Below are 72,089 nucleotides of genomic sequence, written 5' to 3' on the forward strand. Positions count from 1 at the left end.
ACACTTTGAGATACCCAAATTTGACAAATTCAGAGGAAAAGGAGACCCTGTCACACATATCAAAGAATTCTATATGCACTATCAAGAAGTGGCATACGGTGACGTCTTCCTCTTGCGTCTCTTTCCCAAAAGCTTGGCTGGACCAGATCTTGAATGGTTTTATAGAATCCCATATGGCACAATTAAAAACTTTGCTGAATTGTCTAAGGCATTTGTAGCCCAATGTGCCCATCTTGTTGAAATCGAGCTATCAGTAGTTGATCTTGTTCACACTAAGCAAAAAGGTGGAGAAAGCCTTCTCGAATATCTGCAAAGATGGCAAACCCTTGCCACCCGCATATCTTGTACCCTGCTAGAGCACCATTTGGTGAAAATTTTTATTGATAATGCCCATCCTAGCTTGGCTCACCACATGACCATGAACTGTTTGCAGACCTACAAAGATATCAAAGAGAAAGGAATGATCCTTGAGCAAGGACTCATTAAAGATGGTGTGGTCAAGGTTTACAAGGAGGCCAAATAAAAATCAATCACATTCCAATGACAAGTCTAGGTATTGGAAGAAAAACAAGCATGTTGCAACAAATGGGGTCACTAACACCAGACATGTAAATATTGTTGGTCCTTCCCAAAATCAGTCCAACCCACCTTATCAACCAAACAATCAACAAGCTATCAACTACCAACACCAAAATCACCAAAGCTATCAAGGCCACAATCCAAGACCCAACTTTCAAGGGTCTAGCAATCAAGCTAATGCCATCAATGTAGCTACAGGGCAAAACCCCAGATTCCAACCTACACCTAGAAATTATACACCCCTTGGTGAGCCATTGGATGTCATTTTTGAGAAATTGACTAAGGAAAACCTCATCAAATTTCCTCCTACCCAAGCCAATCCAAAGCTACATGGTACAAAGACAATGAGTACTACAAATTTCATAGGGTAAAAGGTCACACCACCCTCAGATGGATGAAACTGAAAGATTATGTGCAGGACCTCATTGATCAGAAAGAAATCACTGTTGGTGCCCAAAACTCTCCCAATGCAGCCTTAAAGATTTATTAAAATGCTTTTCCTCCTCACAACAACCAAAATCCTGGAAAAGCACCTATCCAAACCAACAAAAACAACACCAAAAACTGCCAGCCAAACCAATAGCATTTGAAGAAAAATGACCACACTTCATCCTATATAGACTATGGTAGCCTCATAGGTTTTATATCCAAGAAAGCGCCTTCTATCAATGTTATCAATATCCAAGGACCAAACAATGAGTGTGCAGTCACCACTCGAAGACTGCAATTTAACATCGTAGGCCCACCAGTTTCACCAACACCATCAGCTCCATCAAAAAGCTAGTACAATATCTTGGAACACCTTGGGAACATGCCAGCCCAAAGCTCCATTTTAGACCTTCTTCGCACTAGTCCTGTGTACAAAAACATCCTTGACAATGCTCTGATAGAATCCCATCTCCCTTTAGATATCAATGCTACTGATTTTCATAATCTCATTGGACACCTTTCATCCTCATGTGCCCTATCATTCAAACCCACAGACATACCCGTCATCGATCCAGATCACACCCTTCCAGTTCGCATAGCCATCATGGTATCCAATTTTTCCATAAAAAGAGTAATGATAGATAATGGATCAGCCTTGAATATTTGAACCCTAAAATTCATAAAACAAGATGGGTATACTGAGGCAGATATCATTAGTGAGGTTATCACCATCAAAGCTTATGACAACTTGGAAAGAACCACAAAAGGAACTATTTTGCTGCCAATCATCCAAGAAACAATTTGCCATGTTGTTGATATAAACCTACCATTTAACATCCTCCTCAGTCGCCCATGGATTCATGCCATGAAGGCCGTTCCATCCACTTACCATCAGTGCATCAAATTTCTACATCAAGGCACTGAGGTAACCATCCATGCCAATCCAGAACCCTTTGCTTACTGCAATGCGGTTGAAGCCTCATATGAAAACCATTGCCCTGGAATTGATATCGGCACAGCCATCACCAGCTCATCCCACACTTGTAATGACCCAAAAACCATCCTCGCCTCCACCCTATCTACCGTAACGATCAATAACAAAGGTTGTGGAGAGTATAGTCTGTCAGATGTATTTGTTGTCGGGGCACTCCCACTTGATCTACACACCCATGGACAACCAACATATCACAAAGCTAAGGAGATTCCACCTCCTCGATACAAATAGTTTAGCCCAACAACCTTTGTATCCTTGAAAATCCTTCTTCATGAGGAGCTCACTCCAGATATCAATAATTGGTTACATAAGGATGCACCTCCAAGAAATCAAGCATGCCTTGATCACTTTAGTTAGAAGTATCCCAAAGAACATAAGCTCATCACTAACAAATGGAACTATCAAGGTTGTGGTCTAGGACCAGAAGAAAGAGGCATGCAGTGCCCCATCAAAGCACACAAGTGGGAAACGAAGTCAGGTCTTGGCTTTGGCATACCCACAACTGGGGGCACCAATGAGAATGGTCATGCTTTTTCAAACATTCACCACGACCTTGTCAAAATTGAAGAAATTCCTAAGGAAGTTGAAAAGAGAGCCTACGACGATATCCCAGACCAAATGTCCCTAGGAGACTCTATTCTCAAAGAACTATCCATCCATTTCATTGACCTACCACTAAACCATCCACAACTCATAGATTGGGGCCAACCAAGCGTCATACACATTGATGAGTTCACATTAGAAGAAGCACTTATGAGATTCATGGGAGTTGAAACACCTCACTAGAAAACAAAGCTAGATTTTGCCTATATCTATAAGCTAGATCCCAAGGGGTATTTTGGAGAAAATCCCCAACCTAGTTTTGATACACCCAAAACTGGAACTAAGGTGAATCTGAGACTAGCTAAGGTAGCAAAGAGAGCCCCTCAGCAAGAAAATCTAGAGTCACAAGTAGAACATGAGGATTTAGCATTGCCTTCTTAAGATAATCGACCAGAGGTGTCTTCTATTCTAATTGAGGATACTAGAGAAGTCAACATCAGTTCTTTAGAGATCCCCAGACTTGTTTAGATCGCTGCATCCCTATCACAAGACCAAGTTGATCTCCTCTTTGATGTCTTACAAGAGAACATTGGCCAATTTGCATGGTCATATCAGGACACACTAGGACTTGATCCAAAGCTTGTAGTTCATCATCTTGCAGTCGATCCAAATATAAATCCCGTCAGACAAAAGCTTAGAAAAATGCACCTCAAGGTGGCATTACTAGTCAAAGCTGAATTAGAAAGAATGTTAGCTGCTAAGGTTATCCGATCTATTGACTACTTAGACTGGATCTCCAACATGGTCCCCGTCACTAAACCTTCCGGTGACATCAGAATCTGCACTAATTTCAGAGATCTTAATAAAGCTTGTCCAAAAGATGATTTTCCCTTGCCCAACATAGATATGATTGTAGACCTTATAGCTGGACATGAAATTATGTCCCTCATGGATGGATTTTTTGGGTATAATCAAATCAAGATTGTAGAAGAGGATTAGCATAAGACAACATTCACTACCCCTTGGGGAACCTTTTGTTACAACATGATACCTTTTGGCCTAAAGAACACTGGGGCTACCTATTAAAGAGCTATGACAACCATTTTTCATGATCTCATCCATAGCATTTTGGAGGATTATGTAGATGATATCTTGGTTAAATTTCACACCTTCATGGATCATCTTTCTCACCTGGAGAAAGTCTTTGATAGGTTAGCCAAATATCATCTCATGCTGAATCCCAAGAAATGTGTCTTTGGGGTCACATCTAGCAAGCTTCTAGGCTTTATAGTTTCTAAACGAGGTATAGAGATCGACCCCAAGAAGGTCAAGGATATCTTAGACATGCCTCCTCCCCAAACACTGCGACAACTTCACACTCTTTAGGGAAAGCTTCAATTCGTTTGACGCTTCATTTCCCAGCTTGCAAATAAGTGTACGCTGTTTGCACACTTACTAAAGAAAGATGAAAACTTCAAGTGGGATCCTTTATGTCAATGTAGCTTTGATCATCTCAAGAAGTATCTCACCAATCCCCCTATCTTGGTTCCACCAGTTCCTGGTCATACCTTGATCTTGTACATATCAGTAATGCCTACTGCTCTTGGGGCACTTCTAGTATAGCACAATGACTATGACAAAGAAAGAGCCATCTACTACATCAGTAGAACCCTAGTTGGTTATGAACTCAATTATACTCCTATGGAAAAAGCTTGTTTGGTAGTTATTTTCTCAACTCAAAAGCTTCACCACTACATGCTAAGTCATACCATCCAACTAGTCTTCAAGATTGACCCTCTCAAGTATATGCTCTCTAGAACAACACTTACATGCCGTTTGGCCAAATGGGTTATGCTCCTTAGCAAATTTGACATCTAATATGTGGAAAGAAACGCAATCAAAGGGCAAGCTATAGTAGATCACCTAGCTGATGCACCTCTAGTAGATACATATCCTTTGATCACAGAATTTCCAGATGAACATATTTGTCTAATTGAAGAACAACCCCCATGGAAACTTTATTTTGATGGCTCATATACATCTCATGGATCAGAGGCAGGAATATTGTTGGTCACACCTCAAGGAGATTACATTCAAAAATATTTTAAGCTACAATTCTCTAGCACCAACAATATAGCTGAATATGAGGCTCTCATAGTAGGATTAAAGATAGCCACAGAATGGAACATTACTAAGTTACAAATCTTTGGCAATTCTCGGCAATTCTCAGCTCATCATCAAGAAAGTCCTCAATGAATATCAAACCAAAGATGAAAAGCTATTACCCTACAAAGAGGTAGTTGATCAGCTAACCCAACATTTTACAAAGATTCAGTTTACACAAGTGCCTCGAATGCAAAAAAAAGTAGTAGATGCTATGGCTACTATCGGCTCACTCTTGGAAATTCCCCAAGCAGCTACACAGTATGAGTTTTTAGTCAAGAAGCTCCTCACACCCACCTATGCGAATGAGGATTCAAATCGTGTTTGTATCTTGGTTGGTCCCCAATCCCCTTGGTACCATGAGATTCATCCTTACCTTAAAGATGGTATCATCTCCCCTCACCTCACATGTACCCAATACCAAAACCTCATTCAAAAATCATCCTGCTATGTTATCATAGCCAATACCTTATATCGTTGGGTTTATCACGATACTCTCTCTAGGTGTTTAGATGAAAATGAGGCTACGGTGGCATTAAAAGAAGTACGCTCTGAACTTTGTGGTGCCCATACAAGTGTTATTGTCTTAGCACAACAAATCCTTAGAGCAAGCTACTATTGGCCTACCATTGAAGAAGACTCCTGTGACTTTGTCAGAAAGTGTCTCCCATGTTAGCAACACACAAATCTCATGCACACTCCAGCACAGGATCTACAGCCTATTGTACCACCTTGGCCTTTTGCTTGTTGGGGCCTTGATCTAGTTGGAAATATCACACCTCTCTCATCTGATGGACATAAATGGATAATAATATCTATAGACTATTTCACTAAGTGGGTGGAACCAGTCCCCCTAGTCTCAGCTATAGGAGTTTAGGTCTCCAAGTTCATCTTGTACCACATTGTTTTCCACTTCAGCATCCCATCCACCATCTTCACCGACCATGGAGGTAACTTTGAAAATCTCAACATGGAAGAACTATGCACTTCCCTCTGCATCCATCACCACTTTTCTAGCCCATATTTCCCACAAGGTAACGACCAGGCAGAGGCAACTAATAAAACCCTCCTCCAAATCCTAAAGAAAGTTGTCAATGATTCCGATCACAATTGGCACCTACAAATAAATCTAGCCCTATGGGTCTATCAAACCTTCTTCTATACATCCACAAGCACAACTCCATACTCCTTGGTCTATGGTACTGAAGCAGTACTACCCATAGAGGTTGAACTTCCCTCCTTGCACATATCTTTGCAAGGGAAAATATCAAATGAAGAATACAGAGTAGCCAGACTCACCCAGCTAGATCTCTTGGACGAGAAGCAACAACAAGCCTATGATCATCTCATAGTCTATCAAACTCATCTCAAAAGGAATTTCAACAAGAAGGTGCTTCCACGACACTTTCAACCGAGCGACATGGTCCTTAAAGAAAACATGAAAGTCCAAGCCGATCGAGAAAAGAAAGGCAAGTTTGAACCTACATGGCTTGGTCCTTATGTTGTCACTGCATCCTTTGGCTCTAGAGCCTATCAGCTATCTACACTAGAAGGAGAACTCTTGAATGATCCTACTAACATCATTCATCTCAAGAAGTTCTATGCTTGAAGATCCTTGGTATACCCAGCTTTTGAAAAATACAAAAAAATAGTACAGAGAAATAAGCGTCCAATGGTGAAAACTTGGCAATTCAAGTACCTTGGATAGGTACCTTGGTGAAAACCTGGTAATTTAAGCACCTTGTGTACTCAGACTAATCCATTATCAATCACTATCCTATCCCTCATCTATTCACCCACCATCCCATAAAACACCTGCTTGTTCCCTTGGTGTTCCAACCAAATATCCAACATCTAATAAAGCTTGTAAATACCTCCTATACAACTTGTAAATCTTGTACCTCAGCTTGTAAATCTTGTACCCTAGCTTGTAAATCTTGTATCATCCCTTGTATCATAGCTTGTATATCCAAATCTTGTCCAAAGCTTGTACCATATTTCAGCTTGTATTATATGCCAAAGCTTGTATCCTAGTTTGCATCCTATCACATGCACACGAAGAACCCCATTTTCACTTAAAGCTTTTTGCAAACCATCTACCTATCTGCCTATCAACTATTACAGACATGCCACCCTTCACAAACATTTCCATCTCACAAAACCAAAACATGAAAAACCTTGTACATTTGTAACATATCTTGGTTTGTCAACTTGTACATCCTCTTTAGCTTAGCACCATTGTATCTATCTAGCTTTTGTGTCAGTTCCACCTTGATTAGCATCTTGCACACATCGCACAACCCTTGGTTAGCTATTCCAATGCATCCTTTAGCTAGATCTCCTATCACCAAAGTGTTATCCTTCTTAGTTTGGCTTGCCAGATGCATCACTCATCCAGATCCATTAGCTTAGGTGATCTCTGATAGATCCTTGTAGGATATAGCTTTCCTCATGTCTAATCTTGGTCTGTTAGTACCTCGTCCTACCCATCTCATTGGCAAATGGTTCTCTTTTGGATTTTCACTTTCTTTTGATTTGGAATCTTCCCTTTTGGGTATTGAAATATCTTTTCCAAGCAATCTTTTTGTTCCCTCCTCAAGGTTTCCACGATCTTCCATATCATGGTATACTATGAATGGGGCAATCTGAGCATAAGGTCTTGATCAGGTCTTTTGTTTGTTTTTTTCCTGCTTGTGGGTTACCCAGTGCCAGTTCCATGTTGCTTCCTCCAGGACTCATGTGTGATGTTGGGGCAATCCTTGCGTGTTCATTTTGAGTCACTTAGTCAGTCCTTTGGACAATTGGTGAAAAGGCCTTGATGTTGTTGGTAACCTTGTCAATTAACTGACAGTCCTATAGAAAATCTAGTGCTCAACTACATGGTGGTACTTCTCTATGAAGTATCCCCCCGCTCAAAAGCTTCAATGGATTCCCTTCATCTCCATTATCCTCCATTCATATCCAGCATCCGTCTCTCCTACCCTAGCTTGTGCAACCATATCTCTCAGAATCAATCATCACTCTTAGCTTTAGGGATCCACAATCCTAGTCTTAGGGATCCACCAATCAAATCAATCCACCAAGCCTCATCTTTTGAGATGCACAATCCTAGTCCTAGGAATCTCCGAAACCCATCTTCTGCCAATCTAACTCTTTGAAATCCTGTTGCATCAGCTTTATCATCCCATTGTCCATCTCCCTATCTTGGTTTCCTTTTTATAGTGCTCTGCTCCTTCATCCTCCATTTCTCCTAGAAAGTCTTAAGCTTTCTTCCTCTTGTGCCTCTGACCTCCCTTAATTATTCTCCTGTAGTGAGAATTTGAGCTAATTCTGCCCCTTCTCTTTGCCAATTTATGTCTCTACTCATCTCAATTTCTGGTGCTTTTCAAGAAGCCGTCGAGCCTCTTTTCTCTCTTCACCACCTTCTTTAGTGGGCATCATCTAAGTCTAGTCTCTCCTCTTCTTATCTAAGACTGGGGAAAACTTGTTGCTAAAACATCTTCCTCGTGTCGTCTTCATTCAAACTTCTTTGAAATAGTGTTGTCTCAACACTATGTCAAAGAGGGGAAAAATGTAGACACCAAAATTTGATTACACTGCTTTGGTAATCCTATTTAGTTATCTCTGAAGGCATTATTAATTAAATTCCTATTTAATTAATCCTTTGGCATCCCCTAGCTAATTAATCCTATTAAATCATCTATAGTCCTAATTGATAAATCAAATAAACTTATTATTTATCAATTAAATCATATTCTTCTATCTAATTCTGAATCCCTATTTATTAAATAAATCTATTTGATAAATAAAACCATCAAATCTAATAACCCCTAACCTATCCCTAACGCTTCATTTAGCCTAATCCACCCCATCCACCCATACTAACCAAGTTTAGCTACTAACTCACCCACCCTCATTAAATGCCATCCACTTGCATATCTCTAACAAGCTTAATCTAATCCTAAATCACCTCTAATCCCCTCCCTAACCTTGTCACATTCCCTAAGCAAGCTTAAGACTTTCCTAAGCCAAGCAAAGTCAACAATCTCAATTCCCTCCAAAATATCCCAACCACTAAGCCTTCAATGCTCTTACAAAGGCCATAAAGACTCTTACAAGCCCATTCATTGCTCGTACAAGCCATTTATGAAAGTCTTTAAGGCTTTGAGCCTCCTTTGATGACTCATCCTTGCCCTTTCCTCCATCCATTCACCTTGTGACATGTATCACTCTCTGATTGGCTATAAAGAAGCACAATCCATGTGCTCTCCTCTCATGCAATCTGAGCCCTCCATAAGCTTTTTCCTATCCTTGCATTTTAGCCCTCAAACCCTCAAGCCCTTAGCCTATAAATTGAATCCCCTCCCAAGCCATTTAAAAATCACAATCCATGAAGTAAAGTCATAATGCCCTTTTGAGAAGCCAAATCCATATCAAAGCCATCATCCACACCAAAAATCCCAAATCCATTGAAGCTATTTTGAGAACCTTGAGCATACATACCAAATCTAAGAAAATAGACTCATTCCTAAATCAAGAGAACAATCTCATTGAGAGAGCCCCTTAATGGCTCACATTCTCATTTGAGTTGTTTCCTCTTTGTCTCTCTTAAAGGTTATATTAGTGTTGTTAGTTAATGCTTTTTTTCTTTTAATAGATTAGTGTTTCTTGCTAACATATTAGTGTATACACTTATCTCCATAGTAGCTTTCTCTACAAATGGGTCCACAAAGATAGTTTATGACCCAACTCCAGAACTTCATTAGAATGATAGTTCTTGATTTTGAAACTTGTCTTTGCCATCTTTCCAATTTAATATTTTTTGCACATTCCCATATTAAATTTCTTTAGCGTAGGAATTCCTCTCACTCTTTTTTTCTTTCTTATTTTGACTAGGTTATCAAAATTTACATGACACAAACTTTTATGTCATAACCAACTTTCCTCTACTTGAGCTAGGAAACATGATCTTTCAATTAGATCTAGATAGAATAGATTATCTTTTGTTTGATTACCACTCCCACTTCCCACCTAGAATCTTTTCCTTTCTATTCATGAATTCTACCTTGAATCCATTGTTGTTCAACTATGCTAGACTAAGTAGATTTTATTTCAATCCTTCAACCCAATAAGCATTGTCACATTTGAGTTCATCAATCAATGTAATCCAACATTTTCCTTTTACATAACAAGGTTCACCATTTCCAAATCTAACACTCCCACCATCATAGTGTTCCAAGTGCTCAAACTTTGATTTATCACTAGTCATGTGGTGAGAACAACCACTATCAATAATCCATGTGTCAATATTGCTAATATGAGAAATGGGGGCCATCTTATCATTTTCATCATCAGATTCATCTTTAATGGAAATGCAAACCATTTCATCTTCATCACTACTATTAGAGTCTTTAGCCATGTAACATAATTTCTTACTTTTATCCTTATAGTCTTTGTAGCTTTTGAAATCTTTATTACCTTTGTACTTGTCATACATCTTTTCTTCTTTTTCTTCTTTGTTTGGACACCTTGCAGCAATGTGACCAACTTCTTCACAAGAAAAATAGATTAGAGGTATTTTACCTTTGTACTTTCCTTTTCCTTTAGGGAATCTTCTTTCAAGAAAGGCTTCAATTACTTCAAGGTCATCATTAGAATTATCTTCATCTTCATTGTTAGACATTTTTCTTTTAGATTTTCCACCTTTATTTTTGAGTGATAGTTTAGCTTGAAATACAAACTCGATGCTACTAGAGTTAAGAACATAGTTATCAAAGTTATCTAACTCAAAGGTTGTTAACCTTCCCACTAGTGCATCCAAAGTTATATCATTTTTAGGATCACATCTCATTTCTTGAATAGATGAATCTCTAATTGCATAAATAGGAAGAAGAGTTATGAGTACCTTGCTAACCATTGTCACATCTATTTTCCCTCCTGAGGCTTTGATTGCACTCACACTTGCTTTGATTCTTTTACTATATTGAGTAATGTTCTCATCTTCATCTAATCAAAGTGACCTCTTAGACTTTCTTCCTTATCTCTCCTCACATTTTCATCTCCTCCATAGATATCTTTTAGCTTGTTCTACAATTCATGAGTAGTAGGAAAATATTTGACTTCATCAAATTCAACATAATTGAGAGTAGAGGCAGTGCCAATCATCATTATGTTGTGATTCTTCTTTTCCATAATTTGATCCATAAACAAAGGTCTAATAGGTGCCACATATTTTTTATCCAAATATTTCAGACCTATGTCTCCAATGGTTTCCAAATGTAGCTTCATGAGTTCCTGCCATGCTTGGAAGTTATCTCTATTTAACTTAGGAATTTCCCTTCAGCAAGACATCTTGATATTTAGATTAGGTCCTTGAAACCTTATTTGCAAGCACCAAATGCTCTGGTACCAATTATTGGAAATGGAAAGGAGTAACTAAGTGGGGAGGGGTGAACCAATTACTACAACGACAAATACAAAAGTCCCTTTTGAGATGTCAACACAATAAATAACTAAATCATGTTGTAACTTGATTAACACTAAATATACTACTTTCACTTGATTAGCACAAAGATCTTCAGATATTAATGTGATTAAGATTTATTAACTTAGTTTTGGAAACATAAAGAAATAACATGAACACAAGAGACCTCAAGATTTAACATGAAAACCCAATTTGGGAAAACCACCAATTGTGACTAGTTACTATTTTTCATTCTTTTGAAGTGAGCTCTATTAGGAGCCAACCCTATTAAAGGTTACAAAACACACTGTTAGGTGTGACCCTATTAGAGGATTTAATTCACCCAATTAGGAGTGGCCTTGTTAGAGGTATTTAGACACTTCAATCTAAAAATGCCACCTTGTTAGAGGATTTGTTGAATAGCTGTTAGGCTAATTTTGTTAAGAGATTTGATTCACTGCTACAATTATTAGAGAGTAACAATGACTTCACCTTATTGCTGATGCAACTAAATTTTCTAATTTAGATCTCAGTTCTAGCTTGATTACTTGATCCTCCTTAATCAAACTATTCTTTGTAGCTTGATCAACTTGGATACTCTACCTCTTTTCAAATATCCTTCAAATTCACTTCCTTAATTCATCTTCTTCAATTCCATATTTAATCCCCAACTTGATCTTTCATATAAATGATTCACCTTGTCAGGTCGGCTTGAATACTATTTTTTTCAATCAAATATTAACCCTTAAGTCAACTTGTATTAACCAATAAATTTATCAAAATTAATATATTAGTAGCCATCTAATAAAGAATTGAGTACTTGGTCAACACTAAGAATCCCTTCATTAACTGATCCAACTCAGTTAGAACAAAAGTTCTAATGTTAACCAACCCAACTCGGTCAATATTGACTTCACGTTTACTTTCCTTTGGTAACTAAGTGAACTTGGACAATACAAAATTTGTTTCATTAACCAATTGAGCTTGGTCAATATTGTCTTTGAACTTGGTTGTCACTAAATGCTCGACATACACAGGAAACTATCTTCAATGCCTGAGTGAGATCAGCTATCATTGATTGCTTGGCAAAGGCTTGAAATTTTGTGTAACATCAAAGAAAACATACAATTGAATAATTTTTTTCAATAATTTTTTGTTAAAAAAATTGTGTTGGGATTAAAAAGGTTTGTTGTTGGGAGGTTAAGCCTAAGTTAATGTTTCTCCTCTTTCCTAAAATTTGAGGCTTGCACAAAATCAAGTCGAGATTATATGTTTTCTTTCAATCTTTATCATGAAATAATTAATTCTTTCTTTCCTACAATTAATTCATGAAAACTATGGAAAAGATTTAGTTTATATTATATAAAACAGTTAGTTAGTTCCATTTTTCAGTTATGCTTCACATGAAATGGATTGTAAGGTATTATGAATATTTACTTTGGTAATAAGATTATGTATGCTTCTTTCATTGCTTCTTAAATTTTAGTATTTAGTAATTTATTTCAAGCCTAGAAAATTCATATGTTACATATGGTATCAGAGTGCTGGGTTCAACACTAAACCTTGGGTGCATTGCCTAACAAGTTTAATAAACTTGATATTTTCTTAGATTAAATGCAACATGATGTATACATGGAAGACTCCTCACAAAAAAGGCACGACATCCCAACTTTCCATACTTGATTAAAAACATGCCAAACTATGATTATTCCTATTGTTCCATGCATTAGGACAACAAAACTTTAAAACAATCTTTGCAATGAATGAGAAAGCAAAGGGTCAGATGGACTCATGCCGGGAAGGCAACCTATAGAAACAAGCTCATTCAAGTTTGGAACGGATGCCAAGCTAACCATCTGATGCATTTTCATAGATCTTGGATGGTGCAAGATATGTATAAAACCACAACAAAAATTGAATGAGAAGCTGAAATAAAATTTCAGAGTGATTGAATCTATGATGTAACACCCTCAATAGAGGAAATATTGAAAATAAATGTTGTTGTAAATGTAGCTAGAAAGTTTAGAGTTGAATAAAAAAAGTGGTCAAAAACTTTGTATATTCGTGTGTTCCTTCTCCTACTTGTAAATTATTAGTTTCTGTATAAACGTATAAAAATAAAAAAATAAAAAAATGAGAAAATTTGATGTAAAGAACTTGCAATTACTTCTAGGACAAACAATTAAGAGACATCAACATCAACAAGAATGTTGTGGAGGAGATCACTAGCTTCGTTGATCACTCCTTCCACCACAACAACATGTTTATGAGCAAAAGATTCATGTGAAACTTGATAATTGATAGGAAGAACAAAAAATAGGCCCAATCAAAACTCTGGGTAAGATCTACGGAAACCCTATTTCTATATTAATTGAAACTTGGGCCTCAAAATGTTTTATATCATGTAAGTTATTAAATAGATTTCCAAAGAGGTCTATTTTTATGGAAAACCCATGGATAGTTGAGTATGCAAACTAGTCAAGGGATAAGCTAGATAAGTGTTTGTTTGAGGCACAGGTTTACTTTCCGAAATTCTCCACAGAGTTGAACCTATATGTAGAACCTCTTGGGTCTTACAACATTATTATAGGAATTAATTGACTTAGTGAGCATAGGGCCAAGGTTGATTGTCTTGCCAAAAATGTAGAATGTCTAGATGACCAAGGCAATCCTATAAGCATCAAGGGACTCATACATGAAATCAAACCATGCAACTTAAGAAATGTGGAAGAAAAGGCTACAATTTTTTTGTAATATGGATTGAAGACTTGAGAAAACCTATCGATACCACTTATAGTGATTACTACATCTTTGAAGATGGGGAAATTAGAGAAAAATTAAAGGAATGCTATGAGGAGAAGTATCCATACCTCAAGAAATTTTAAGATGTGTTCCCAGAAGAACTTCCTAGACTACCTCCATCTAGATTTTTTTAGTTTACAATAGATTTAGTACCCACTATAGGACCTATTTCTCAAGCTCATTATTAGATGTCCACTACCAAATTAATGGAACTACAATTATAGTTGTAGGATATGTTAGATAAGAAACTTATTTGACCCAATGTTTTTCCTTGGGGAGCCCCGATATTGTTTGTTAGAAAGAAGGACCAAAATATAAGATTGTGCATAGACTACAAAATTATCAATAAGGTCACCATCAACAACCAATACCCACTAAGGTCGGGGGAGCAGACAGGAAGCATCTGCTCAAAATTCAAACCTAGTTTCAGGCAAGAGTCCTCAAGGAGGAAGATCTATGAAACTAGGTATGAAGGAGGGCTTTCAGGTAGAGTGTGGAGAGGTGGAAAATGGGGATGGGGACCCATGTGCTGATGGTGAAGTCTAGATCAAGCCAAAAATGCAACCCAATGTGGTCAGACCAGGGAATCTTCCAGTGAAATGGGCCTTTCTCTTTGGTGTCAAACCATCCGATAAGTCATCTTTCCCTCCGGTTAAGATTGTATCAAGCCTGGAAAAGGGATCATGCATGATTTCTATTCTAGATGAATTAGTTGATCATAGCATAGCCTCGATGGCATCCACGCTGGTTGGAAAGTTTATCAGTCAGAGACTAAACATTAATGTGGTGCATTCCTTCACCTTGAAGAAATGGCATCTTAAAGGTCAGGTTAGTGTTATTGCGATGGCTAAGGGGTTTCTCTCTTTTGAATTTACCTATAATGAGGACATGGCTAATATTCTATGTGAAGGGCCCTGGAGTATAGGGCATGAAACTCTAGTGTTGTAGAAATGGTCTTCAAAATTAGACCTAAATGAATCTTTTTTTCAGCAAGCTCTAGTATGGGTTAGACTCCCTGAGCTACCCTTAGAATTCTGGAATGAGGATGTTTTTATGGGTGTGGCCAATTCCTTTGGAGAACTATTATCTATTGATCCTATTAATGCATCTAAGAGTAGACTTACCTATGTAAGGATATGTATAGGAGTAAGGGAAGGGGATGATATGCCGAAAGTGTTGTGCTTTGAGTCTAAGCTTGGAAATCACATACAAAAATTGGACTATGAGAGCATACCTTTTGGTTTCTTTCATTTTTTTAAGATTGGACATAAGGCTTTTCAATGCTAGAAAGCGAAGATGGACAAGAAGAAGAAGTCTCTCCCTTCCTCTTATCTCAATAGGGACAAGAAAATTTGGAAGAGGAAGACCACCAGCAAAGGCCACAAGGCTGATCCTATAATGGTTGGTCAAAAGGCTATAGAAGTTAAGAAGGACATTTCACATGAGCCAACTCCTTCTATTGCAATAGGTTAGACCAAAGATAAGAAGGATTTTTTCCATTCTAAAGAGCATGCCTAGAAAACTTCAAATGATGAAGTATCTGCAGATCTAAAGGAAAAGCCAGAGGCAAATGCCCTAGAAGGAAACCAAGTTGACTTTCATGAGTTAGAAGACTCTCAGATTGTGGAAGGGGTAGTAGATTTGCAATAGGTAAAGCCTGTAGTTAAAGATTGCAAGGGAGCTCCTCAATAGATTATGAAGGAAGCAGATTTGGAAGGGTTCCCTGAGTTGGAAGGGAGAAATATTTTGGCTACCAAAGATGAAGAAAAGAATAGAGCCAATAAGGATATAATTATCTATCAAGGCCTAGAGGATAATTTTGTTTCTTCTAGAGAAGGAGCTGAAAGCGTTGTGGAGAACAAGAAAGAATTTTTGGTGAGGGTGCTTGATGATTGGGAGGATCCTCCTAGAACTCCAAAAAAAGCTCAAATAGTATCTAGGTCTTTGGAAATTGTTTTGGAAAGAGAAGCTTTTCTTTCCCCTAAACCTATGAAGAAAAATCTTAGAGAACCCTCTTTGGCCTCTTCAATGGAGACTAGAAGCAAATGCAAATTGGATGTGGGAATAGAGGCTAGAAAAGGTAAAAAAAATAGAGAAACAAACTAGAGAGGAGGAGACCAGAAGATGCTTGGTGAATGGGTGCTAAAGAACTATTCAGGAGTTTTCCAAGAATAAGAAATTATTAGGAATTTGATCAGAGATCAAAGACTTGATATTTTGATGATCCAAGAAACTAAGATGAAAAAGGAATCTCTAAGGAAAATTAAGTTTAGTAGCATGATGAGTGGGGAGGCTTTGGATGTAGAGGGTGCCTCTAGTGGTCTGTTGACCCTATTTAATACCAAGCATTTTAGAGTTGAAGCAGTGTTTAATGAGGGTAATATTCTTCTCTGTCATGTTCATCATATTCAATCCAATGAAAATTGGTTTTTACTGAATTTATATGCTCCTAAGAATAAAAGAGATAGAAAAAATCACTGGACTAAAGTAGGAAACCTAGTGCAAAGTAGTAATCTAAAGAAAGGCATCATTATGGGAGATTTCAACACTCCTCTTGTGGATGGGGAGAAGATGGGTGGTCTGATCCCGAATTGGGAAAGTAAACAAGACCTCTCTAGCTTCATCAATGGTTTGGCTTTTATGGGCTTGGATCTTATGGGAGGTGCCTTTACTTGGTCAAACAAATGCTTGGGGAAGGATTGCATCCAGGTCAAATTGGATAGAGCTTTAATCTCCCCTGATTAGCTGAAGTATTTCTCTTATAGGTTAGCTCTTCTACCTAGAGAGGAATCTGATCATTCTCCTATCTCCCTCTCAGTTGCTCCTATAGAACCTCGAAGGAACCCCTCCTTCAGATTTGAAAAAATGTGGACTTCTCATCCTGATCTTTTCGATAAAGTCAAATTTTGGTGGAGTTTAGAAGTGGAAGGCATTGTTATGTTTAGAGTTGCAACAAAAATGAGCAATGTTAAGAGAATGGTTAAGGTTTGGAATAAAATTGATTTTGACCATATCTTTCATGAGAAATATTTCTTGTCTAACAAACTTATTTTTTGTTCAAGCCTCTATTTAGCAGGACGGGTATGATGAGCTTAATAAGGAGGTTGACTTGACCATTCTTATAGACTTACATAACATCATCAACAAAGAGGAGAAGTTCTGAAGGAAAAGATCTAGGGTCAATTGGCTTAAAGATGGTGATCAGAACTCAAAGTTCTTTCATCTAACCACCCTCAAGCATTGAGCTAATAATAGAATTGATGGCATCATGAAAGGGTACGATCTGATGACTAAGGAGAAGGAAATATCAGTTGAAGCCATCTCCTTCTTCTCATATTTCTTGTCATGGGATCCTCTTCTATCAAAGGTGGACTAGGAAGACTTGGTTGTTTCTATTCCTTAGATATTCCAATCTCATCATAACTTAATGCTTCAAGCCATTCCTTCTCCTATTGAAGTTTTTGAAGCTCTCTTTTCCTTGCCTACGGATAAATCTCCTGGCCTTAATGGGTTCCCTACCTTCTTTTTTCAAATGTATTGGTAGGTGGTGATGGAAGATGTGGTGAAGGTGGTTCAGGAATTCTTTAGAGCTAGGAGCATTCTTAAGGAGATTAACTCCACTTTTCTAGTCCTCATCCCTAAGGTGTCTGGGGCTAACTCTTTGGACAAGTTTAGACCTATTAGCTTGTGTAATTCCTTTTACAAGATTATCTCAAAATTCCTTACCTCTAGGTTGCTCAAGCTCCTCCCTTTGATTATTTCACAGCAACAAATGAGTTTTGTCCTAGGTAGACAGATTTTAGACTTGGTCATGATGGTGCATGAAGTGATCCATTCTTTGGAAGCTGGAAATCCAGAAGGGATGCTACTTAAACTAGACCTATCTAAAGTCTATGATCAAGTTGACTAGACTTTTCTTGATATGGTGCTCAAGGCTTCTGGGTTTGATTTTAAAGTTTGCAAACTAGTTTCTCAGCTTGTCTCTACTTCCTTTCTTTCTGTGTTGGTTAATGGAGCTCCTTTATATTTTTTCAAACCCTCAAGAGGGATGTCGGAGGGGGATTGTGTCTCACCTATTCTCTTCATTATCCTAGTTGAATGTATGGGAAGGCTTATTAAGAGAAAAAAGAAAGAAGGAAAAATCAAAGGGATAAAACCTTCCTCTAAATGTGATCCTTTCTCGCATCAGCACTTCATTGATGATACTATCATGGGGGGGAGGCTTCTATGAAGGAGGAAAAAGCCATGAAGGATGTCCTAGATATCTACTCCAGAGGGTCGGGCCAACTAATTAATTGGGATAAGAGCTCTGTATATTTTATTAACACCCTAGGGGATAGACAGAGGAAAATTTCTAGGATTTTGGCTTGTAATGTGGGAAAGTTTCCCTCTACCTACCTTGGGCTTCCTTTAGGTTTGACTCCTCCTGACTCCTTCTGGAATGAAATTATGGATAGATTTAGCAAAAAGCTTGTTGGCTGGAAAGGAGCTATCCTCAGTCAAGCTAGCAAATGTCAGTTGGTTAAATCCACCCTTCAGAATTTTCCAATGTACACTTTAAGCCTCTTTGTGATCCCAATTAAATTCATGGAGAGGATGGAGAAAATTTAGAGGGATTTCTTATTGTTAGGTGTTGAAGGGAAAAAAAGATACCCACTAGTTACCTGGGGTAAAGTCTATCTACCTAGGAATTATGGAGGTCTTGGCATAAGGAAGCTTACTCACCTTAATAAGGCTCTTTTGGCAAATCAATTATGGCACATCTTCAACAACACTGGGGAATGGAGAGACACATTGGTCAACAAGTACATTAAGAGGCTTTCTATTCAGTTCACCCTTTTTAGTGAGGACATTCCTAAAGGATCTAATACCTGGAATGATTTTCTTAAAGCCAGGGACTTCGCAAAGGCTAAAGTTTCTTGGAAATTGGGGAATGGGGAGGATATCTAGTTCTGGTCTGATAATTGGATTTTTCAGGGCCCCCTAATGAAAAATCCTGTCTATGATGTTTGGGTGAACCATTGTATTCAACTTTTTGGGCTGAAAGTCTGCAACTATAGGAACGACCAAGGTCAGATAGATCTATCTATAATCTATGATGATCTAAATCTAATCATGTTAATGTTAAATTCAATGGTTCTCAGCAACAAGAGGGATAAAATTATTTGGGGGGACAACTCTAGTGGTAATTACTTTGTTGCTTCTAGTATATGGCTCTTTGGAGCTTAAAAGAGAAGCCTCCTTGGTCGAAAGCTTGGATCCCAGGCCTCACTCCTAAAATCAATATATTTCATTGGCTAGCCTTACAGAACAAAATTATCACTCAAGATAACCTTATTAAAAGAGGGTAGATTCTGCCAAGTAGATGTAGTTTATGTAAGAACCAACTGGAAACAAGCAACCACTTGTTCATTCACTATTCCTTCTCTAGGGAGGTCTGGGACTTCCTAACCCAAGACTTAGGGATTAGCTGGTGTATGCCAGATAATCTCGTAGATTTTTTTTGCCAATGGAAATCCTTGTTTAATTCCACTATTTTGTAGGAATTAGGTACCTGGATCTTACCCCACTACTGCTAGAGCATATGGAAGGAGAGAAATAATAGAACCTTTAGAGACAGAGAGGAACCATCCATTGTTCTTAGGAAGAAGATTACCAAAAATATAAAGGAAAACTACCTATTAAGGAAGGAGGGAGATATCAAAGTGGGCGGTAGGAAAATGGAGAAGGACAAAGAAAGATTATTAAAAAGATAGGAAGCCAAGTGGCTCTACCCTTAGAAGGAAGGCATAAAGCCAATTTTGATGGGGCCTCTAAGGGAAATCCTAGCTCCTCAAGATGTGGAGGCATTATTAGGAATGAATTCGAGGATGGAGTAGCAGCCTTCTCTCTCCCACTAGGATTCCAAACTAATCACTTTGCGAAAACAAGTGTGGCCTGCCATGTGGTGAAACCAACTTTTGAAGTTGGAGTTACTAAATTATGGCTTGAAGGGGACTCGAATAAAATTATTAAAAGCTTAAATGGAAAATCTCATTATTTGTGGTCAATTACAAATCTTATTAATGAGAAACATGAGACTCTTTCTAAATTTGATAGAGTCCATGTCACTCACATTTTTTGGGAAGCAAACCCAATAGCAGATTGGTTCACAAATAACGATGTCCAATTTGACCAAAAACTAACTTGGCAACTAGGAAAGAGTTTTTCAGTGAATGTTAAGAGCTTGATCGAGCTAGATAAGATCCAAGGGAGTACGAAGGAGATTAATCTGCAATTATGAATAGGAAAGGCTTATGGGGAAAGGGTACAACTCTTAAAGGTTGCATTGTTAAATGCAAGAAGTGGGAATTATTACAATTTATTCGACACGCTTCTTGGGTCTTTTTTTGCATTTGTAACCTAAGCAACGACAAGGCTTATTTCTTTAGTCTCTCTCTAAAACATAGAGAATCCTATCAAGTGGTGAGGTTTTAGAGAGCTGTGCTTATGAGAATTGTGGGAGAGAAAAGTACTGATATGGTGGGTGAAAGGTGCAGAAAAGAACCAGTGGAAAAAATGGAGAAATGGAGAAGTAGGGAGAAAGTATAGGAGAAGCTAGTTCAGGGCAGGATTTCAAGGTATATCATGAAGCTACATGGTTATGACCAAAATGTGACTGACAACATGGTCAATTTGTGGAAGGATGGTAGAGTCAAGGTGAATGGGATAGCTTTTTTGATGATGGAGGAGGTGATTTTGGTAGTTACTGAGATTCCAATGGTGGGCTTTAAGTTCTTTAGGGATAAAAAGCTTTCGAAAAGTGTAGTGAAGGACTTTGTCAACAACCCCAAGGAGTTGAATGCCCTGAAAAAGAGTGATACATTTTATGATCTGGAGTCTATAATGAAGATTTGGAGATATGTTCCACATGTTGTCATTGAGTACAGTACTCTTGACCCTAGGTTTGATCATGTTCGCATCCACCATTTCATTCTTTTGAATCATTTTTAGCATGATAGCAAAGTTTCTTTCCCTTTCTATTTGTTGAACTCTATGAGCAAGGTGGTGTCAAGCTTCAAAAAGAAACCCTCTGCTAACCTTGCTTTGCATGAGGGGCTGTTACTGCTCATCTATGAGCACTTCAAGGCTTAGATGATAAGTAACAACCCTTCGTAGGCTAGGAATGAGGAAATCAAAAGCTCTAGCTACTCCTCTGACTCAAATGATATACAAAGCATTAGTTCTAAGGAAGGAGGGCTCACCTTCTCTAGGAAAAAAGCTATGCCTAATGTTAAGAAGTTTCCCTCCCCCATTATCATTAGAAGAAAAATCCCTAGAGATCATGGTTAGAATAAGATTGAGAAGGAGGTGTAGGACACCTATGATGAAGAGGAGGCTATGGAGTTTGATGATGAGGAAAAGGAGAGGTAGGAGGAAAAAAAAAAGGAATCCCAAGGTGGGAAGAAACACAAGAGGTTGGGCACTGAGGATGAGAGGTTGAAGTAGGACCCAAACTCTTCTCTTCTCCCTCTCTCCCTTGTCCATCCCCAAGCCCACTCAAAGGAGCAGATACAGGATAGTTTTGGAGTTGAGAGTGGGGAGGTGCTGGCAAAAGATAGGAGGAAATCCTAGAGAAATTTTAATGTGATGACTTTGAAAATGGGTATTTTTAGGGAAGTGATGAACCCCTAGATCCTGGTGGACAATCAAGAGGAATCGCATCTTGAAGAGCTCATCAACCTTGTTATTGTGGCTATCTTTGATAATGCTAGGGAATCTGGGATGAACCTCTTGAAAAATTCTCGCAACAAAATGATTGAAAATTATAGGTCAATCAAGTGGCTTTTTCATGAGCTAGAGGAGGTTAAGGAGAAGGTGGTTCAAATGGAAGGAGCCATGAATCGTAAGGGCCTGGAGAAAGGGACAAATTATGATGATAGGCATAGCCTGGTAGAAAGGAGGATCCACAATCTAGAAAATTATAATCACAATCTATCGAGCCAGATGATCTCAGTACTCAACTTGATCAATAACAACATTCTATCTTTAACTGATTGACTTAAAGATAGAGGTATACAGGGGGATGTGGAGGGAAAAGACAAGGGTAAAGCCAGATCTGATGAAGATAATACCACTAGTATCACTTTTTCTACTCTAGACTAGGAAGAACATATGACTCACTAGTAGGAGGCTGAGGAGAACCAGATGGCACAAGAGGCTACCCAGGTCATGCAAGAGCTAGAAAGAAAGATTGAAGATTAGTTCCTATCTTTTTCCTTTTTGGGTGGCTTTTCGTTCTAGCTTTTGGCTATTTCATTTCTCTTTTCTTTTTTGTTTGGCCTTTTCTTTGGCCTTTATTTATTTGGCTGGGCCTTATGCTTATTATCAGCCTTTAGACTTCTTACTTTTGTGGTTGGGCTTCTAATGCTTATTTTTAGCCTGTTTTGTTTTAACTCTCGGGTTTCAAGATCCCTGTAAAACCTGCTTATCTAATAAAAAACAACCAATACCCACTTCCTAGAATTGATGATCTATTTGATCAAATGAATACCATTATAGTATTTTCAAAAATTGACTTAAGGTTGGGATACCATCAACTCCACATCAAGGATGAGAACATCCACAAGATTGCCTTCAAGACTAGATATGGGCATTACGAGTTCTCAATATTACCCTTCAAGTTAACTAACGCCCTGAAAACTTTTATGAATCTGATGAAATGCATTTTTCACGACTATTTGGACAAATTTTTATTGGTCTTCATAGATGAAAATTTGATCTACTCAAAAAACAAAAAGGAACATAAAGAGCATCTAGGAAAGGTTTTACAAAGGTTTAGGGGACATAAGCTATATGAGAAGTTGTCAAGTGTGCCTTTTATCAAAAAGAGATAAAATATTTAGGACATATTATATCAGCCAAGGGAATATCAAAAACTTCAAAAATCAAAGCAATTAAGGAATAGCCTATACCTAAGAATGTGAAATAAGTCAAAAGCTTCATGGAGTTGGTAGGGTTTTGTAGGAATTTTGTTAGAGATTTCTCCAAAATAGCTTATCTGATCACTTTATTATAGAAGAAGGGGAAAAAATTTACATGGACTAAAAAATGTCATTCATCCATTTTAATATCTAAAGTAGAAGTTAAGTACTACACTCATACTAAAATTACCTAACCCTTAAAGGAAATTTGTAGTTATAACTTATGCATATGGAGAATGATTAGGAGGTGTACTGGTTTCAAGAAGAACAAGTAATTACATATGAGTCAAGGAAATTAAAGAGCTATGAGATAAACTATGCTACTCATGATTTAGAGTTAGTAGCCATTATACATGCCCTTCAAATGTGGAGGCACTACTTCATAGGGAAGCCTTTTGAACTTTGATCCAACCACCATGGTCTAAAGTGGAGGCACTATTTCATATTTCCATAAGTCATAAATTTCAAATAAAGGGATCAAGTATTGAAATATCTAAAGAGAGATGAATCCTATATAGAGGTCAGTCATGCTTTTCTCTGGGACCCACAAGATCCTAGGTACACAAATTTTAGAATTGAAGAAGGTGGTTTATTAAGGTATTGTAATAGGATGTACATACCCAAGGCATTAGAACTTTGAAGAGTGATTTTAGAAGAATTCCACCCAGATCCTTATTCAGGACATCCTAGAGTAACCAAAATGATGAGAGATATAAAAACCCTATACTTTTGGAAGGGAATGAAAAGAGAAATAATATATTATGTGGTAGGATGTCTAGAATGCTAGAGAGTTAAGGTAGAACACTGTTATCCACCTGGTGTTCTACATCCAAACGAAGTATCAAATTGGAAGTGGCAGATAATATCCATGGATTTTATACAGGGGCTACCATTGACCCAAAGTAAACATAGCATCATTCTAGTAGTGGTAGATAGACTAACCAAGGTGGCTCACTTCATACCTAGTAACCTAACTGATGGAGCACTAGAAATTGCCCACAAGCTCATAAGAGATCTTTTCCTTTCATCTTTTTCCTATCTTTTTTTTTTGCAATGTTAAAAATACTTTTTGTTTAGATACTACTTTTAAATTTTAATTTAAAATTAATTAGGAATGATGAAACATAAGGGGAGGGTATGTTACATGCCAAAAATTTGACCTAATTAAGTTTAATTATAACCATTGAGATGATTAGTCTTAAATTATCATTTTCTTCTAATTGTGTGAAAAAGGAAGTTAGAGTTAATTGTTTATTTCATGTGAACTTGATTTTTTACAATTATTTTGTATAAATTATAGTAACCATTTCTTATTATATATTGATGATGGTAGTTAATTGTTGGTTGTCATATATTTGATAATGGTAGTTAATAGTTGCTTGTTATGTTAACTGGATCATGGTAGTTAACCATTGTTACAATTATCTGTGTTACATTTTGTTATTGATTTAAAATGTGAAGAGCTTGTTATTATTGAGGAAATGTCACACAAGTTTTTTTAGGAGTATATGAAGGGGAGAAAGCATTTCTAAATGATATTTAAGGAATGGGGCATTACTCTAGTTCATTAGTCTGATCATCAAGTATAGCTTTAACTACGTTGGCAAGAATATATCGACTTCATAATAGGGTACATACATTGGACACACATAAGCTACTTGGGAAACATATAAAACATATATATATATATATATATATAAACATAATCAAAATTTGTACCTTTTTTGTTTTACGTTGAAATCTTCATTTTCTTCACACACACACATGCACATATGTATAAAGGCATGCTGCCACCATGATATTAAATTTCCAAAATCATCTCAATTAACACATGTATACATATGTACATGCATAAATATATATACATTAGGAGGATATGAGGTGAAGATAAATCATAACCTTCTAAATTATGCACATATATAAATATGCATATTTTAATAGGCATGACCTTGGACATTACTATAGTATGATGACATTATTGTGAAAGTAATATACGTGCATATATATTACTATAATTATGGACTTCTTCTTTTAATAACTATTCAAAGGAGCTAGTGATAAAATTATAAAATCTTTATGAGAGACATTTAATACATTTGGCATTTATTCCTTTTAATCTATGAATTCAAGAAAATTGAGGATCTTGCTCTTATAAAACAATCATGACCTTATATTTAAAACTCTCTCATAGCTAACAACATCATTCCATCTTTTTTTCTCACTCTCGACCTTAAGTATTGAGCTTCATCTATCTCACAAGTCTTACAGAACAAATCACTAGCATTGTTCTCTATTGATCAAATGGCTTGAGCCAAATAACAACAAGACTTCCTAAGCCACACAGATCTACAATCACTTTATGGATATTTTTATTTCCTCTTATTTTAGAAAATGATGCTAGTATTTTCTTGATAAGTCTAAATTTCATTGTTCCACAAACTTTTTTATGTTGAATGCTTTAAGCAAAGTATAAGTACTCAACTCATGTTTGTCAACTTTTATTGTTCTTTCTTCATAATTAAATGTCATCAGTTTGTAATCTAAATGAGTTAGAAGGAATAAGCATGGATCCCATATAGAACTAATCTATGTATGTCTATGAAACATCTTAATTTTATGATTTTTGATTCATCACAACAACTTATTGCCAAAATAGTTTTATTTCATGTTTTCACTTGAGAATCAATGATATACTACTAATGGAGAATATCCATGCTTAGAAGCATAATCAATCACCCAAGATTCACCCTGGTTGGAAGGATGAATGAAAGAGGGTGGATAGGTGGAGGAAATCCCCAAAAAAGGAAGAATAGAAACCAAAACTATTTCAGCATGATAAAAAATATATATTGTTAGTAATTGCTCCTAGATTAGATAGTGTTGAAATTTTTTTACCATCAATTAAACTCTAAGAACATCCAAGTAAGCTCACGTTATTCAATTCACATACTCTATTGTCAAGTCAAGTGATGGTGATCAGGTATCAAAAGACCCATCTAATTACCTAGCCAATGTCATTAAAGACATGCTTTCCTTCTATAGATCACATGATGGTGGTGGCACCAGTTAATCAAGCATGTCCATATATTAACTGAGTGGACACTCTAAACCCTGGTATTGGTTGGATGGTTGGACGAAAAGTGTTGCAAGCCTAGCCTTGGGGTAGGGAGGGTATTTCTTGTTAAAATTATTGTGTGGAGATTAAAAACGTCTTTGGTTGGGAGGTTAAGCCTAAGTTAATGCTTCTCTTCTTTTCTAAAAGTAGAGGCTTGCATAACTCAATAGATACCTTAGCCATGATTGTATGTTTCCTTTCAATCTTTATCATGCAATACTTAATTCTTTCTTTCATGTAATTAATTCATGAAAAGAATGGAAAATATTTTAGTTTACATTATATAAAACAATTAGGTAGTTAGTTCCATTTTTCAGATATGTTTCACATGAAAAGGATTGTAAGGTGTTATGAATATATACTTCAATAATAAGATTATGTATGCTTCTTTCACTGCTGCTTAAATTTCAGTATTTAGTAATTTATTTCAAGACTAAAAAATTTGTATGTTAAATCATGTACAAGAAAGAATTAATATTGGTTGAAAGCACAAACCTATGCCACCTTTTATAAAGAAAAAGGATCCTAGAACATAAACTTTTCAACATTAATGACATAAAAATTGTATTTGCATTTAGAATTTGAAGATGATGTAAATTAATGAAATGTGTGAACTTTGATACATTTTATGCCTATTATTTTTCAATATTTTTCAAGTGAGAATTTATTCATTATTTTTAATTTTAAAGTCATTTTTTAATTGTGAAAAATATAGGGTGTAGTTCCTGTCAAACAAGTACATGCAAATCATCATTTTTTGCCCTGATTTGAAAATATGTTGTAGATGACATGTATATCTAGGGAACATAAAAAGAAATGTTAGTTTTTGATGTATATTTTCTTTGTTATACTTAGTTTTTGATGTATATTTTCTTTTTTATACTTACTTGAGGTCAACCTTATAAAAAAGAAACAAAGTTTCCTCCCATCAAAACTTCCCTATCAAATCTACACCTGTTTGAAAACAAATTATATATTCCTGAAGAAGAATCTCTCATCTAGGGACAAATATAAAATTTTAATTTGTTTTTTATGATTTACTATTATTTTTACTTTTTCAAGGGAGCATCTTTTGAAATTTAGAATACCTACTTATAATATTTTTAAATTATAACATATTATAACTAATCAAAATACTATGAAATTTATATAATGATGGCATTGACTCCAAGATCTATAAAAGGGTATTTTTAGTTTTTGAAAAAAGTTGAGTTTTGATAGAGAAATGAGATTTGGCCAAAATAGGTTAGAGTTCCTAAAAGGTGACATAGATATGTGCTTTTACCCAATTGTATTTCTCAATCCATTGTAGAGGATAAATATTTGCTACAACAGTAAATTGTTCTAATATTGTATGCATCAAGCAATTGTTGAAAGGAATGAATGAACAAATCACTGAACTTGTGGTGATATATTATGATAACACAAGTTCTATAAAGATATCAAAGAATACTATGATGCATACATAGACTACACATATTGAGATCAAGTATCATTACTTTAGAGAGATGGTACAAGATAAAGAAGTAAGATTGGAATATGTGAACATAAAAGAGAAGATACCTGACACATTCAAAAATTCACTACCTAAGGATGCTTTTCAGTATCTAAGAGGTAAGCTAGGGGTCATTCCCATATCTAAAGCAAGCTTAGCTAAGATGTAGCATTGCATCAATTTTTATAATTAGAATATCTTATAGATCGATGCATGAGGTCACACTTTAGGATCTTCCTAATGTTGTAAAATGTAAAGTTTTCAAGTCTTGGCTGAAAAGATAAGTGAATAGATAATATCAATTAGAGCAATGACATAAGGATGGTGTGTATAGAGTACAAAACATGAGAATAGTGTCTTTGGCATTGTTGTCAAAGGGGGAGAAATTATGTAGTTACCATCCTATATCTTAATGAACGAGGGAGAATAATATTAAAAGAAGAAGAATCTAAAACATTATTATAGTTGATATTAGAGGGAGCATCTAGAGATTTCATAAATGAGAATTGAAATAAAATTTGAAACATGACTACATTGTCAGAGGGAGAATCCAAATATTACATAAATGAGAACCATAATGAAACTAAGAAAGAAAGAACACAAACATAGATGAAGATGATAGTAGAAGCTCAAAGAAGTCATAATGAAGATTTTGGATTGCATAGTAACTAGAGGTGTTTCCATCAATGCCAAAGAGGGAGATTGTTGAAAATCATAATTGGAACAATTCTTATGTTGTCATTGATGTGAAACCTTATTTGAGAGACATTTACTACATGTTTTGAGTTCTATATCTATTGATTGATGAAGTGGATTTGAAAAAAGAGATAATTATATGAACTAGTGATGTTGATGAGTGACGAGGAGTGAGTATGATGAAATTACAATGGGCACTTTATCAATTAGGCTTTGGAAAGATAATGTGTTGTTTAATCATTATATGAAGTGAAGAAGACAATTGAGTTGATGTTTAGAAGAGAAGAAAAGTATTTGAGTAAAAATCTAAGCTTGATCGAGTATCAATGTTGGTTAGTCAATGAATAAAATGAAGCATAAGATAAAGCAACTTAAGAAGAAGCCAAAAAATTAGTATAAGCTAAGTGATAGTTATGGTTGAGAAAGTTGATCAAGGAATGTTAGTATGATTGAGTGTTAATAATGATTGAGCATGATAGTAAATATTGAGATACTCAATGATGATCAAGTAGAAGAACTTAGTGGATTTTGGGTGACAACAAAAGTTACACTTTGTGAAAGAATTGAATTTGAGGTCAACATAGTTGAATTTTTGGATTAATAAAAATGTGTGGATGATAAAAATTGATGAGATGAGATATTTATTGCATGATAAGAGTTTTTTATGTGATCAAATACAAGTATTTGATGAGAATTTTCTAGAAAGGAGGAGGAGAACACAAAGATGTAAGGATTCAATGAATCTAGCCTAACCCTAAGATATACAAAGATATTTTAGAGACAACATATCAAAATTGCCTATTTAAGGAGGCATAAGAGATATTTTTGAAGGTTGGTTAATTATTGATTGGTGATTTTAAGGATAACCTATCAAGAGCATATAAGTAGAGGATAAGTGAAGTGATAGAGATGATAATGTAAGAATTCACCTTGGGGCAAAATGACACCAATATCAAGAAGCTCGAGAACAAAGCACAATATGGACCAAATGATGTATGATCATAATAACAATATGAGAATGAAATAAGGTACATGTACACTAGAAGTGGCCTCTAGAATGAGTAGGAGTTAGCAAAGTGATAAGCCTCACAACTAAGCACATGTCCACCAAGAGTGGATTATCCTCCATTGAGCACAAAAGTTTGTGCGATGATGAGAGGATAAATGTTACATAGATATATCTCATAAAGAGATGTTTTAGGCTATTATATACATGAAAACTTAGTTGATTATGCAAACTCCTATGTTGTAGACACCATGTGCTAAAATGAGTTGCTAAGTCTTGTGTTGTCAACAAGAAAACTCAAATGAGTATGCATACTCCTACGTGTCTACATGACAACTAATAAAATAATGCATTTAACCTAAGTAAACTTAACTAAAGTGTAAATAATAATTAATTATTTACACTAACACTCCCACTTAAGTGCAACTTAGGGGAATGCACTTAAGCTCACAAAAGCTATGATGAAAATGCATAATGGGTCTTGGATACTAGGCCATGTTAGGTACCCATGTACAAATGCAAAGCTCTATAATGCAATGCAATGAAACCTCTCCAACAATAGAGAAAGAGGGAAAACCTCATGGGAAAAACCCTCCCCCAAAAAGAGATATAAGTACAATAAAGAAGAGAAGATTCATGTGACCCCCTAGTGAAAAATCTCACACCCCCAAGAAATCTCGCAAATGAAGATACTTGTCCTCAGTGAAGGGCTTGTTGAAGATGTTTGCAATCTACTGTATGTAGGACAATACTACAATTCAATGACATGCTCATGAATCAGCTCTCTAATGTAATGCATATGAACCTCAATGTTTTTTTTCTACTAATTTTGAACTGGATGTTTTGAGATTTCAATAGCACTTTGATTATCACAATGTATGACTATGGGTCTAGGTATGTCAAAATCAAACTCCTTCAAAAAATTTCTATAACCAAATAGCCTCTATAGCCACATTCACAACAACTCCATACTCAGCCTCAATTGATGAAAGAGTAATAGTGTTCTACTTTTTACTCTGCCAACAAATGGGACTAGAACCTAGATGAAACATATATCTTGAAGTGCACTTGCAAGAATCAATATCTCCTGCATAGTCTAAGCCTATATAATGCACTAATTGTAGTCTAGTACTAGCTGCATAACATATCCAATATGTATGTGTACCCTAGATATAGTGTAGGATGCATTTGGTTGCCTTCCAGTAAAGTTCATGTGGCTCTTGCATGAAATGAGAAACCATGCCAACTACAAAGGATATGTCAAGGAATGTATGTGTCAAGTAGATGAGACTTCCAACCAACTATCTATACAAAGTAGCATCAACAAGTGGAGTAGAACACTTCACTTCTAACTTAACACTTGAAAGAAAGGGAGAAAATTTTACCTTGCAATCACTCATGCAAAATTGAGCAAGTAGATCAAGAGCATACTTGGGTTGTGATAATACAATCCTTGATGAAGACTAATGTATCTCGATACCAAGGAAATAATGAAGTAGACCCAAGTCTATCATTGAAAATATATCTTGCAAAGTAGCCTTGACATTATCAGTGATGGATGTTGTACTCCTTGTAATGATCAAGTCATCAAGATACAAAACAAGTAGCAAGTGAGAATCATCCTTCTAAAGAATGTAGACATTTAGATTGAAATGAAATCTAGTGAACCCTGCTAAGAGAAGGAAAGAATCCATCTTGGCATACCAAGCTCTCAGAGCTTGTTTTAGTCCATAAATAGAACTTTTCAATTTGAAAACCAAGGTAGAATCCTGAATGAATCCCGGTGGCTACTCCATATAAATCTCCTCATGAAGATCACCATTCAAGAAAGTGCTCTTCACATCAATCTAATGAACAAACCATCTTTGAGCTGCTACTATAGCTAGTTTCAAATGAATGGAGTTCATTTTTGTAACTGTTGCAAAGGTCTCAGTGTAGTCAATGCTAGGTACTTGAGAGAAACCTTTTGCAACAAGTCTAGCCTTATGTTTATCCACAATTCCATCCTATGTAAACTTGGTTTGATAGATCCACTTACATTGAACCAATTTTCTTCCCTTAGGAAGAGAGACTAAGTCCCATGTATCATTTCTCATAAGAGAATTATATTCTTCCTCCATTGCTCTATCCCATTCTAGAATACCTAAAGCTTCTTTGAATGATTGTGGATCAGAAGCAACTGTAATATAAGCATGAGGGAGTGAGTTGTGTTGTGATCTTATCCTCCTAGTATCTGAAGGATTCCTTGCTAGTGGTCCTATCACATCCAATGTCAACTGAGCCCATTTAGGTCTGGAAGAAGATGTAGAAGGAATATTCTCAACCTCATCTAGCTGATGCCTCTATTTGGGTCATGGAAGAATATCTTCTAAGTCACTGTCATCATTGTCATTCTCTTAAATGAAGGAGGAAGGAGTTGAAGAAGTAAAGCTGGGATAACTTTCTTCAAAGTGTACACTCCTATCATAGAATATGTCATGTGTCTTTGGATCCATCAACTTGTAGGCTTTATGAGAGTTTGCATATCCAACAAAGATGCAAGGTTTACTTTGAGGTTCCAATGCCTTGCATTTCTATGGTGGTATTTGTGCCCATGCTAGACAACTAAAGACTCTAAAGTTCTTTACAGAAGGTTTCCTTCCAGTCCAAGCTTCAAAAGGAGTTACACCATCCAAAGCTTTATGAGAACTTCTATTCTAGATGTAGTTAGCACAATTCATTGCTTTAGCCCAAAAGACTTAATTAAGAGACTTATTTAGTAGCATGTAAGTGGTCATCTCCTTGAGGGTTCTATTCTTCCTTTTGACAACACCATTCTATTGTGGCGTGTATGTTATTGAATGCTAAAGGTCAATCCCCTCTTGAGTACAAAAGTCTATAAGTCTTGAGTTCACATACTCCCCTCCATTATCTGTTTGAAGAACCTTGATGGCTTTTACTGAGTGTTTTTCTACTTGAGCCTTGAAGCTAAGAAATCATTCAAACACTTCACTCTTATGAGCCATGAAGAATATCCAAGTATAGTGAGAGTAGTCATCAATGCAAGTGAGTGCATAGAAAGACTTTCCAAATGATGGCACTGAAAATGGGCCTACCACATCACTATGAACTAGTTCAAGAACACATTGTGTTCTCCAAGACTACATTTTTTCTAGATGCTTCCAAAGTGTGTAACCTAAACAAACACCGTCTAAAAATTGGACTTGAGGTAGATCATGAACCATGTTCTTACTGCTAAGTTGTTGAAGATACCTATAGTTGAGATATCCAAATCTCTCATGCCATAATTTTCTTTCTGTATTTGAATGCATTAACAAGGCTTGTGCATTAGATTTAGGCACAAAGGAAGAAAAAGTGTAAAGCCTTGAATCATGATTGTCTTCACCTATTGCAATAATAAAGTCATCTTTGATGCTTTTCACTATCACTAAATTTGGAAGAAATTCAACTTTGTTTCGACCTCCATAGTGAGTGATTTGGTAGACTGAAAGAAGGTTGGAGGTAAGATTAGGAACATAGAGAACATTGTTGAATGCTCTACTTTCCATCTTAACTTCATCTTTTCCTTTAAATTCCAATTTAGTATCATCTCCTACAAATATGTGAGGTACCTTTGAAAGTTTCATGGAAGAAAAATCTCTCTTTGAAGTACCCATGTTATGTGTGGCACCTGAATCAATAATCCATTCTTCTTGACTAACAATGTTTGTGAGTAAAGCTTTCCCTTTTCTCTTAGAATCTAAAGATGAAGATCCTTTCTCCTTACAAGCATTAGGAAATGGAACTTTGTGCTTCTTTATGATGTTTTTCAATTCATCAATTTTCTTGTGATAACACTAATGTTCATCATGACCAATTCTTTTGCAATAGGCACACTTCTTTTTTTCCTAATTATTTTCCCCTTTTTGTTGGTATTAGGAGAAGACTTGCCTTGTTGTTGATTTGATCTTGAAGTTGACTTTTCTATGTCCCATTGTTTGTTATATTTCCACTTCTTCTTTTTTCCCTTTTCTTTCTTTGAACTTTCACCAGCTAAATTATTAGAACTCTCATTGTTAGCCTCCAATACCTTAGACTTTGAAGACTTGAGAATCCCCATTGTTATCAACTTAGCTTGTTCATCCTCTAGCAACTAAGCATAGTCATCAAAAGTGATTTTCTTATAGGAAGCCCCTAAGGTAGTCTTTTTGGTGTTGAAAGAAGAGACAAATGTGGAGTATTTAGATGGAAACTTATTATGAATGATATAAATCAACCTATCATCCTTAATGGGACTACCACAATCATTAAGTTTTGTTCTCAACTCATTCACCTTAATGATAAAATCCTAGATAGAATTAAAACTCTAAAGATCTAGGGAGACAAGCTCATCTTCAATCTTGTAGATATCCTCCTTAGTCACTTTACCATATAGGTTTTTAAGGGCATCCCAAACTTCCTTGGATGTATTATATTTTATGATTTGATAGAGAATCTTGTCATCAACCCCTAACTTAATGATTCCTAGGACTTTCCTATCTGCTTTTCCCCAAGCATCTATATCACTTTGAGATACTTGATCACATATTGGTTTAGGAAAATAACTATTTGCATATTGAGAATCTTCTTTATTCATCAATTCACACCATTTTTTAACTAACCATGTGGCATAGGTATGTGGTGTTAACTTTGGAATCTAAAGATTTCCCATAATGCAAGGAAAGAAAGATAATAGCAAGAAAATAGGAACACAACACCAAGAGACACACCCCTTTTCACTCAATCAAACCTCCCCCACAGAATGAATGATTGTGGCACTTTATACTTAGTGCATTTACAATAGCCACTTGCCAATTTAAGCCTAAGTGGACTTTTGATTTGTTGTTTACAACCTCCTCTTGGAGTTCAAATCTGGTACTAAGCACTGTAGCTCAAATGTATAATAATTTTGAAGTTTGATGAAAGCAATATAATGCATAAAAGGACCTATTTCTAAAATTGGTATTTCTATCCACACAAGCCTATAATCTAATTGTAGATCTAGAAAGTAGACAAAAAATAAAGTACTTTCAAAAGAATAAAAAAAAAAAATGTGTCTAGATGAGCCCATACAAAGCATTTGAAGTTGTAAAATGCAGGATTGGATAGGTACAATCACCAAAAACTAATTTTTTTGACAAATTTATGAACCAAACTTAGAAAATAATAGCACTAGTAAAAAATTCAGGAAATTCTAGCCAAAATAAAAAAAATTACACCTAATTTGGAGTTCAGATGATTGAGATATGGCCTCTTGAAGTCAGACTATCAAATCAAAATTACATATGTTGAGGGGTCTGCTCAGCGAATTATGAGGTTAAGTTTGACATCAAAATGGTTATCATAGTAGTGCAATCTAGCCTATTGGTGATGGTCAAATGATTGTCAAATTTAAGCTCAAGAAATGATGATGTTAGCAAAAAAAGACCCGTCTAGATGACGTGATAGTATAGATTGTACAAAATTGTATGACCAAGGCTGACTATGCAAGGTCATACTACTAACATGTTTGCCACCATGGACGACTGATATGGATCACATGGTAGTTGAGGTGGTAGGCTAAGATATTAGCTAACATGTCTGTACATGTTGATGGGATAGATGTCCATGCAAGTGGGACATGGGTGCTGATGTAGATGTTGCATGGACGACCGATAGTAGAGGTCACCAGATGCAAAAATAGTGGCACCAAAGGAAGATCATCAGTCACTAGAGGATGATTTTCGGTTGCTGGAGGATGAACATCATGCACCAGAGGATTAACATTGGTGGGAAGTAGATGGTGGTTGGTGGATGAGAAGCTAGGTATTGGAGTTTTGTGAAGTGACAGGAGGTATATCGCCAACAAGTGTAGTGGGGATTAAACTTGCATGCACCGTGTTTTGGTGCAAAAGTTTATTTAAAAACAAAGAGCTGAATAGGCTTAAGTGGCTTGAAGCTACCGATTTTGTTGAATGAAATTGCTATCAAGTTTGTGAAATACAGTGTCGTGTGATGGTCATTTGTAAGCCACTAGGTTATGATGAAGTTGTTAGATCTTCTTAGAATATACTAACAAAATATTTTGTAAGTGCCAAGATTTGACCACCTAGATTTTACAATAAAAATCCTTCTCTATAGGCCTAATGGCCAAAAAAATTCAAAAATTGTAGAGACGAAAATTAAAATATGCATATCTAAAAATTAAATTCATAGATCTCAAATATCATACCAAATTTTGCAAATCATGCCTTTGGGTGTCAGTTTGAATTTTTTTTGCCTCAATTTTGACTATGGCCTAGGGTAGGAGAATTTATAATCAAAATTCATCAAATCGACACTTCATATGCAATGGTGAGGTCCATTTTGGCTCTAAACACTTCTCAATAATTGCAGATACTCTAGATCTGAATCGTGGTCCTCAGAGAGGTGAAGCAAAAATTATCTCCAATGGCTATGAAATGATGCTCCTATGGCTCTGATGCCATGTAAGAATTTTCCTTAGGGAAAAATGAAACCAAGATCAAGAATCTCAAGAACAAAGCACAATATGGACCAAATGATGTATGATCACAATAACAATATGAGAATGAATTAATGTACATGTACACTAGAAGTGCCTATATATAAGGGCCTCTAGAATGAATAGGAGTAAGCAAAGTGATAAGTCTCACAACTAAGCACAGGTCCTTCATGAGTGGATTATCCTCCATGGAGCATAGGAGTTTGTGCGATGATGAGAGGATAAGCTTTACATAAGTGTATCTCATAAAGAGGTGTTTTAGACACCATGTGCTTAATTAGAGTGCAAAGAACTGTGTTGTCTACATGACAACTTAGTTGATTATGCAAACTCCTATGTTGTAGACACCATGTGCTAAAATGAGTTGCTAACTCTTGTGTTGTCAACAAAAAAACTCATATGAGTACGCATACTCCTAGGTATCTACATGACAGCTAATAAAATAATGCATTTAACCTAATTAAACTTAAGTAAATTGTAAATAATAATTAATTATTTACACTAACAATTAATGAAGACTAATCAATGAACCACTAGATGAGAGAATGGATATCTGAATTTACAAACTGAGTTGTGTTTTATAGATCAAACTTAATATTACATTCTAACAATTGTGGTAGTTAAAATTCTTTAATCAAGGTTGAACTAATAGTCATTTTGTAAATCCTTTAATCAAGGTGGCATTCTAATGGAATGATCCAAAGTCCTCTAACAAGACCACTCCTAATAAGGTGAATAAATCCTTTAATAGGATCAAACCTAACAATGTGTTTTGTAACCTTTAACACGGTTGGCTCTTAACCAAACTTAGTTCGGAATAATAAAAAGTGGTAGCATGTTACTTGGTAGTTTTTCCCAAATTGGGTTTCCACATTAAAACTTTGTGTCATCTACTTGCATGGATTTTATGTTATGCATGTTATTTTTCAGTTGTTTATTTTACTATTATTCAACACACATTTACATGATATAGAGTTAATGAATGTTAAGTTGTTGATGATATTCTATATAGTTTGAGTTTTTTAATGAGATTATTTAAGTTTTTTGAAGCTATTAAAAGTTGAATTGGTACATCTGGATCCAAGGACAACTTATTCACCCTCCCTCTCAGTTATTCTAATCATACTAACAGATAAATAGTATACTAGACTATGGTATACATTACTAAATATCTTTCTAAGTTGCCTTTAAAGATCCATGTAGATCACATTTGGGACCCCAACCCCATTAAAAAATGAAAAAAGGAGTACTTGATGGGGAAAGATAGATTGAGGAAAGTGAGAGGTAATAAACTATAAGATGGTATTCTAGTTAATTAATTCTTAATATTCAAAATAAATTGGATGGAATTCATTTATTTATTTTTTGTATAGTTTCTCAAGAGTGGGTTGTAATACATTTGTATATTGCAAATAATCAAAGGTTAATCGATAGTATGGATTGAACAATGTCAACATTTTGATCACATTTTGACATGGGAAGGTGTGTCTTCATTGGTTAAATAATCTCATTGTAATGGAAATTCCAATGGTACACAAAAGGAAATAGATTGAGCATATAGTTTAAGAGAATTCTAGATATATAAAATTTTTGTTAAACACCTATAGATTTATCAACTCATGATGCAATAATTTTCTTACATGTTTAAAATATTATTATAGGTCAAACACCACAAGGCTATGGTCTCAAATGATCATCAATTTTGCATCAAAAAGTTGGATGACATGAAGAAAACTTGTGATCTTGGGATAAGTGTAATATTTCAAGTGACTAATCTTTCATCTAGAAATGACTGACATCTTTGAGAATCTCAAAATTGATACTATGGCATTTTTGATGATATATTTGAGTGTGACTTTGATTCCTTCAAATTAGTTCTTCATTGTCAAATGGTACACAGTATGAATTAATCATAATGATCCTAATAGAACTTTTGTTGAAAATGATAATTAATTTCTAATGATTAATACAAGATTGTTTGAGCTAGTTGGGGATGAGCCCTATGTTCTTTGAAGAAAATGTAACTATTTTACTCAAAGGTTCCACATAAATTTGGTTGGTCATTTTTTATATAATCCAAGAGGAAGGTCAAAAAAGTTTAATGTGATAGAAGAAGAAGATACCAAAGAAGTCAAAGATGATGTAGATAATGATCACAATCAACACTTACTTGATGATGTTCCTAATGCAAATTTTCTTAAAGAAGAAGAATAAGAAGTAGAAGAAGAAGAAGATGATGATGATGATGATGATGATGATGATGATGATTAGGATACTAATGATGATGAGGATGATGATGATGATGAAAAAATTTAGAGGTATGCAATCAATGCTTAATCTATTTAATATTGATTTATTGATAGATATATATTTTTCTTAAATGGCTACATAGTTTTCTCATTATAAATAGAATTTCAATGCCATTGCATAAATAATTTGTGATGCACCTTTTAATACTTTCAATTCGTATGTAATGCTTATGTTGGATGTGATGATTATTATGATTATATATTGTTTAAGTTGTTTACTATGTCATTTTGAGTATATGTATCATGATTTTTTTAGTTGACATAAGATTATTGGATTACATATGCACAAAACTAAACCCCTTTGAGGAGCATGTTAAATAATGATTGGCGGGGGGAGGTGTGAACCGGTTATGTCTAGTTATCTCACTATCCCTTCAAATATTTCAACACCATCAAAGCTTTGTAAACATCAACAACTATATCTTCAATTACTTGGTATACACATCTAACTCAATACTTAGCTAATTCATTCACTTCTTTGCAAATTTTTCCTTATATACATACTGTCAATAAATTTCCAGTTATTAACAAGTCATATCTTAGTTATTACCTAGTTGCAGTACACTATAAAACATATAAAAATAACTTGCAACATAGATAACATTCACACAATTCAATTTGGTGATGACGTGGGGAAACAATAATCATTTTTCGGCGGCGGCTATGGAGCTCATCCGAAAGAAGCAAATTCAAGGTACCAACTCAAAATCTTTTTATGATGATGAGACATGCTAAATCATGTTTTAAAAAGGGAATCATTTGGAGTTATGCAGAACCCCCATTGTTTCATAATAACATGTATAGATTACATGAGCAAAAGAAAGCTAGAGTTAAACCCAAAAACACGCGCATTAAAGCTCTCGTCCTTAGCAATTTTTCCATCTTTGAGCTCTACAATTATGTTAAGGGTTTAGGGTTAGAGAGGAATACTATCGCAATGGTGGGAGAAAGGATTAGAAGAGAGCCATGGGGAGAAATGGAGAGCTGGAAAGAAAAAGGGAAGGTTTGGAAAAAACTCCAGAAGGGCAGCATAACCAGCTTCATGGAGAGGCTCCATGGTTCTGACGCGGGGGTTACCAAGATTATGGTTGAAACCTGGCACAATGGAAAGGTCAAAATTAATGGTGTCTCCCACCAAACCATAGAGGGTCTCATTGCGGAGGTGACAGGCTTCTCCTAGGAAGGTATGAGCTTCTTTAGGGATAAGAAGATGTCTGCCAATGCTGTCAACACTTTCATCAAGAACGACAAGGAGAAAAGCAAACTGGTAAAGATTGACACCTTCTATGACATTGAGTCCATCAAGAAGTTCTGGGGGTTTGTTCTAAGGATCATCATAGAGTGTGTCACTTTGGAGCCCAGGTTTGACAGAGTCAAGACCCATCATTTTTTTTTGCTTAATCATTTTAGACATAAAGTGAAAATATCCTTTCCTTTCTATATTTATACTTCTATGACTAAGAATATAGAGAGTTACAAGAAATGTCCTGTCAAGAACCCCACCCTTCACGAAGGTCTTCTGCTCCTTATTTTTGAGTTTCTGAAAACCCAAACAAGAGTTAAGTCAATTGGGGTTTTGGGTGGCTCCTCAGAGGACACTGCCAGCTTAGACTCAGGGGAAGTGCGCGTTGTGAAAATTTTCAAGTCTGAAACCCCAAAAGCCAAACCCTCTCCCCTCTTCCCTAGCAGGAAGAGCCCTAGGTGCCCTCCCCCTAACCCCCCTACCCCTCATCCTAAGGAGTGTAGTGATGAGTCAAATATAGAGTCGGAGGAGGCAAATTCGGTGGCAGAGAAGGAAAGTGAGTTGGAAGACGACAAGGAGAAAGATAATGACAAGGAGGTGACCCCGTTGGTAACCCAGGATAACCCCAAGAAAAGAAAATTGGACCAGACCCCAACCCATGATCATCTCAATGACAACGCTGATTTTCACCCCAGCCCTACTGTGCCCACCTCCCCCCTAGAGGTCCCCATTTTGCCCCCAGAAGAGATGATAGAAATTATGGTTGAAAAGGGAGGGGAGGCCATTAGGAAAAATAAGAGAAGAGCCTAGAGAAATTTCAATATGGATAGTGTCAGTATGGGCATTGTTAGAGAACCTACTAAAATCTAGGTGTTGGGGGATCTCGACAGTAGAACCCATTATGATGAGCTCCTTGACCCGACTCTTCTGGTTCTCTCTAACAATGTTCATGAAATGGGTTTCAACTTTCTCAACAATGCAAAGAACAACCTGATTGATAATTTCTGCTCCATTAAGTGGCTTTTTCAAGAAATTGAGACTTGGAAGGATAGGTCCAACTAGACCAACAATAGGGGGGATGTCAAGGATCATGAGGCCAGAGGTAGTAAAGACCAGGTGGGCAGCCAAGAAAAAGATAGAAGCCAGGACCCCAGAGACAATCAAGAGGATAGAATCACCCAGCTCGAGTAGAAGCTCCAAAGGCTGGATTTTGTCCACCAGGTTGTGACTAAATAGATTGTAGATACCCTCCATACCTTGAATGAAAACATTGTTAATTTGGGGGACTATTTTACCAATGCTGATCTTGTGGGGAACGTGGAGCAGAGTACAGAGCACAGAACCAGCTGAGAAGATCCTTAGAAAGAGACTGGAATCCAGGAAAGTCAGGGGGACCAAATGCATTTCCTCCATACGATCCAGGAGGAAGAGGCCAACCAGTGATGTTGTAGAAACCCTACAGGCAATGGAAAAGAAGGGACACTAGTCTACCCGCCAAGCTCTGTTCTTGGCCTTTGTTTCTCAGGCTTCAGGCCTTTTTGTTTCTGGCCTTTTGAGGCAACTTTTTTTTCTGTCTTTTCTGCTTTAAGTTGTTTTATGCTGTAAAACTTTGGGTTTCAGGATCCCTGTAAAACCTTTTTTCCTAATAAAAAACATTCACACAATTTGACACCAAGATTTTAATGTGGAAACCATGTTAAGGGAAAAAACACCTGGGACTGACAACCCAAAAATTTCACTCTTCTAAAGTGATTTATGCTAGGAGAAAACCTTTTTAAAGGTTAAATATATATTTTAAAAGTGGTTTTGCTAGAGGATTTCACCAAAATATCATCTAGAACTTATCACTCCCTATCCTTGACTAACAAGAGTGGCCTGATTTAAAGGAATTACAAACACCACTAATCGATGTTACCATATAGGATTTCATAGACTTGTTAAGTCTACTAGGTAATTCTATATTTTTTTTTGCTAAAATTGTTAAATAGTAATAATATAAAGTGATATGTTAAGAATAGCAACTACCTTTGCTTCAAATTTTTGTTCTTTCTCATTCAATGTTTGATCTCTCTCTTGGATCTTTCTTCACTCTATTCTTTTACTTGGTTGTATAACTCCTTCTCTTCCTCATTTTTAGTGATTGGTTCACCTAGCTCAACAATCTCCTTTAATATTCTTCTCCTTTGTGCATTGATCTTCTCTTAACAATATGATCAGTAGCAAACTTAATAACATCAGTTAGCCACAACAATAGCCTAAAATTGTCCTATTATCCTTAAATAGATTTCTCATTGCTTCCACACTCTTCCATCTGTTTCCTCTTAATTAACATCATCAATCTTAGTTTTACAACTAAATTCCTTTATATAATGAATTTGGACACATATAAAATATAACCTTGCATATAACTTTGTGTCCATCCTTATCTTTATTCAATTTCTATTATCAAATTCTCCTTGAATTTTCTTAGCTATAGATCTTGCAACAAAATTTGATTTATTGAGAAAAGAGTGATACAAGTATGAGAATGTATTTCAATCATTGTTTTTTCATTAATGTCAAAACTGCTACTTGCTAGTAAGACAACTACTTAGTTGATTTGAGTAATATCATTTATTTAATTGATGAGGAGGTTTTTATAAAATAAGATAACAAGAATACCTAAAGGAAAGGTTGAGTTGTCATATAAAAAAGGAGTAAAAAGATTAGTTAAGATAGTGATGACATAGTGTATTGATTATCTACTTGAGGTTGTAAAGGATGGATACATTGATTAATTCTAGAAGAGCAAGTAAGAAGAATTGAATCTACTAAGCTTGACCAAATGGACAGTAGATGCCGAGCAAAGTTAGTGCAAGCTAAGAAAAAAATTAGTTGGAGTCGAGTAAAGTGAAATTTTAGTGTATGTCGAGTGAACTTAGTGTAAGCTAAGTAAAGTTTAATTGATGTCGAGCACTAATAAACTTTAGTGTTTATCGAGTTAACTAGTTGAAGACAAGTGGAAGAACAATATGGAAGCCAAGTGACAACATATTGATGCCAAGTGCTAGTATTCATGTTAAATCATATATTTGATGAATCTAAGTTGACTATTTTGTTTTCTTGAATTATGTGAAGTGTGTGGAAGATAACTATGATGATCTAGTGGCACATAATTCAATATAAACCATTTTGAGGTGAATTCAAATAGGATTGAGGGAGAAGTTTCTAGAGGAACCATATAGAAAAGTGGGTAGATTCATTGTATCCTACCTAATCCTACCTAACCCTAAAATGGACGATTGAGGTTGAACAAAAAAAAATCTTAAATATCTATTTATAGAGAGATTTGGTTAGAAGACAAGGTTCTCATGTGTGAGAACCTAAGGAAGAAAAGGAGTCTAGAGTATTTCTTCATTTAGTGGCCGAACAAAAGAGACTGCTATTGGCAAGCAAAACAAGAAGGCTTAAAGAGTATGAATGCTTGAAGGGTGAAAAAGCTATTAGAGCTAAAGTGTGTGAAAGTCAAGAAGAATGGAGGACTGAAATAAAGATCTATAATATGCAAGTGAGTTGCAACTTATTATCAAATCAAGCCTTACTATTACTTTTGTAGTCATTGTCTCAATCTAGGGTAAATTCTTTGGATTAAGGTTGACCTAATAGTCATTTATAAATCCTTTAAATGTGTTACATTCCAAGTGAATGATCTAAATTCCTCTAACAAGCCTCACTCCTAATAGGGTGATTGAAATTCTTTAACCAGTTCACATGTAATAGTGTGTATTGTAACCTTTAATAGTGTTGTCCATTTATAGGGCATCACTTCAGAAGAGTGAGAATTAGTAGCATGTTGCTAGTGGTTTTTCCCAAATTGGGTTTCCACATAAAATCCATGTGTCAAATGTGTTTTAAATCTATTATATTTCATGTTTACTTTTTTGCAATGTTATTGTGACATAGGATAATAACCTACAAAGTTTAAGCATTGTATGATATAATGGATGCATGAATATTAAGTTTTTATGGATATGGGTTCACTAAGCTATGAATAGTTTTATTAGTACATCTAGACCTTGGATAATTGATTCACCCCCTCTAAAGAAATCCAAAAATTGGTATCAGAACCATATGCTTTAAGAGGACAAGTTTGAAGGTACTAGAAGAAAAAGATTAAGATGTCAAAAAAAGAGGCACCAAAGCTTAACAAGGACAATTTTTATGCATGGAAAAGTCTGATAAAGCTTCACCTAAGAAATCTTGGAGATCATACACAATCTACCATTATCACTAATCATGTCAATCCTACTAGAGCCCTAACTAATAAAGATCTAAAAAAAAAAGAACACAATCAGGTAATGTTGGAGATTGCCTCTACCCGAAGTTATTCCAAGTTTGATAATATCAAGGGTTGACACTGCAAAGAAGATGTGGGATTCTCTTCACAACATTTATGGAGGAGACACAAATATTCTAAGAACCAAATATGAAAGTCTTAGAGGTAAGTTTGATTATATGAGAATGGAAGAAGGTGGAAATGTTGCACAATATTTCTCTAGAATAAAAGATGTTGTTAATGCTATAAGAGGAGCTAGTTGTAAGATAGATGATGATATTGTATTGAGTAAAGTACTAAGAACATAGTTACCCATCTATGCTACTAGAGTGTTTTCCATACAATAAGTGAGATGTATACCAAGTTCTAATATTACTTTGGAAGGTTTGGTAGGTAGACTTACTATCTTTGAGCTCTTTAATTTTGATAATTTCAAACCTAACAATGTTGAATCTTATTTTAAAGCTAAGTTGTCATTAAAAGAGCCTAAAAAGAAGAAGAAAAAGGTCAAATATCTTTCTAGTGATAGTAACACAAATGAGGAATATGTAGAACAACTTGAAGCACTCCTAGCAAGGAGATTTCATAGAGGCAAAGGATAATTTAAAGGTAAGTTACCTATCATGTGTTTTAATTGCAATGAGGTTGGTCATATTTCTACTAGATGTCTAGAGAAGAAGAACAATAGAAGTGGTGACAAATACATAAGTAGAAGAGATAAGGATAACAAAAGATTAAAAAGAAAAAGACAAGAAGTCTTGCTACATTATAGAAAAGGAAACCAAAGATGGATCTAATGATCATGATGATGAAGTGGTGTATAATGCAATGAAGGATTAATCTAATGAGGATGAGGCAACTACATTGGTGTCTCGTATGAACATAAATGATAGATTAATAATTGACAGTGGGTGTTCACATCACATGACTGGAGATAAAAGTAAGTTCATTATCCTAAATTAGTATGATGGAAATGGTGTAAGGTTTGGTAATGATGCACCCTATTTGATAAAAGAAAAAGAATATATCAAACTTACAAAAAGGAATTTGTGTGACAATGCTTATTATGTTGAAGGAATTAATTATAATTTTTTGAGTGTGTCACAACTGAATACTTGAGGTTGCAAGGTTAAGTTTGAGAACAAGATAGCTAAGATATATGACATTGATGGGAAACTAATTGGGAAAGGTGATCAAACTAGAGGTAATATATTTTATCCTTATATGGATGATGTTACTTATCTTTTTGTAGAATTTTATGATGTGTGGTTATGTTATGTTAATTTTGATAACTTGGTTAGTATAAGTAACATGAGAAGAGTTAGAGATATGCCTAAATTAAAGAAACTTGACAAATTTGCAAACAATGTCAGTTAGGCAAGATGAAAAAATCTAGTTTTAAGAGCAAGACTCACACCTCTAAAGGAATTTTGGAGATTGTTCATACTAACTTGTGTGGACCAATTAATGTGCAAAGCTACAAAGGTGACAAGTACATTATGCTATTTGTTGATGATTATTCTAGGATGATGATAGTTATGTTTCTAAGACAGAAATCTAATGCTTTTCAAATGTTTAAGTGGTACTTAGCATGAGTTGAGAAGGAAATAGGTAAAAGCCTAAAATGTTTGAGATCTGAAAGAGGAGGAGAATTTATATTAAATGAGTTTAAGATTTTCTATAATGATAGAGGAATCAAAAGGAAAACATCTGCACCTAGGACCCCTCCATAAAATGGAATTACTAAAAGGAGGAATAGATCTATGATGGATAGTGCTAGGACACTGATGATGGAGAAGAATGTTGCTTTGAAGTATTGGAGAGAGGTTGTAAGTACAATTGTCTATACCTTGAACCATGTGCAAGTCAAGAAAGGTACTCATTAAATGCCTTTTGAATTATGGTGTAGATACTCACCCAATGTAAAATATTTTTAGGTATTTGGAAGCAAGTTCTATATTCTTAAAGATTTTAGGAATGGAAAATTAGATTCTAAAAGTGAAGAAGGTATATTCCTTGGCTATACCACAAGAAATAAAGCTTACAAGTGTTTAAATACTAACACTAAAAAAGCTATGGAAAATATAAATGTGAAGTTTGATGAATATACAGATGTATATGAGGCTGAACCTATCAAGTAACTAGAGGAATAGAAATATTTTGTATACTTTTATGAAGGTATGTATTCTAATGAAGATTTTGTAAATCATGTTGGAAATATACAACAAGTTTCAGTGACTGTCAAGTCACATACAATGAATGTCGAGCTGCATTTAGGAACTAAGTTATAGTCAAGTGCCAAGTTGCAAACTAAAGATGAGACACATTCTAATTATGAGAATAGTGTACATGAAAGAAATGTTGAATTACCTAATAGAGAAGTACATAGTGATTCATAAGTTGATAGACCTAATGAGGAAAATAGAGTAGAACCAAGATTGTCAAAGTATATCAAGATACATCACTCTATTGAACAAATTATTGGAGATAAAGATGTTAGCCCAATAACAAGGAACAAGTTAAGAAATGATACATGTTTTTTAAGCATGCATGAATATAAGTCAATAAAAGATGCCTTAGACAATGTGGACTGTAGTAAAGCCATGAAAGAAGAGATTGAATAGATTGAGAAAAAATAAGACATGGACTCTAGTTCCCAGACCAAAGGACAAAAATGTGATTCAAACCAAGTGGGTGTATAGAAACAAGTTAGATGAAAATGGTGAAGTCACAAGGAATAAGGAAAGATTAGTTTACAAAGGGTATGTGCAAGAAGAAGGAATAGAATATGGAGAAACATTTGCCCCTATTGCAAGATTGGAAAGAGTAAGAACTCTACTTGCTTACTCTACATACAAAGGTTCCAAAGTTTATCAAGTGGATGTGAGATCTACATTTCTAAATAGAATATTAGAAGAAGAAGTCTATATAGAATAGCTAGAACGATTTTTTGATGCTAAAAAAAAGAACATGGTATGTAGACTACATAAAGCTTTATATGGTTTAAATAAAGCACCAAGAGAATGGTATGAAAGGCTTCATAATTATCTTATGAAGATTGGATTTCAAAAGACTGATGATAACAACAATCTATACTTGAAGACAGAATGAGGTAAAGGTATTTTACTAGCTGATTTTTTTTCATGATATCATATTTGGAGGCCAAGATGGATTATGTAAAGCATTTACACTTGAAATGAAGAAAGAATTTGAGATGTCTATATTTGGAGAGATCAAGTTCTTTGTTGGTTTGTAAGTATATAAGAAATGTGATATATACATCACTGATTCTAAGTATGTGAAGGATATATTGAAATTTTTTGGACTAAAGGATTCAAAACCAGTTAGCACACCTATGGTGACAAGACATAAGTTGTCAAAGAATGATGATTATGTTGATGTGAATCAAACATTATATAGGTCTATGAATGAAAAATTGCAATATGTAGTACATAGTAGACCTGACATTGTATTATCTATTGGGATAATTGCAAGATTCTCTACTAATCCTAAGGAGAATCATTTGATGGTTGTTAAGAGAATAATGAGATATCTAAAAGAAACAAAAGACTATTGTCTATACTACAAGAAAAATGAAAAGTTTGAGTTGAGAGCCTATACTGATGTTGATTGGGCTGGAAACATTGATGACAAAAATAGAACTAGTGGAAGAGCATTTTTCTTAGGAAAGAGGTTGATCACCTAGACCAACAAGAAATAGAACTACATATCTCAATATATTGCTAAGGTTGAATATATTGTTTCTATAGTAAATTGTACAAACATTTTATGGATCAAACAACTACTCAATAGTATGAAGGTAGAAATTACTTAACCTATGATACTTTATTGTGATAATACAAGTGCTATAAATATATCAAAGAACCTTGTGATGCACACAAAGACTAAGCACATTGTAGTCAAGATAAAGAGGTGAAGATGGAATATGTGAATACAAAAGAGTAGATAGCTAATATCTTCACAAAAGCATTACCTAAGGATGTCGATGAGTATTTAAGAGGTAAACTAGGGGTGATACCCCTATCCAAAGCTATTTGAGAAGCATAAGTAGTGCCCTAATTCAACTGGAGATGAATGTTGTATCTTACAACTTGATGCAGTGGATATTACTTTAGGTGCTTCCTAAAGTAATGAAGGAACTAAAAAGAAGATCAGTCCTAAAGTAAGGTGACAGGGGGAGAAACTAAAATTGTTAACATCTACATGTTGAGATGACAAGTCTTTGGCATTGTTGTCAAAGAGGGAGAAATAAAGATTTCCAAATAGTGGGAGAAATAGTATAGAAAAGAGAGAATAAAAAATACCAAACACTGTGAGAACACTGGAGAAACATAGAATATCTACTCAGAGGGAGATAGTGTACCTGATGTTCACTAAAGAGGAAAAAAATGACTAAAAGAAATACATCTACCTAGTAAGAGGGAGATAGTGTTGAGGGAGCTATAAGAATAGTGCAAAGATACCTGAATATCAGAAAGAGGGACTGATCAAGAGGGAGTCATAAGGATGAGTTTATTTTCTATTGATTAGAACATAATCATAGCCTATACAGAATATGAAATTTGATGATACAGGGCAAGATTTCAATACAAGGAATTATTTTCTTTTTGGTATTATTGTTGGTATGGTTTATCATCAATGTTGAAGAGAGAGATTGTTGAGAAAATATTGATACAAGTATGAGGATGTGTTTCAATCATTTTTTTGTTACTGATGTCAAACCTACTACTTTTTGGTAAGAAAACTTCTTAGTTGATTTGAGTCCTATCATTTGTTTAATTGATGAGGAGGTTTTGATCAAATAAGATAAAAAGAATACCTAGAGGAAAGGTTGACTTATGGTATGAAAAAGGAGTACAAAGATAAACTAAGACAATGATGACGTAGTGTATTGATTATCTACTTGAGGTTGCAAAGGATGGATATACTGATTAAGTCTAGAAGAACAAGTAAGAAGAATTGGATCTTCCAAGCTTAACCGAGTGGATAGTAGGTGCTGAGAAATATTAGTGCAAGCCAAGTAGAAAATAGGTTGAAGTCAACTAAAGTGAAGTTTTAGTGTATGCCAAGTGAACTCAATGTAAGCTAAGTAAAGTATAGTTGATGCTAAGCACTAGTAAACTTTAGTGTTTGCCGAGTTAAATAGTTGAAGATGAGTGGAAGAATAGTATGGAAGTTGAGTGATAGCATATTGATGTTGAGTGCTAGCATTTGTGTTAGATCGTAGATTTGAAAAATATAAGCTAACTATTTTGTTTTCTTGAATTATGTGAAGTGTGTGGAAGATAACTATGATGAGTTGGTGGCACAGGATTCAAGGTAAACCATTTTGAGTCAAATTTAGGATTGAGGGAGAAATTTATAGAGGAACCAAATGGAAACCTTGGTAGATTCATTTTATCATACTTAATCCCACATAGCCATAAAATGGATGATTGAGGTTGAATGATAAAAGATCTTAAATCTCTATTTATAGAGAGATGGTTAGAAGCAAAGGTTTTCATATGCAAGAACCTAAGGAAGATAAGGAGTCTAGGTAATTGCTTCATTTTGTGGCTAAATAGAAGAGACTTCTATCAAAAAGAAGAGAAAGAAGGCTTAAGAGTATGAATGCTTAAAGAGTGAACAAGCTATCAAAGATAAAGTGTGTGAAAGCCAAGAAAAATGTAGGACTAGAACAAAGATCTATAATTTGCAAGTGAGTTGCAATTTATTATCAGATCAAGCCTTACTGTTACTTTCTAATCATTGTATCAGCCTAGGGTATATCCTTTTGATTAAGGTTGACCTAACAGTCATTTGTAAATCCTATAACTAGGTGACATTCCAAGAAAATAATCTAAATTCCTATAACAAGCCTGACTCTTAACAAGGTGATTGAAATCCTTTAACCATGTCACATTTAATAGAGTGTATTGTAATCTTTAAGAGGGTTGACCTTTCATAGGGCATCACTTTAGAAGAGTGAGAATTAGTAGCATGTTATTGGTGGTTTTTCCCAAATTGGGTTTTCATGTAAAATCCATGTGTTAAATGTGTTATTGAATCTATTATGTTTCATGTCTACATTTTTGCAAAGTTATTTTAACCTAGGATAGTAACCTACAAAGTTTAAGCATTGTACAATCTAATGGATGCATGCATATTAAGTTTTTATGGATATGGGTTCACAAAGTTGTGAAAAGTTTTATTTTTACATATGGACCTTGGATAATTGATTCAACCCCCCTTTTAGTTATACTAAAGAATTCCAACATGACTCTCACTTTAGACCTTCTCAAACTCTCTAAATTTCAACCAAAATTCATCTTTAGATTCCAATTTTCCAAACTTTTTCATTTATCTTGTTGGTCTAATTTTTTGCATGGTAAAATTTCCCTAGCCTAGGTATAAAAAATCATATTTAATCCATTAATGGTGAATAGGGTTTCTAGTTCTTAGTCTTCTAGATTTTGTTTGCCTTTGAAAACATCTCTTAAACCCTATGTCTCATTCCTTTTAAAATCTTGGGCATGAAATCTTTTTAAACCTTTGTGAATATTTTGTATTCTATTTAAATTTCTCCATGCCCCCAAAGTGGTCTTTTTTCTCATGTTCCTTGCCATCTGATTCTGGTAAGATCTATAACTCTCACTATCTTGCTAAAGAAAGATGTGCACTTTCTGTGTATAGCGAGGTAGCGAATACTGTGAAATGTAAAGATAGGACCATAAAGTGAAGGTGCAGCGGTCAAAGAATGTGTTGCTGCCTAATTTTTAGTCACGTGCATTTTTTTAGTACTATCAAAGTAGAAAAAGGAACCCAATAAAAGATGGACAAAACAAGTCACTAGAATAATGGTTTCTTTGATGACTCGCTACTTTGCTATCAGAATAATTGAGCATTTCATTGTTAGTGACATAGCGAATAGTTGGGAAGTATATGAAATGATGGCCTCCAGAATTCCCAATGACCATAAAGATTTCTAGGTTGTAATCATGAGTAATGACTATTATGTTAGAAGCATTTAATAGGGGCGATTGTGACTTGACATGCCTTTACTCTTCTAGCACTGAGTTTTGTATAGTCACTGGAGCTCGCTAGTTTTCTATCAGAAAAATTATGCATCTCGTCGTTAGCAATATAGCGAGCTACTATGAAATGAACACACAGTGGGACCCAACCAACGTGGAAAGGTGACTAGGATTAAAATATGGTTTTATTATGCCAGATGTGTAAAATTTCTCACATCATCAGTATCTTGGACCCATGCCCCATTCATAAAAAAAATGAGGTATTCTGATCGTTAGATCAAGATGGGATCAACGATTCTCACTATCTCTCTATAGAAAGATGGGCACTTTTTACTCTATGCGACATAGAAAATATGGGACCCACCACATCTTAAGAATTTCATGCAGTTTCCATGCCATCAAATCAAGTTCAAATCTATGATTGACGCTATCTCGCTATAAAGAGTTGTACAAAGTTTATGTATAGCAAGGTAGTGAATGAAGGACCCACCACATTTCTCTTAAGAGTTGTATCAAATGTCTTCCACATGATGAAAGCTAGATCAATGATTCTCACTATCTCGCTATAGAAAGATGCTCGAAAGTTATGTATAGCGAGGTAGCAAATTAATGACATGTGTCCCTAGTCATCAGTGGGCCCAGACTGGAATGCCAGCATCAAAGGAAAGATACAAATGGAAGCAATTCATTGGTTTGACTACCAGCATGTTAAGAGGAAAAAGGAGTCAGCTGTGTTTTTATCCCTAGATTGTAGGATTTTTTAAAGATCAATGATGCAAATTTAAAAGAAAAGATTATGCCACTCTATTTTTCCTACACTATGCATTTATGAAGCTTGAAAGCTTCATGTGCAAAAGAAAATAGAGTATAATATAGAATATTTTCTCAGTCTCATCCCATGTGAACAAAGATTTCAAGCTTTTTCCTAAGCAGAAGCCATTACTGAGAAGATTGTGATCTAGACAAGAACGTGAAGCAAATTTCCAGTGTCCACAAAGACATTACAGAAGTTATAGAGAGAAATAAGCAAAAAATCAAGTAAGTACTTACAGTATAATCTCTATAGTATCTCAATGCTAAAAATTAAAATTCAAAATGCCTCCAAAGAAGGGATTTTCTAGTCAAGAAAATTACTTGGATAGGAATGTCCACGATGACTTACTTGAGCTACTTCCCAATTCCACTACTAAAAATGTGCAAGTAAAAAACTCACTATATTAAACCCTAGGTTGAAAATAGAAGATGGATTATATGACAAGGGAAATTGGGTTTGAGATGCCAGTACCTCTCAAACTGGTCTAGATTTGTTTAAAAAATGGTTTTCAGAGAGGAACCTTTTTTCCCCACATGCTAATGTCTAGAATTTTGAATTAGGGAAGCTGGTGGTTCCTAGTATTTTCATGGACTATGACCTTCTTGAAGTTGTGGCCAAAAAATATGACCAAGCCATTAGAGTTGTGAGAAGAACTGATGGCCAGGTCCTACTTATAGTTAGCCCAAATGAGATTAGGGAAGTTTTTGGTTTAGGGCCTCTCACTGATTACCATGTGCCCATTGATTTGGAAGGATTAGAAAAGGAATACAAATCCAAGAAAGATACCATTAGGAAAGGTGCATTGAAGGAACATATAGGTAAAATTGGAACCCTATCAGCAATAATAGTAGCCTCCAGGGAACCTTTCAAAAGGGCATACTTCAATGCCAGGGCTATAGAGATATATAGGACCCTATGCAGAGTTTTTGGGAGAGATGAAGAAGAGTTTATGCTTGTCGATTTCATGTATATGGTTGTTCAGATTTCATCTTTTGGTGTGGACATCATTTTTTATTTTGCTTCTTATTTAGCTAAAGAAATTCACAATGGATTAATTGGGATTGCCAAGAGCAAGGTAGAGAAACTTTTGCTCATTATTCTTTATTGATGCATATGTTTTTATTTAAAGGAGCTTCATATTTTGGTAAAGAAATGAAGTTAAACAGAGAGGAGAATGGGGAAGCACTACCAGTCCAATTATGGAGTGCAAATATGAATTGGGATGCAGAGAATGCTAGTTTTGTCAAATTTGATAGGTATTTCACTTCCAAGCTGAGATGCCTTTTATTGAGTGACAATCCTAGAATCCCCAAGGCATTAATGGGTCTCATTAGGCCTATGGATAACCCTAGTGGTTTGAAAGTTTCACATAATTAAGGGGATATCATCCCATACTCTATTTCTATTGTATTTAGAATTTATGGTTTTAAGGGAAGTCCTCATGTATTACCCTATCAAGTGCCCTTGGAGGTAGTAGTAGTTGAGTTTTTGTGGTAGTTGGGAGGAGTAGAGGAAACATTTTTGTTGAAACGATCAATAGGGTCAATTTTCTGCACTTGCATAGTAGCCCATCATTTTGTAATCACAAAAGGGGGATGGCTCTCTTTGAACAAAATTTTGGATCCTTACAAGATGGCTATTTCTCACCCTCATTTTTGTGATTCTGAGGGATTTTTCAATTTGGCCTTGAGGCGTAGAATTAAGCTTGGACAAATTGAGCATGAATTTTACTTCCTAGAAGATATAATAAGTAATGAGTACTCCCTACATGAGTAGGAGACTAGGAAAGAAAAGTGGAGAGTCTTTTCTAAAATTTTGGATTTTATTCATTGTTTTGATCTAGATTATAGTCCTTTGGATGATGCAGTTACAAATGTAGATAAGATAAGGAAACTTATGAATACTTTTCCTAAAATAATAGAGGTAATGAATGAAAAGAAATAATTATTTATTAGATTTTACCCAGACAAGGCCATGGAAGTAATGAGAAGATTGGGTTTTACTCCCAATATAGGGGCAAGACAATTAATTGTCCAAAAAAGGACAGGGTACATAGTCATTCAAAATCAAAGGCCCATTGTGGACAAAGGAAAACAAATAGTGGGGTCTACCAGTATTTTTTTATAGGAGAGACCTTCTAAACCTTCTCCTAAGAGGAGAAAAATAATAAGAGAAGAGGGTTCTTATGTTGAAGAATACCCACCCTCCCAAACCCCTTTGAGAATTGAGGAGGAGTAGCTCACTAATGAGCAAGTTGAACAAATAGGATCTCAAGGGGGAGTTTTTGTTACACAAGCACAAATAGATGAAGGAAACCCCCAAGAGCCTCTTGTGCCAAGCTTTGAGTTAACAATTGTAGACTATAGGGAAAGGGAATTGGACCCTATGTTGGAACAGGCGAGTCATCAATTTTTGTCTGATGACAATTTTGTGAAATCAAGGGCTTTCAGCAATTTGCATGGAAGGCAAATATGAGAAATTTTGAGGAAAGATGCAAAAAATTGATAGTAGAGCATCCAAAAATGGACGAAGCCTCCATCCAAGGTCAAATAAAGGAACAAATGATCCAAGAGTTCCAAAATATAACCCCTAAAGAGGAGAGGTAGATTGTGAAGGCCTCAAACATTATATTATTGCCCAATTGCGATATTGTTGATGCATTAATTTTTAGTTCTATTTCTAATAAATTGGAATTACAAGACACCAATAAAAATGAGTTTGCAGGGGCTTCATTTAGTGAATATCAAGCTGCTCTGGTCATGTGGTCACTAAGAAGAGGATCTAGGGTTGTTTCATCACAACTAGATGAATCAGGGCTAACGGGAAATATCATTGTGAGGAGGGTTGCTGATACCTCTCATGTGTAGGCAGCACATTGGAATGTGGATTCATCCCAATTTCTTTTGGCTACTGCTAAGAAGGAAGAATAGGCCATGTTTGAATTATAGAGAAAATATGAAACAATTCTAGAGGTCTACAATAAAGAGGTTAAAAAGAGCATTGAGCTTGAGAACAAGTTAATGGGGAGGTCCACAAGGCCAAGAATAACATACCCTCACCCTCCAGTTGAACCTTTCAAATCCACCCCCTTCATAGAAGTACCAAAAACACCCCAAAGGCCGAAATACTACACAACAAAAGATTTTGAAGAAGAAAAAAGAAAGCTATTGGCATTACATGTGGAGTTGGATGCAAAATATGAAGATAAATTAAGAAAGGCTCTTGCATATCTAGGGGACAAAATTGAATGGCCACTAGTTTATGATTAGTTGGCTAGGGTGATCAGTAACTAGGAGGAACTGAAAGCAAGTGATGAGGCTTTGAAGCCTATTGTGAATAAATGGGTGAGAAGGAGGAAAGAGATGACATTTTTGTGTTATTCTGTCATTAAAACCTCCTATGATCAAATTGAGAAAACTTTTGATATTGTTTCTGATCTTTCTAATTTTAACAATAAGAGAATTCATTTGCAAAGAATAATAGTTGGCTACTTGAACAAGTACAAGAGACAACATTTTATTTTGTTTCGTCATGCCCTAGATAGGAGAAATAATTTGAAAAACAAAGATGAATGGGCCAAAGAGCTTGATGATTTATTTATTTTAGTGATGAATAGAATTATTAATGAAACATGGCATGCATGGTGGGCTACCACAACTAAAGAGATAGTGAAAGTCCTAATATTATTTGATTCTTTGAAACAAGAATTTGTTGATATTAATAGGGAGGTAGAATATGTTATCAAAAGGCAACGAGATATTCTGCAGTTTGATTGGCTGGATGAAACACTATTTGCAAAATGGATGGCTGATATAGCTCTGGATGAATAGTTTGAGAAGGTTGAAACTAATAGTGATGAGGTGCAGGACGATGAGATTCAAATCATTGTCACCAATACACAAGGCCAATAGGAAGAAGAGGATAAAGGTGACCAATCAATTTTACTTGCAGGCCCACAGTCTCAAGATGTTGACACAACCAAGGATATAGAGAGAGTAAAAGCAACTCTGATAGTACAAGATGGAGATAAAGAAAACCCTTGGGTAAAGATTAACTTGCAATCATCAGAGTACCCTTCATCATTAGCTAGCTTGGCAATTACATACATGGAGGAATCAGAATAACAGTCAAATCAACAACACATGAGAATGTAACAAAAAGGGACCCACCAAAAGGAATGTTTGATCTAGAAATATTTTTGTTACTCATAGTTTTGTCTTTTTGTGATAAGTGTATGTAATTGTAATGGACACCTGTCAATTTCTCTATGCCTGAAGCTTCTTGCATCTCACAGTATATAATGTGAGATCCCAGGGCTAGAGAAGGGTCCAATTTTCTAATACATTTTAGTATTACACTTAGGATGTGTTTGGTCTAGTAATTTGAGCAAGTTTTATAATGTATCTTCTCTGCAAGTTTTTTGAGAATACATTAATATGGAATGATCTCTGTGTTTCTTTCTAAGGTCATTCTGAGTTTACTGCAAATGTATACAATTTTCAAGGAAAATGAATACAAATTATGAGCTATCCCCATATTAGTTCTTTTTGAATTTTGTCTCCTTGTGATTACTTAGTTATTTTTATGTTGTATGAGTAAAGCTTTTGCAATTGAATGCAATCCATTTAGGATGTATGTCTTTTCATCACTGCTATTAGTTCAACAAATTAAGTAAAAGCTTTGATGAAATTGATGAGGTTGCTATAGTAATAGGAAGGATGTTTTGAATGATAAATTCTAGTAGGAATTGTTGATGATATTTATTGTAAGGAAAAAAATTAGATCCACGAAATTGTAGTAGACTTTGAATCCCAGTGGATTAAGCATTGGTCAAATTAATTCAGTTAAAAGATAGATGGATCATAAGATGAGCATCAAATGAAAAATTACAATCAATTTTACTTTTCTTTCCTGAAGATTTTCAAAGTTGGTTGATTCTTGTTTGCCTAGAACACTTTAGCCTTAGCTAGCCACTATTGCTGATAGTGCTTGCAAATCTATAGAAGACTTTATGACCAAATCTGCTATATGGGATGTATCTTGTTTGAAATATTTGAATTAGGTGTGTGTTGAGAAGTGAAGATGAAAATTAGAATGAAACTAATATAATACTCATACAATATCTTCCAATCTTGAATCATCCCTGGGTATACCCACCTTGGTTTTGTAGAGCCTAAAGAGTAGAAAACCACCCTTGGTTTTTTTGAAGTTGGGTCTAAATGGTTTACACATGTAATTTCTAATAGGAATTGGCTAATCCTTAGGTTATGTGAGTAATACCAATTTGGTATTGAACTTTTGTTGTTCAATATTTTTAAAATTCCAACATATCTATCACTTGATAAACATTACATTTACTTGGAAAGCATATAACTTGGTTAATATTGACTTGCTTGGGTAATATTGTGTTCTTCTTCCTTTACCAATCACTTGGGTAATGTTGTAGTCACTCGGTGAATATAGTATCCCTTCATTAACCTTGTGACTTAGTTAAGCTTGTGATTTTTAATAAATAACAATAATACATGATTGTAAAACAATAAAAATAATATTTCATAATCATTGTCTAGCTCATTCAAGTACCCATTGATTATCATACATATCAACTCTCTCTTCATGGTACTATGGTACTTTCCTTAGTATACTATCTAGCCAACTAAGCCTTTGACATCAAGGACAATATAGTAATTTATATTACTCTTTTACATAAATTCATGGCATCATCAACTAACAATCTCCCACTATCAATTACTTTATTAGTTGGGGCTAAAAATGTTCCCCTTTGGCATTTATGGCAACACATGACATAAGATTTTACATTACAAAACATTACATAAGATAATCAAACATATGCATTGACAATAATACAACTTTTTAGTTTTGGTTCTTCAAACTACTACTCTATAACTAAGTATTTATCTTTAGTAGCAACAAATTCTTTGAAATCTTCAACATTACTCCCCCTTGGATTGTGATTTCTTGTCTCAAGTTTGGTCTTTTGTCATCTTCATCTCTATAGCTTCAAAATTTACAACTCTCCCCCTTTGACATCTATTACACAACTTTCTCTTCATTTAGTCTATTATTTATTATAGTATATTCTCCCACATTTTCAATGTATTCTTGTACTTTGACATTAATGTCAAAGGTCATTATAAATGGCATCATGAAAATTATAAAACCTTGTAGTAATCCTTGTACCTTGCATGCACAAATTACATTAGTTTCATCACACTTGACTTTACAACTTTAGAAATGCTCCTAAAGTGTCAACACTTATCCATCAACTCCAAAAGATATTATAATGCATCCATGAATTGATGCAGCATGCATCTTCACCTAGTGAATTTTAGATAGTGGAAGGACCCCCAGCTTACCTCTTAGATACTCAAAATAATCCTTAGGAAAGGGCTTGGTAAATATATCAATAATTTTTTTCCTTATACTTCACATACTCAAGCCTTACATGTTTCTCTTGAACTTACTTCCTCAAATAATGATACTTGATTGATATGTACTTTGTAGAGAGATGCATATTTTAGATTTGATTGTGTGCCATATTTTTGCATCAAAATTTTGAATCACACTCAGGTGATCCATCATTAAAATGTGAAGATCTAGAGGAGACAAATCATTAGTTGCAGTCCAATTAGAGAATATATCAAATAAATGATTGGTCTCCAACTAATCATTTATCTCCTCTAGCTCTTCACATCTTGATGATGGATCAATGAGTGTGATTTGAAACATTGATGCAAAAATATAGTACACAATCAAATCCAGAATATGGATCTCTCTACTATGAATAATTATGGAAATTTGTTCATGTTGATATGTACTTTGTCTTTGCATGCAACGCCAAGTTTTTTTTTTAAATTATAACACTTGTGCTATCATAGTAAATAGTGATAGGCTTAGTTTCCTCCTCTTGCATTTTTTCCAACCATTGTTTGATCCATACAATATTTTAACATATTAGGCTTCAAGTAGATTGTAAAATAAAACTTTGTTTCTTTCTTATCAATGTAATCAACCTTTCTCCTAAAAAGAAATATCCACCACTTGTTCTTTTTCTTTGATCAACATTACTAGCCTAATCAACACTGTTGTAGACTTTAAGATAAATTTCACCCTCTTTTTTATACCATAGGTCACAATCTTCAGTTCCTTTGAGATATCTTAATATCTTTTTTATAGAAGTCATATGAGTTTCTCTTAGATTAGAACAAAGACCTTGCAACTTCCAATAGCTAGGGCAATATCTAGTCTACTATGTACAACATATTGTATCTTTCCAATCACACACACACACACACACACACACACACACACACACACACACACACACACACATATAATTCACCAACAATATCTTCCTTTGATAATTTCACTCCAATCATCATAGGTGTACCGACTGGTTTAGATTTATCCATCCCAAAAGTTTTCAAGATTTCCTTCACATACTTGGATTGATTGACACAGATATCTTTATGTGTTTGATAGACTTGCAATCTAATGAAATTTTGTATCTCTCCAAACAATGACATTTCTAATTCAGTACTCATTTGTTCAACAAATATCTTACTCAATATATCATTTCCTTAAAATATTATGTCATCAATAAATATTTTAGTAATCAACACCATCTCTTGAGATTCATTCTTCAAATATAGATTATATTTCACTTGTTCTAGCAAATCTAATCTTAATCAAATAAAAGTGGAACCTTTCATTTTGTGCTCTTGGGGCTTGTTTCAGTCCATTTAATGCTTTGTTCAACTTCCAGAGCATGTCATTTCTAGGTTCAAAAAATTATTTAGGTTGTTCAACGTACACTTCCTCTTCAAATATTCCATTTAGAAATGTAGACTTTACATCCATTTGATAGACCTTGAACTTCTTTTTGGTAGCATAAGCCAACGATGTTCTTACACCTTCCAATATTGCAACACGTGCAAAAGTCTCACCATAGTTAATTCTTTCTTCTTGTGCATAACCTTTGCAAACCAATTTAGCCTTCATTCTCACCACTTCTCCATCCCCATTCAACTTGCTTATGAAAATCCACTTTGTTCCAATCACATTCTTGTTAGTAGGTCTTGGTGAAAATGTTTAGGCATTATTCTTCTCAATTTAATCAATCTCCTCTTTCATAACATTAACCCAACATTCATCATCTAATGTATCTTTTATTGTTCTAGGTTCAAAATCAAGTATTAAACATGTACCTTCTCTTATCTTTCTTCTTTTTTGTACTCCAACACTTCTATCTCCAATTAAATGTTCAAGTGAAAGGTTCTTCCATACATATTTAGACAATACATGTTCAATTATTTGATTCCCAACATTCTCTTTGATGCAAGGGCATCTTGGCCATCCCATTATCCTACTGATTTTGTTGGTTGCTACTGAGTTACAACAATTACTAAGTGCTAGTAAATTTTTAGTCATTATGAAGTTGAAGTTATCCCATGTCCTATTAACATTCTAGGTAGCGTTTAATCCCATTTATTCTACCAGTTTTGACCGAGTGATCCTCCAAGTGCCAATTTGGTTAGTTGCAATGTTTTCTGAGTTCCAATGTATGTCGAGTGTTCCTTCATGTGCTGATTTTTCCTATTGGTGCTAAGTTTTCCTATATGTGCCAAGAGCCAATATTAGTTTTCTATATCTATTTCCAGTTTAAGCCAACTTGGTGCATATTTAGTATTTGTTGAGAGCTGACTTGTGACTTGGTTATGCATTTAATTCAAGAGTTTTTTTATTTGGTAATTTATAATATGTCGACTTGTGGTTGTGCTGTTGGAATTACAATAAGAAAGGTAAACTTCTGAGGGAGGGGGGTGGGGGGGGGTGGGTGGGTGGTTAATTATTAGTTTAAACTTGGACCCATAAAACTTTCACCACACATCTATCTCATGCATTCAATGAATAAAATAAAATAACATGTAAAGCATATACATCTAAATCATATAACCATGTAAGAATTCACACACATAACACATAGATGATTACCCACACATAACACATATATGATTATCCAGAAACCCTCCAAGTGAGAAGGTAAAACTAGCATGGGAATGACACCCACAAATCTTCACTACTGTAGCAATAAAGTGTATCCAATGAATGTTACAATGTTTTGACCATGAAACATGATCTACCCTATAAGAGGTCTGCCCTATTAAAGGCTTACAAATATTGTTAGGTCTCACCTTGTTAGAGGATTTTAACACCTTGTTAAAATTTTGCTTGGTTAAAGAACTTTAACTTACAACTAACTAAGCACCCTATTAAAGGATTTCATACAGCCTGTTAGGGATACTTTTTAAAGATATTTGACTGAAATCACCTGTTAGAATGTCTCAAAATAGATCCTATAGTTAGCACTTGCTTGCCTAATAACAGATCACCTCTAAACAATGTTTTCTTGATTCTTCTTGATTAGATGTCTCTGTTGTATCCTTTTCTCTATCCTTTGTTTTGCTCTAACTGATTTTACAATGTGGTTTCACTTCATAACTTCTAAGTCACCATGAATACATTGTTTGTGCATGTAAAATATCCTCTTCACTCTTTCAACACTCCTAAAAAGTTTAGGGTTTCATCCTCCTTAAGAAGACTTTGGTGGCTTTAGGTTAGGTATGAATCTATGACTGATATTCATCCATTTTTTTGCTTAATCCTTCATAAATTTTGATTGGTTGCATGTAATTGCATAGGGAATCCAAATAGAGATTCATCCTTATCTCCAAAATATTGTAATTCATCCTTATGTCGGCTCAAAAATGGTTTACATAGTTGTTTTGTGCCATTACAAATAAATATGTCAAAATTGTGTCACTCAGCATCTGAAGTCTCTGATGTTGGCATACACTAATCTTTTTTATGTGACTCAGCACCTATATTACTTAGCATCCACTATTTACTTGGCTCTTGAATCACTTAGCATGGTCTATTTGCTAGACACTTGAGTGACTCAGCACATGTGTGGCTCAACACTCACTATGACTCAATATGGTCTATTATTTACATGTTGTGCTCAACATGCATTACTAGTTTGACATGAACTAAGTAAATCACTTAAGTGTGTTGACACTCACTTTTCAAAACCAATATAAGATAAAAAAATCTCCCCCTTTGACATGAGTGTCATTAATATCCTCAATCTCTCAAGCATAACATATCTCAACTCGGCTTATATACAAAACTTCAAAATTCTAAAATTTTGCAATAACTTAAATAACTTGAAATTTGATAACTCCCCCTGAGTTGATATGTCTATTCTATATCCAAAATTAGGTACTCCTATTGAGTGAATGTGTCTTTGCTAATACACTTTGACTTCATGCTTTGTTTTACTAGTATTCTTTCATTTGATTTTGCTTGTTTCATTCTCACCCTTTTGCTGTATTGTTCTCAATTTCTCTCCAAAAATATATCTTCCCCTTTATCTTATTCTCCCCTTATTTTATTCTCCTCTTTTTTATACTCTCCCCCTTTTTGACACTTATATCAATGGGATGTACTCTTATTGTGTGTTTGTCCATAAAATATTTATGGACATCTAATATTATCTTGAGGGCTACATCCTAGTTATCACGTGCAACATCCAAGGACTTGATTTGGATGGCAAGCTTGACAACAAGGTGGAGTAAACCATCTAAAGTAGAAAGATTGGGGTCTTTCTTTAGTAAATTTTTAGCATAGCCTAGCCCCTTATTCAATATTTCCATATGTGGGGTGAGGGTTACTTGTATGCTAGCTAGTTTGGCTCATATGTTAGTCTTATCTGCTATCAATACAACTAACTGACTTTATGTTTCAAGGCTTCTCACTCTAAGCTGGATTCATTAGTAGATTTGCACCTAATGTAGTAATTTGGCTCTCTAGACTCAAAATGTGACTTCTGGTATCTTGTGTGAAGAGTGATGGGTTGTACAATTTAGTGTACAATGAGAATATGTTCTCAAGTACCTTCTTCACATCCTAACCTTAGTTTCCAATGTAACTTGTGTGAGTGCTATGTCACTAGATATTTTCTCATTCACTTTGTTTTGGAACTTCTTTTTTGACCATTCTAATAATTTGGCATTAGTATCAAGGTCTTCATTACTAACCTTTTCCACTATATCTATCAGTTATCCCAATAGAGGCTTGGTCTCTTTAGGAGTTGGCAAACTAAATGCATCTAGAAATATGTCCCTAATATCTCTTAGTGCCTTCTTCTACCTATGTTCTCTCCTAAGCATTTCTTGATGCTTTTTCCTTTCTAGGGCCTGCTATAATATGCCTATTTGTTCCAATGTCATGGTATCATAATCATATTTTGGTATAATAGTTTCTTCATCAAGGCTTACATCTCCATATTGAATTATAATTTTAGCCTTTGATGAACTTGGGCTTGGCACTAAGATTTTCAATGGAATAGCTTCTATGCTTGGCTTTTGAAGAGTATGACTAGATGGAGTGCCAGATGCTAGTAAGGTTACCAGGGCTTGGATGGTAGTTTTCTCCTTCAATTGTGGTGTCATTTCAATCTCTTGAGGCTTTCCCTATTCTCCCATAGTGACTTGTCTTGCACCTTGTCCTTGTGCTATAGGTGCAGATAGGTCTATTTGACCTATTTCCTACTATCCTGTTGTGGTGGCTTGTTCTTTTACTATCTCCTTCTCAATAGTATCAATCTTGATAATTGTATCAACCTTGGTAGATGTGGCTTCTGACATTTGGACCAAAGGTTGTACATTAGTGACTGAAGGGATGATAGAAGGTGGTTTTTGTGGATTCACCTTTAATCACTGACTTTTTTTTATTTCATCTACACTTACCAAAATTGGATTATTACAAAGTTTGGCCTATAGTGTAAAATGATCTAATATCTTCTTCAAATCTTCTTCAGTAAGGGGATTGATGTTCTAAGCTAATATATCATAAACATCCTTGACAATTAATATTTTAGTAATCTTACTTATGTCATGTGGAGGACTGACACTTGACAATTGTGTGTCATGCACACTCTATTCTTTTGGAGGCTTAGGCTTAATTGTTGCCTTGTCACTTCAATTTATGTTCCTCCTCCAATAGTATTATCTTTTTCATTATCTTCTTCATCATCATCCTTGACTTCAAAAGGTTTAGGTTCTCCTCACTTTACTGTGGTTAACTTATAAATGAGTTTCCATATCTGTGTTGAATTTTTGACAATATCCTCAATATTATTTGGTAAAATGTTAAAGGCCTTGTCTTTAGGTGTGAACCTAACAGCATACTTCTTTACAACCTTAGCAATTTTTCCCTTAGTTAATTTAGGAATCACTTGAGCCAGTGTGATCTCCCTAATTTTTCTTTCTAGATTTAGATAATAATGCCTTTTTTACTCAATTATGTCATATACTCTTAGGTACAGAGTTGGCAAATTCTAGTGGTGTTGTCTTGAATTTTTCCATCATGGCATATAGTGCCTCCTCCACTTAAATTTTCTCCTCTTTACCAATTTATCAAAATCAACATGACTGAATCCTGATAGATCTACATTATTCTTGACATTTTCACATAATTTTTCAAGATTTGAGAGAGGATTATGACTCACCACCTTAAATTGGTTGTTTTCATCTGACTCTATTTTCTCCTATTTAGAATCTAGGTGTGCGATATACTTCCTTCTTGGTTTCTTTTGCTCTTGACCTCCTTTATCTACTTTTTAGTTCTTTTCCTTGGCCTTTTGTGTAGTTGCATGTGTACTGGCTCATGTTGTAGGTGCAATGGGCTTTGGCTAACTTGTTTTGGCAATTTTCTTAGTCCTTGCCACAGGCTATTGTTAAGAATAAGGTGTCTTAACCTTGTATAATTCCTATTCTTATTATTTGTTTTGTAAAATGTTTTTCTTGCAAATAATGTTGATGTGTCGACATCTTGAATTGTGTGTAAGGAGATCATGGCTAAAATAGTTATGATGGATTCCTATGACACGTAAGAGCTATGTTAGGAAGATTCAATAACAGGTGAAGACATGTTTCAACTAAGATGTTTGAGTACTGTACACTTTACCCCAATAGTGGGGTTCGGGGCATCATCTCAAAATTTTTTTGGGGTTCCTATTTTCTTAAAGAATGGTAAAACCCTAATATGGTTTACCTTTTGGAGTAGCCCTAAAGTGAAGTGCATGTTATAAGCTTTTTTAGGGTTATGAAGAGAAGTGATTCGAGAGAGTGTGTTGTTGGTACTGTGAGTTTCTATTGGAGTCTTCTGTTGTCACTGTTGAGCTTACACTGCAAGTGTATTGTAACCTTTTGTTGAAGATAATACATTGTGCAGGTTCTGGAGGGGTGGGGTTGTTTTACCGAAAGGTTTTTCCCCACTGAAAAATCTTTGTGTTATGTGTTTCTATCTTTGTCTATTTTCTATATGCATGGTTGGCTACAATATTGTTGTTTACATGATATTGAATCTACAAGTGAAGAAGATATTAATAGGATTAGCATCATACTTTCCTTATGAGATTAGTGTAGGAAGTTGTTTTCGCACCTGAGTTTCCTTACAACTATGACTTGGCCTTCCTCTTTTTTGGCTCGGTAGGATTAGGTGCTTCCTCAACTTCTTCTCCCTCAGCACTTTCAAGCTCCTTCTCTTCTTGATCTTCTTCCATACCCTATGTCAATGCTAGAGGTTCTTGTGTTTCAGTTTCTTTTTCCTCTTCTTCCTTGGCACTGTCTCTAAATTTAGCTTTCAATTTCTTCATCAACCTATCCTTTTTCTTGATAACTAGAGTAGTCTTCAAATCCATGGTAATTTTGGACTTTACCATCTCATAGTTTCCAAAAAATTTTGTAGTTTTATCTAGCTCTTCTGCTAGTAGAGTTGTTATAGTTGTAGAGGCTTTATCCACATTTATCTCATAGCCTAAGGGTCTCAACCATCTTGCCCTTGGTTTGGCAGCTTGTACAAGTGTATAATCAAAATCCATAAGAAAACATACATCATTATAATGTTTTTCAACTAAAGATACTGATATTCTTAGCCTTTCCTTCATTGACTCCTTGAAATCTTCAAAATAACTTGTCATCAAAGAGTCAAAATTTTCTCCTAATTGCTCAATATACTCACCAATTTGTATAGCTATTGATCTATTTATTTTCCATCCCATAGTACTAAATGAGGGAAATGTGTTTTGTACATAAAAGAATATACAAATAAAAATTGAACCAAATTTTCACTATGCACTCTTGGTTTTTGTGATTTCTCCAAGGTTCTCCATCAATTGTTATAATTGTAGCTTTGCTAGATCATATGTATAATATTTCTAGACAATATTATATCCAACATCCATAGCTATACAAGGTACACTATTCAATCTACTGGATTGATAGAACTTGTGTGATATTACCCTTACAACAAATTTAATAAGAGGATTAGTGATTATGTCTATTGTCATGCCTCTCTTGTTCTAGATACCTCTAGTATTCTTTTCAATCACTTCATTTGAATCACTTCTCATTGTCTTAGGCCGATCTAGGGTTGGGTAACCTATAACCCTATAGATTATTCTCTTAGTAATTTTAATAGGCCCATTATCTATCCATAATGAACCGTCATGAATTTAGCTAAGATTATTCTGATCCATTCTGTCTTAAAAACCATTTTCACAAAGTATTTTGTATGCTTCCCTAATTTCCATATCCCCAATGCTTCCTATCATATAATTGTATCATTTTCTCACATCTTGCATCATTAGTACATTCAACAAAATCATCGATAATGCTCCAGAAGGATCTTTCTTATATGCAATATCAGAAACAGCTTTGAAAATGGGCTACTTGACTTCATTACTTACTAATTGAACATTCAAAACTTCCTTCCCTTCAACATTCTTCAAACTCAATCCCATAATGTGAAACTATAGTTTACAAAATTTAAAACTACATAGCTTTGCTCTTGATAAATACCTTGTGAAATCTGATGAATAGATGTGAGATCACTGCTAGAATCTTCTGCAACTACTTGGAACAAATTTCTAGATTGCCTTTTGCTCTGCTTGCTCTTTCTCAAATTTGAAATGATGAAAAATGAGCTAAAATTGATCAAATACCCTTTGAAAACCTTATAATTAATGTCAAGTCCTTACACAACTGTAAGCTTGACATCAACCAATTTCAAGCTCACTCGGCATCCATCTAGATTTCCATCACTCCAAAACCACTACAAGTTTGACATCAACTAGCCAGACTGCTAGCTCAGCATCTTCTAGCATTCCACTTGGCATACATAGGAAATATTTCATGCTCAACAACAATATGAAAAACTTAAAGACTTATCTTGAATTTCTATCAAAATCTTGCATCTTTATTCATGCCAATGTAATCTTTTTAGTACTATCTCCTTTTGGAACTAATGTATGATATAGCCTTTAAATATCAGTCCCACATACCTCTTGATTGCATGGTTTGATGAGGTATGATCACCTAACTCAGTGGGTGAAGTGATCCCTTCTCCATTTGATGTGCTACAATAATCTTTTCTTTCCATGTCTTATTCATCTCATCTCTGATGTGTTCAACATCTACCTTGCCTTTTCCTTTATTGAATTCACAACTTGGTGCCTTTGACCTAGTTGGACAATACCTATTGATGTAAACAGTCTTTAAATAGTTGAAACATGTGGTTTGACTTAACCACCTTTGGTAGTTACCATTGAAGTGTATCCTTATACAAATTTTAGGAACATGTCCATATTCTTGAAAATAATGCTAGCTATATCTTGTATTATAATCCCAATTATAAGAGCTTCTATTGTTCCTTACCTTAGTTTGCTTGTTTGATGACTACATAGGTTTTGATCTACATTCAAACGCTCTATATCCATACTTCTAATAGTTGTAGGAATATCCTTCAAATCTTTGTGTATGCATGGTCTTGGTTATGCATTCATTTTCCTGATGACCTTTCTTGTTACACTTATGACAATGAATCATGTTGTTGGGCTTAACATTGTAATTTATAGTCTTGCTCCTGCACACATTAGAAGTATGTCCTTTCTTACTATAATTATGACAAGTAGGTTTGGTGTTCTTACCTTTGTTGTTCCTTTCTTTTGCATTTTTGGATGATTCTCCTTCTTCAATGCTTGTGTAACCTAGTCATGATGTATCATTCTTGGATCTAGGGGATCTCAATAATTTCTCAAAGTATTTGATGGCTTCATTTGGTTTGTTGAAACTTTCAAAAAAATCTGTCTCTCACTTTAGATCACTCTACAATTGTTCATTCTGCAACTTCAATGTAGTTATCTCGATGTCCTTGACATTTAACTCATAGTTGTTATTCATCATTTGACTTAGAGTGTCTAGTTGCATGTTGGAAATATTTTTTAGCTCTGTTGAATTCTCTTCCTGTTATTGGCTAGAATTCTTTTGTCTTCTTCAATCATGGATCTTCCATGGCTTTCTTCATTTGTTCAATGACCTCACATAGCAGTATGGCTTGTGATTCTTGCTCTAATTTGAGATTTCTAATTTCCTCAGCTTGGACTCTATTCTTTTCCATTAGATCTTCAACTGCTGCATCAAATTCATTTTAGTCTCCATCTACAAATAACATAGTAGTGTCTATCTCTTTGTACTATGTGTCATTCTCCACAATAGCAATTTCTTTCCTTCTCTTCAAGGAATTCTTTAGGTCTTCTATTGCTTAATTTTGTTGATGTAGTATGAGATGCATTTCAATCTCCTGGTTCTCAATGGTCTTTCCCAACTTCTAGACTTTCATTTCAAGATCTCCCCTCAAAGTTGTAAAGCTTCTCTTTCAGAGTACAAGGCTCTAATACCAATTGTTGGAATGACAAAAGGAAAGGTAAACTTCTTGGTGGGGGTGGTGAATCAGTAATTTAAACTTGGACCTACAAATCTTTCACCACACATCTACCTCATGCATTCAATGAGTAATCTCAAATAACATGTAAAGCATATAAGCATTCACCCACATAACACCAGATATGATTACCTAGAAACCCTCCAATTGAGAAGGTAAAATTGGGATGAGGATGACACCCACAAATTTTCACTACTGTAGCAATAAAGTGTATGTAATGAAGGTTACAGTGTTTTGACCATGGAACATAATCTACCCTATGAGAGGTCTACCCTGTTAAAGGCTTACAAAGACTATTAGGTCTCACCTTGTTATAGGATTTAATATAGCTTGTTAGGACTACTCTGTTAAGAGATTTGACTGAAATCACCTATTAGAACATCTTATCATAGATCTAAAAGTTGCAATTGCTTTCCTAATAACAAATCACCTCTAAACAATGTTTTCTTGATCCTTCTTGAACAAATGTCTCTTTGATATATCCTTTTCTCTATCCTCTATTCTTCTCTAACTGATTCTGCAATGTGGTTTCACTTCATAACTTCTAAGTCACCATGAATCCTCTATTTGTGCATGCAAACTATCCCCTTTATTCCTTCAACATGGTTGCATCCTACTTAAGAAGACTTTGGTGGCTTAGGGTTAGGTATGAATCTACGGCTGAGATTCATCCATTTTGCCACTTAATCCTTTCCATTTTCTAATTGGCTACATGTAATTGCATAGGAAATCCAACTAGAGATTTTTCCTTATCTCCAAAATATCATAATTCATCCTTAAGTTGGTTAAAAAATGGTCTGCCTAGTTGTTTGTGTCATTACAAACAAATATGTCAAAACTATGTCACTTGACATTTGAAGTCTCTAATGCTTGGCATACACTAATATTTCTGTTGTGACTTGGCACCTATATTGTTCAACATCCACTATTTGGTTGGCTCCTGAATCACTCAACATGGTCTATTTTACTGGCACATGAGTGGCTTGGCACTCACTATGACTCGACATGGTCTAATATTTACATGTTGTGCTCGACATGCATTAGTAGTTCAGCATGAACTAAGTAAATAACTTAAGTGTGTTGACACTCACTTGTCAAAACTAATCTAAGATCAACACATGCAAGTATTTAAAGGGGTCTTGGGTAGAATCTTAGGCATTATGATTTGATGTTGGATTATTGTTCAAGGATAGAGTTGTAGAGAAGCCTAAAGAAGTCATTTTAGTTAAGGGATCTTACCATGGAGTATCTTGAAGATAGAAGTCTATATTTGAGTTTGAAGAACTATCCTTCTTTGAATTATGTTTTCTTCTTTATAATGGCCATAACCCAGAAGGTTGTACAATCAAGCATGTTGAATGTAAACTTCTTGATTTGAATATATATAATATTCTCTCTCTAGATCTGAATCTTGTTCCTCTTATTCATTTTTCCCTATGTATTTTTTTGTTGGTTTCTAAATTACCTCATTTTTGGGTACACTTGGATTAGCATTGCATTAGGTGGTATCAAAGCTTAGTTGTTCTTGAGTGTGCAAGCAAATTACCGAAGTGTGAGGCAGCAATTTCTACCAAGACCTTGGTTGGATGAAGTTTATTAGAGAAGGGTTTTGATTTTGGAAATCCTAGCTAGTTGGTGCTTTGGTGTAGGGTTACAGATCTACAAATTTGGCCTGTACTTGCAGAAGACTCGTCATTCAATTGTTGTTTGTATGTGTAAAGATAGTTTGGAGATGTAGATCTAAAATTATTCAACATGTTGAGGAAAATTGTAGCCAAATTAGAAGCTATTGAGTTAGCGCAAGACCATGGAAGACATCTTGATGATGTTTAGAGCAATGAGTATGATTCTTTTTGGGATGATTTACATGAAAGGATTTATGATCTAGAAGAGTCTAATTTGAGTTGGCATTTGAGGATTAGAAAGAAGGTTTTTTGACCATTTAAAGAGATCATGAAGAGAAGGAGATAGATCATGGAAGTACATGATGATTTTGTTGAAATGAAGGAAGTATCTTTTGGTTTTCATGAGAAGATGGATAGATTCAACATGGAAATTGTAGAGCATCTTGTTGTGCACAATGAGATTGTTTAAGAAGAGAGTTTCACTTATGTTGGTAAGGAATTGGATGTTGTTATACAGAATGATGTTAATGTTGGAAAGGATGTGATTGAGGACTTATCTATTATTGTCGTTGCTGATTTGGAGTTATATGTTCATTCTATTATGAATGATGTTGATCTGGATGTTGCTTGTGGTAAGTCGATGGATTTACTTTCTAGTAATATGGTTGAGGGTTTTAGAGGTATTATTGATGTGGGTTTACATGATGTTGTTGTTGCTGATATGGATCTAAACTTACATGTTGTTGTTGAGATGTTGAAGGATATAGATGTTGTTACTAATGTGGATTTTCATGATGTTGCTAATCTATATGTTGCTAGAGGAATGAATATACTTGTTGTTTATGTTATGGACTTGTTTGTTGCTACTATTATGGATCTGAGTTCATATGTTGTTGTTGATAGGGTTTGTGATTTGGATATTGTTGCTAATCTAGTTTTCATGTATGAAGATGATGTTATGGATGATGTTGATAATAACTTGTAGATGGAGCATTTTGATTTTCATTTGAGTTTGTATGTTGATTGGTTGGATGAGATTCAAATTTTTGAATTGATGAAGTGTAGATAGTTGATTTTCAGATTTGATCTCTTTTATTTGACAGAGTGGAAACCTTTTGTGAAGATGACACTGAGTAGAGGATTTTCTTTCGAAAAAAATGTGGGACACATTTTTCTATTTACTTGGGAATTTTGATGTAGGAGCATCTAAGGTATTTTCTATTTACTCTAATAGTCTGATGTAGGGGCATCCTGGCCATTAAGTTATCCTACTGAATTTGTTGGTTCCTACCAAGTTATAGCAATTACTGAGTGCTAGTGAATTTTTAGTCATTACTAAGTTAAAGTTATCCCATGTCCAATTAACATACTAGTTAGCATGTAATCCCATTTATTCCTACCAATTTTGATCGAGTAGTCTTCAAGTGCTAAGTTATTTGGTTGCAGTGTTTTCCAAGTTGTAGTGTTTGTCGAGTTGTAGTGTTATCCAAGTTGCAATGTGTGCCGAGTGTTCCTTCATGTGTTGATTTTTCCTTTATGTGACGAGTGTTCTTGTTGGTCTTGAGTTTTCCTCTATGTGCCAAGCACTAGTATTAGTTTTCTATGTCTGTTTCCAATTTAAGCCAACCTAGCATATATTGAATTTCATGATGGGTATTTAATTATTGTTGAGAGCTGACTTTTGGCTTGATTACGCATTTAATGTAAGGGTATTTTTATTTGGTAATTTTTAATAGGCCAACTTGTGGTCGTGCAAGTATTTAAAGGGGTCTTGGGTAGAATCTTAAGCATTATGATTTGATGTTGTATTATTATTCAAGCATGGAGATGTAAAGAAGCCTGAAGAATTCATTTTAGCTAAGGGATCTTACCATGGAGTATCTTGAAGATAGAAGTTTGCATTTGAGTTTGAAGATTTGTCCTTCTTTGAATTATGTTTTCTTCTTTGTAATGGTCATAACCTAGAAGGTCATACAGTTGGGCATGTTGGATGTAAACTTCTTGATTCAAATATATGAAATATATTCTCTCTAGATCTAAACCTCATTCCTCTTGTTCATTTTTCACTATGTATTTTTTTGTTGGTTTTTGGATTATCTCATTTTGGGGTACACC

This window comes from Cupressus sempervirens, chromosome 2 (genome assembly GCF_028749045.1).
Source record: "Cupressus sempervirens isolate cs-2001-9-10 chromosome 2, ASM2874904v1, whole genome shotgun sequence".
Taxonomy (NCBI): Eukaryota; Viridiplantae; Streptophyta; class Pinopsida; order Cupressales; family Cupressaceae; genus Cupressus; species Cupressus sempervirens.